The following is a 72,089-nucleotide window of genomic DNA, read 5'->3' as shown; positions in this document are numbered from 1 at the left end:
CCACCCGGTCTTGGCAGAACAGTAATTATATCAAGTGTGCTGCTACCCACGAGGGGCTTTTGCTCTTAAAATCGCCAGCCTGAAATAGTTAAGACCGTTAACATTATATTCCAAAGGGTTAATCTTGCTGTCACGATTAGAGATAGGAAAAATAAGAAAAGTGCTCTTTTACAACTGACCGTTTCGGATTGCCTCAACTAAACAGCGATCCTGTGGTCGAAAATAGCTTGTTGACCCGAGGGGCCAATGGAGGCTGATAACATTTCTGAAGGATAATAGAAAGGGTGCAGTCAATAAAGTAACATCGCAATACAACAAAAGTGGTAATCAAAAATACATTTCAGAACGTACAGCTCTTCCTAGCTTGCATTATGGTGTATTACAGCCGAATCAAGTGCCACTCCTGTCAGCAAGAAACAAAAAGGTACGGTTACAGTGAGATCAGGAACACCAACATGAACAGTGGTAGATTAGTAAAACATTGCTTGGTCTCAAGAATTGTGGTTCCTGCTGTATCATTCTGGTGGTCGGCCAGAATATGGCGAAAACAGCATGAGTCCATGGATCCATCCTGCTTGTTATCAACAGTGCAGGCTAGTGATGGCGCCCCTGCTAATTGTTAACAGTTCAGGCTAGTGGTGGCGTTATAATTGTGTAGTTTTTGGTGCATATATTGGGTCCCCTCTGTACAAGCGATGCAACATTTGGATGCTATAGGTTATGTGAAAATTATCTCCTCTGGCCGCATCCCTTCACGGCTATAAATGGGTTCTTCCAACAGGATAATACGCCTTATGACAAGGTCAGAATTTTACAGAACTGGTTCCAGGAACATGAAAGCAAATTCAATCTGCTGCAGTTGCCTTACCAGTCACCATTTAGTTGACCCGAGAGGCCAATGGAGGCTGACAAGATTTCTGACTAGAGATCCATAACCATCCAATCTGCAACAACTATGGGAAGAAGTTGAGTCATTATGGACCAAAATCCTTGTGGCATGACAAGTTGACGACGAATCCAGGCTGCTAGAAGAGCTTTAGGGGGTAGGAGAATTCACTTGCCATTAAGTGGGTGTGTACCTAATAAATTGGCTCTGTAGAATGACGTTACAAATTGGAAAGTTAGAAAAGTTAGGGCATAATAAAAATAGAAAATGAAATTCTAAATAATAACGGTATATCTTATATGGCCGTGATTATTAAGATATAGAGCATATCTTAATCTTTATAAAATCAATCATCAAGATTCTTTCTCACCCCTTAAAAAGGAAAACTTTTGTTCGCTCTGTGGAGAGAGAGAGAGAGAGAATTGGCTTGCTGGCAGAATTCTAGTTGATGTTAATTTGTTTTGAAGGGTTTTACCACAACCATTTTGCAACTAATTGTAGAAAAGTAACAACATGAAGTTTGAGTATATATCTCTAAGTATATATACGCGTAGGCAAGTATGTAAATGAAAGTACTGTAGGTGTTTATGTGTGTGCAGGAGAGAAAAAGGATTCAGAACTGTTGAAAGCGAGCGTAAATATTTTTTTGTACTGCTAAAATGTAAAATACAGTTTGAAGACGTATTATTCCGACGTATACATTCATTGAAAAAGAATTTTCTTTAGTCGGTGTGCAGTTTTGTTATTCTCACTACTGTTCGCCAGAGGGTGCTGTAGATTAATGCATTTTTTGCGTGCTTAGAAATCAATCCATCAAATAATGGAATTTTTCTTCTTAACATAAACTAAAACCGTGTGTGTGTTTGTGAGAGAGAGAGAGAGATAGAGAGGGAAAGACAGAGAGATAGGCATCCAGTTGGCGAAAAATTTCGAAATCGGTTCGGTGCTTGTTTCGGGAAAACTTTCCCTGCTACAAAGAACGATTACGAATCCGTAGGATCAAAGGATCTGCCATTATAATGGGACAGGCTACGTTCGCTCCAAATACAGTTTGCTGCAGTGTAACAAGAAAAACATCAGTTTTCCTTTCTAGAAACAGGCAAAAGAAACACCGCAACTTCATCGTCTGGGAACCTTCTAGGAGAATGGGTTTGTTCTGAACTGTCCCGCGTATGCACCTTGTTTAAAAAAGAAAAACACAACAAGAATAGCAAAATCGCTCTTTCATTTTCTGTCTGCGTTTTCGCTGATATTTGTACTCAACAACGGCCTTGAATTTCAAATAATCTTTGAGTGCACTGGAAGCACTTATAATTCAGCAGAAAGTTGCCTCAATAAGAGTGTCTTTATGTCTTATGAATGTCTGGATGAAAAACTCAGGTTTTTCATCCAGCAGACTTTATTTCGAATGGTAACCTTTCTTATGATATACTGTAAATTGTTGGTGACAGCAGGACAAATAGAAGGCCTCTGTAGCCGAGTGGTAAGGCAAAAAGTGCAGTAGCACACGCTCTTGGAGTAGATCGGGGTTCGAGCCCCTAACTGCTAAATACGGTCGATCTGCCAACCCGCACTGGACCACCGTGGTAGATTATGGTCCATTTCCCCTCAGCATGAATTGAGGAGGCTTCCATCCTGCAGAGAATTGATAATGGCTGCAGTTTTTATACAATCCATAACTTGTTATTATTCGCGCATGTGTAGAAGTTTGGTATTTTAATTTACATACGCATTTACACAAGGGTTGCCCAACTAAAACAAACTTTTAGAATAAACAATTGGAAATGCATGGAATGAATTACCACACATACACAAAAGATAACTGAGAGATTTCGTGCTGTGAAATCTTTAAATTGTGTTATTAAACCACACTTGGAAATTAACTTTTTTAATAATGGCTATTTCACCTTTATAATACATATCAGTAATAAATAAATAAAATTTTAATCAATTTAATTAAACTACAATTCTAAATTAATTAATAAATTTATAGATAAATTAAAATATCAATCTATATATATAAATATTTATATATATTAAAATATAAAATCTGTGTTAATTAAATTAAAGATAAATGGAAACATCTACAAGTTCGTGCATATTTTAAGTATCACAGCACCCTTGATTATGCATATCTTACCAAACACAACATGAAATCTCTGATCACGTAACGTTCCATTGATTTCAAATATATTTCTAAAATTATTCATGGTCTACAATATGTCGTATCTTATTTCAACTTTACTCCCTGCCATTTCGTTTAGTATCCCCCAACCCATAATGTTTCTTCAAAATTATAGGTTTTATGAAGAAAAATATGATCCAATTAACTTTTATCGTTCTTGCGTGATTTTTCTAAACTATTTGTTTGTATTGAGTTACTTTTATTATTTAGATTCGTGAATAAATAACGTGAGATTCGTGTTATCTATTTATAAAAGTAAATAAATAATAGTCTTTATTGCACAGTAGAGATATAAGGAAATTACAGTATATGTAGTGTACAAAGTAACAATTCACCCTTCACGAGCAGTAGAAAGGCCAGGGACTTAACATGGGTTACAAGGTAGGTATATAAATATAAAAAGTAATGGTACAAGAACACATATTCAGAGTTAACTGAGATATAAACACTACCCAATGGTATGAGTGGTGTTATACCTCAGATGTTTAATAGAGCGCACTGCAGAGTATGTTCTATCATCCAATAATTGGAGGGATGAATGGATAGTATTGGGGGAGGGATTGAATGAATGTACTCTGAGGATGAATGAATGAAGAGTATGCTCAGAAAGAAATGTTCTTAGTTCTCTCAAATGGAGTGATTGATTTTTGGTGAGTTTTTTGTTATCAGTTTACTAAGTAAATAAATCACGAAGTATTACTATTTTCTTATTATATTAGTTACAGCAGAAAAGGAAATACGTGCTTTATTTCAATTGTTTTTAAAATCCGGGTAGAAATAAATAATCTACATTACGAAGGTGTTGTTGTATGTGCGATTTGAGGTACGTTGCTATTTGTTTATTTTACTAAATCACGGGGATTCACGAAATGCGTGGTGCATTTTAATTTTTATTAAAAACCCAGGAGGAAATAAGTAAAAGTACATTACAAAATGTGGAGTAAATTATGTTGTGTGGCATGTGCAGTGAAGGGAAAAATAATTTGGACAATTGCATTGTATTTAACGTGGACATTAAACAAAACCAATTTGGAAAAATGTGCTGCTGAGGGAGAATGGAAAAGATTAGCTGGACAAAAAAATTGGTTTTACAACATGTACGAGAAGAAAGAGAATTGCTAAGAAGAAGAAGACAACGGCTACGATGGATCGGACACACCAAGAGGCATAAAGGAATGTTACTGGACGTGCTGGAAGGCAAAATACTAGGACAAAGAAAACAAAGAAGACCAAGAAACACCATCAACTCTGAAGGAAACTGGGCTTCGGAGCTAGACAGAAGTGAAACACCTAGCACAAGACCATGAGAAATGGAGACGCCTTATCAAAGGGACAAACCAGCTGAAAGGCTGATACACTGAAGAAGATTATTAGTTCATGGAAGACTCGTTCTGCTGAAACTCAAAATTTGTCATAAGGGATGGAGTAAGTAAGGGGTTTAGTTACTAATTAGTCAGTTACCTTCTTGTATAGAGAGAGACAGGGATATATCTGGATATTTTGCGGAATCAAGTGTAAGAGCAGTTAAGGCTGTGAGGCACGGAAATGGGTTATTCAAGTTTCATAATTTTATATAACATAAGGATTTAAAATAATAATATAGTTGAGCTAATGAGGTGTTATGCTTGATCAGCAGCCAAGGATATGCTATTAAAAACAATGCTGTACGACACCCTGCGGACCGTGGATTAGTAGTTACTAAGTTGAGGCCTCCGTACCAGAGTGGTCAGGAGCGGGAGTGCAGTAGCACACGCTCTTTGAGTAGACCGGGGTTCAAGCCCCTGACTGCTGAATACGGTCGATCTGCCAACCCGCACTGGACCAGCGTGGCAGATTGTGGTCCATTTCCCTCAGCATGAATTGTTGAGGAGGCTTCCATCCTCCTCAACATTGTGGGTTGACAATGGCTGGCACTTTAACCTTTACCTTTTTAAGTTGTTGAATGAACTAAGTGTTTAATGAAAAAGCAGTATGGTAGATTTTTTTTTTTAAACTAAGAACCTAAAGCTGTCCGTAATACACACACTTCGTTAATTTGTTAAAGAGAGCAAATCGGTTTTTTGTATTTTGCAACTGCATTCTAAAATGTGGGCTAGCTTCTCTCGAATTGTGATAAATAAATTTTCTTTTATGTAGCTACTGAGTATATACATTTTGAAACTTCGTTTACACGCATCCGATAAGAGCCAATGCAGCCAAATTCAGTAAGGCTTCCTCTTTCGTTCGGTACTAAGTGTGGGCGGGTGGAGGGTATACGTTTTGAACTGCAGTTTTGGCCTTCTTGGGTAGAAGGGGGGGGGGTCCTGGAAACTTGATCAAAAGAATTTTTGATGTGTGTGTGTGTGTGTCAAATCTATTCTTTTGCTCGTAAATTTTGCTTAATTTCATAGTTACTAGAAATATAAAGAAAATATAATTGAGACGAAGAAACACCAAACAATAAAAATAAACAAACCAATTAATTAGATTAAGATCAAATGTAAGAAATTTGGAACGCGAGGTTTTCGGTTAGGCAACGGAAAGATTTTTTTTTTTTTTTTAGTTCCATTTAAAATTAACATTTAAAAGCAAATATTGTTATCCAGATTTGTTGCATTTTAATTATACAGTTCTGTTATCAGACAGTTCGAATATATAATTCATTCTGTACAGAGTGTGGGGGAACTGTCAGAATTTCTACAGCTTTTGAAACAGCCGCCGAAAGAAGCAATGCTTGTGAGCATCCAGTGACGTGTACCTCGTGACCCTTTTATTTATCGAGCCATTTCAGTTGCTCACATAAAACGAATCACCATACACCTTGCTAACCATTTATTAAGAGTAATCGTACATATAGGAGGTGCTTTCTCAAAACGAAACAAGCTGATGCGCACAATCGAATAATGAGATTCCGTAATAATTCTTGCAAAATTTCTGTGGCGAATGAAAACAGTTGTTGTGAGGTCTCTTTCAAGTTAACTTTTCGAGGGTTTGTTCAGAACGCTTTCTTTTTAAAATAGCCCCAGAGGAAATAGTCACATGGGTTGAAATCAGAAAACAGAGGTGAACAAGCGAAACCTCTCTTGAAAGAATTCTGTTCCCAGGTGTTTCCTTCAAATGAAGAGAAGGGGGAAAACAAAAAACACTGTCTGGTGTATGAGCTCCTCGCCATCCTGTTGAAACAGAGTTCGCAGTTAATTCCATTGTAACACATGAACAAAACATCGAGATAAACTTGTATTCATTTGAGGACACAATCAGAATTGATTGTACTCCCAATGAAAACGGGTCCAAAAATACTAATTTTGTAAAGAACAAACCAAATTGCATTTTGTTGAGAACAAGGGACTGTTACTAGCGCGATACAAAAATTTTCTAAATCCTAATAAGAAGATTTTTTTGTTCACATAACTGTCTAAACTGGAAAGAGCTTAATCAGAAACTCACACTCTGTCTAAAATTACTTTTCCCCTGGTGAGACCTACCCCTGTTTACTTTTTAAATCCCCCCCAGCAGAAGATGGGTTGGTTCTGAAGGGGTGCTCCTCTATCCCCTTGTTCTTCCTATTTCCAGGTGGAAGTCATACTATCATCCACTTCTTCTGCTTTCCCCATTTGTTCCAAACTCAAACTGTCACCGTCATGCTCCCTTTCAGAATTTTTATCCGCTTTTACCCCTTTCCCATCTCGTATTGGCTCTGGTGTCTACGGTATTCTACGAAAAGTTATTGAGATTCCCTTTTTAGCATCGTGAACTTTGTGAACGAGATCAGTACAAAACAAGAACAAGGTTCAGAGTGTGCAGGAATTTACAGAAATGTCACAATCGAGTAGAATGATTAGCGGCAAGGCGTTTACGGGGTTATAAAAAGGTAATCGCTGGATGCCATATCGGCAATTTATCATCTCGTGCGACAGCAGCCACGTTTTATCTTCGCATAAAGCTAACGTAATCGAGAAGTATCCTATGAAAACGTTAGTTGGAACTGCAGATGTCGACAGGAGTGTACGTAACTACTAAATCCACGGTCCGTCGGGTGTCATACGGCATGGTTTTTAATAGCAGATCTATGGCTGCCGATCAAAAAACCCCACATCATATTAAAGAAAGCCAGATGTCGTTTTCAGTGGTGGTACGTAGCCCTTTTTGGACAATGCAAACAAATCCTATGGAGCGACGAGTTGGTTTGTACAGTTTCCATTTCAGGCAATCGAGTATGGATGTGGCATCATCTGTTGTAGTGTTGCGGCTACAATGAAGTTCGGAGGGAGCAGAGTCAAAGGTGTGAAGCTTCTTCTCGTGATTCTGGCTCAAACCTCAAGGAATTCTCCACGATTCTGCTATGCGACTTGGTCATGCAATGTCTTGGACAATTTCTTTTTCCCCTTTTTTTTTTTTGGAAAATACTGGAGAATTTTCGTTGTGCTCACGCTGGTAGTTCTGTGGAAATGAACGTAACAACGTTCCAACTTGATAATGCTCCGTCTCAAAGCGGATATTTCAAACTCTTGCTTTGAGAAGAGAGAGTCCGACAACTCATTTGGCTGTACTGGAATCTATATCTCAACTAAATCGAACATACCTTTGAGACGAAGTAACTCCAGATTAGGGCGCGGTTAATTCATCACTCTTTTGCTGAAAAGGAGGGTATTGGATACTTACTGAAGACTGCACTGAAGGAAGAATGGACCAGATTCTTGTTGCCTGTTTCAAGAAATTTGTTGAAAAAGTACTCTTCGAGAATTAGTGCTGTCATTGGAACAAAGATAAGAAGACTAAACCTTATTAAAACTTAGTTTTACAAGCTTAAGAGTTTCTGAATACTTGGTTAAGTACGGTATATGCACAAAATAAGATCTGTCGACACAGGTTTGTTTGTTTTTTTTGTGTGTGTTTACTATTTTGCATTGGAAAAAACATTTGAACTATTTTGGCTGTTTTTATAAGTTAGCAACATCATCAGTGAAATCTCCCCATATTGCAACAGTTTTGTAGCGAAGCAACAGCTTTAGAAATCCTGATATCATCTGCACATCTTAATAGAATGGCGCCCAGTCCGTCCATCCCAAAGCTATTAATACATAAAACAGATCAGGTGAAGTTTCAGATATTCTTTCTTTTAGGGGGTAAAGAAAGTGAAAGTTTCGGTCTTTCCTACAGCACATAAATTGCTAAACGAAGAAAACTGAAATAATTGGCAAAGCGGTAATGAAATAAATATGTAAAACATAGCTAGATAAGAAATTTATCACCCGACTAGCTCTCAACATTTTTTTTTTTTCATGCGTTGTAGCTATTAATCCGTTTAAGCATGCGTGATTGCGGCTTTACATGGTTGTCTTCTCTCTCTGTCCTACCAAGTGAACACACGTATATAAGAAGCCACTTTACAGCAGCTAATTAAGCAAGTGATCCCATAGTTACAGTTAAAATTAAGGCGTTGCTAGCATTGCCATTTGTTCCGGTAGTTCACCTCAATGTAATACTTTGATACTCTCCAAGGGATGTTCGTGCTGTTCGGAGGTTGTCATCCTAAAGGATTATTAGAATTGCTCTTTCCTACTGTAGTTTCTAAATCTGATTATGTCCGATGTGGACTATTATGTTAATCTGTTTCTGAGCCACGTGGCTTCAGAAATATTTGTTTGAAAAATTGTGTGTTCTTTATCACCGGTTTTCTTGTTTTTCTGGATGAGAAACCTGAAGTTCCAACAGTTTATTCATTACTTTTTCTCTCCCAGACCGATTAATTCAGCAGTAATGTGAAAAAAGCCTAAGAAAACTCTTCCAATCTTGGTAGGATTCGAACCTAGGTCTCTTATACTAGGTCTCTTATACGCGCAGTTTGCGTAGAACCCCTAGAGGGGTTCTACGCAAACTGCGCGCACTTTTATAATAAGCTCATTTATTTGAATGCAAATAAAAAAAACAGCGGATACTTATAAGAAAACCTCCCTAACTGCCACTCAGAATAACGACATGTAAAATGTTCTAAGAATTGCATGAACATTAACCATGATTCCAAGTCCAATCCATTCACTGAAGTGTACACCCGAGCCCATGTAGCTGTAGTATTTGAAAATATCTCGCTGCTTTAACGTAATCCCCTCCTCACTAAGAGTATAGTGGTCACGTCATTTGCCTCCACTTCCGAAGTGCGTATTCCAATCCACTGGACTATAAAGAGTTGCTAAGTCCTTTACCAGAGGGACTGAGTTGTTAAGGCCTTTACCAGAGGGACTGAGTTATTTAATCTCAGGACTGTCCGTAAAAATTTTCATCGGAAACAGACAAAGTAGCCTTTAGAACTCAAAATAGTTTACAGATATTGTGCCGATTCTTCCTATTTCTGTAGATTAGAAATTAGTTTAAAAAATTCCGTACTCCTGGCTCTTTATCTTAATGTAGATTAATTAATTCATAAAATATAGATTCCTTCAGAATTCGCAACTTTAACTAGTATGCTGTAATAAAAAATTAAATCTTGTCATTGTTATGAATATCTAATCTTTTAAAAATTTTAAAAATCCTTTTACTAGTTGTGTTTTACGAAGGAAATTAAGGCTGTGTGGCTTCTGTATATTGTGCTTGCAAAATTCTGAGGATTTTTTGATGTTTGTTTTATGGGCTGGAAAATGAAACACTTCGGGAGGAAAAACCATGCAGCCATCACTCGAGATGGACCAACTCGGCCACAATGTGGAATAAAAAATATAAAAATTCCTCTGATCGTGACAAGAAGCATTTTCAAACTTGTGCCGCTGGCGGAAATCGAACCCAAACCTTTTCCACATTGTGTGAGAAAATCAGCTACGTTGTCCACTCACTGTCCACCAGGGTACTATGTCTCTTAGAACCATTTTGGACAAAGCGCCACTATCTTGGAATTAGTCAATAAAAATTAAATCGATATCCTTTTCGACAGTTACAATGTCCTCTCATGGCTAAAACTAAAAATGCATTAAATGATTTGAAAGTTTCAACTGGAAAGAATAATGAACAGAAGAACAGCTTAAAAACTAAAACTTTGGCCCTCTGTTCACTTCGTGGAAAAAGTTTTAATCCCGCGTCAGCAACTTACGAAGTTACAGCTGTAACAACTTGTAATCATTTACGAGAAATAATTCAATAAAAGCAAAGCTTGTCTGATTTCTAATTGGTCTAATTTGCAGTTCTTTACTTGACAAGACTGCAAATCAGAACAGTTAGAAGTCAGAAGAAATTATCTGCTGTCGCAGTCTCACTTAACTAGAATCGTGGACTTGCAGAGAATGCAAAAGGCACCCATTCTTATACACCATGGAAGAAACGACCAAGATAAGGAATAGAAACTCCAAACTCGGTCTTAGTAGTGACATCGATTCAGCAAAGATAACGATATAATAAATCGAAGGTCAAAATAAACTATTATTCTTTTTTCTTGCCCATCAGTAAGTTTCAACCCACTTCAATGATATCTTTAAACTATGCCTTACAAATCCACGCGTCATTTAACACGATTATAATTAATTATAAATTAAATAAGTGGTTATCATTCGCTGCAGTGTTTTATTGGTTTTAAATGACTCCATCTACAAGAAGTGTCGATATTTATTGTATATTCGTTTATTTTACTTATTTATCTCGAATGTCTTCGGTAGTCCTTCTCTTCTAGCCTTCCTCGCTACCATTGTATCGTTGTGTCGCTAGAATGTTCTTACATTTATTGCTTGTCACTTTTAACTTATGATCTTAGATCGAGCACACAACATCCCCGATACTACATACACCTTTAATGTCACTGAGGGAATATATATAATTTCCACAAGTCAGAGATCCCTATTACTTCATTAAACATACCATTCTGTCAATTGGAAGTCATTATTACTCTCGCTAGAAGTGTATTTTACGTTCCAGCTTCTCTTATAGCAAATAAATCAAATATAGAATTATTATGTCTTTTATAAGGGAAATAACAAAAGGGAACTACGTCAATCTATCATTATGGAGTCGACCAAGAGACAAAGAATGATTACTTCGCCGATTATTGGAGCAGATTCGTGTCTACCAGGAAATGTATCTTATTGTTCCGAGCCTCTTAAGTATCAGCTCTATTCGGTTTCTTCAGAAATTCAATTGACTTCTTAAAGAATAAACCTTCCTTACGAGTAACCCGATAACAGTTCAAAATATCGGGCTTATCTAGAGTTATATCGAGTCATTTAATACTACTCCACTCTACTCAGATAAAAGATATTTCGTTCGCGAAGAGACATCGTAGTTTCTACAAAAAGTCCTGTTCTTTTTTTTTTTTTGGAGCAGTAGGATAAATTTTTATGGAATATAACTTTACGCAATTTGAGAAATATACGAGGCTGGTTCAGATATATATGTGGTTTTTTAATTACTGATTTATTAAGAAATATGGAGGCGCTAGTAGCTCTGATTAAATTCTTGGGTGGAGAGAGATAACCATTAGCTTCTAGATATTTCAAGACTAGTTTAATCGCCCTCGTGAGGAGCACGTTTTGTAGAATCGCTGTCCTCCCCATTCCAGGTGGAAAAAAAAATCTGAGTTCGAGTCCCATCGATTACCGGTGGAATATTTATGGATATTTTTCACAACGTGGATGAGTTAGTCGATCTCAGGCGAGGGTAGCATGGTTTTTTCTCCCGGAAACTTGGGTATTTCTTTCAACAAGCAGAACACACGCAATTTACAGCGTACAAAGAGCAATATGGTGTTAGTTGCTGATGTTCCTAAAACCTACAACAGCTAGTTTAATCAGCACTCAATGTCGTATCTAAAACAGGAGTTGCAAGTGCTCCTGTGTAGCACATTGCTGTGAAGTTTTTATCGAGCTGAAGTGTAGAAAGACCACTAACATATGTTAATCCTTGTATACGAACCATCTTTATTGAGTATCTCACAGAGGAGAAGGATGTTAATGCAAGTTGCTGTTGCAAGTTTCTGGAGACAGCCTTTTGAAAACATAGAGATAAACAAACTAAAGGCTTCTGTATGAGCTATTTTGTTTCTACCAAGCTAGAGGCTACTATATAACACCCACAGTGCTTCCTCAACCAGCAGAAAGATGGAAGAAATGCTTAGATAAAGAGGAAAATCATATGAAGAAATTTGGTTTAACGGTGTTTCAGCATTTTAGGCCATATTGTGTGTTGCTATAGAAGTGTGTATTCAATGACGAATTTTCATGCTGTGAAACCAGTTGAAAAATCGGAACAAATATAGTGGAGGAAACGTTGCCACCTCGCCTGAGATCGGCTCTGCTTGAGCTCAAACCTCTTTCTCGGGTGACAAGACGTGAAAACGCTATTATGTCACGGAAGACCTCTCGAGAACTAAAAATTCTTTCATTATCGATACTTAAAAGTAGTTTAAATTATCTTCATATTTCCGGGCTTTGATTGGCGAATATAGTTTATATTTCGCGTTTTTAGTTTGCTCTGCAAAGATAATCTTCATTGTGTTTGATCTTTGTCTTGGGAATAATCATATTTTAAAAAATTATTTCAATCCAGGCCAAAATATTCTCATATAAAATTTACTCGAATGAGCAAGTTCAAAGTCAATGCAGAAATGCAAAATGCGCTGCACAATTACCTACACTTATTATCAGATACTTTCTGCCCTTTTAGAATCAAAATTATTTTCTACTGCTAAAATAAATGAGTAGGGTAAGTGATGATTACAGTAAAAATACTGTGTAGTATTTCTGTTTCCGGAATAAACCATTTTTATTATTTATTTTTACAATGATAACTTTCGGTTATACATATTTTGCTTTGCAAGAAAGGTGAAGGAAATCTTTGTATTGAGATCCATTCAGTTCAAAATAAACAAGAACAGGCTCGAGCCAGTGATGATCGGAACAATGATTTCGCACTTTAATCTGTTTTGGAATTAATTTGAAATCATTTTGAGGTGGAGAGCATCTCGCATTAGAAACTGAAATTAGCACTGCCATCAGCAGTTGTTACCATTTTCTCTCTTGGTGTGTGTTTGAATGCAAACAGCGATACTATGATTTAAATGTGCGAGGGGAGGTTTATTTATTCATTCCTGGTCACGTAGCTGCCACATTTGGAAATAAAAAGGAAAAACACTCAAATACAGTTTTAAAGAGAAAATTCAAATGGTTCTTCCTAGTTTTCCAAATGCGTGGGAAGAATAGATACATCCCTCTAGCCATTCTCTCCATCCAACAATCATAATCACCGCTAATATTAACAATTCCAGCATAATAAGTGCTTTTATATTTGTTTCGAGTTTTGTTTTAGCGATATTTAAGATTTAATGTTCCCAAATGAAATTTGTACGCTGTGGCGGCCAGGGCCAATAAATGTGACTTAAAATTCTAAACACAAAAAACAGTGTTTGTGTGTGTTTAAAATATGTAACCCCCTACATCAGATATTCGTCTAAAATGTCTTCATAAAAGACTTTCGTATTTCAAGTTTTAAAATTAAAAAATTTGAATACTTTTAATTTTCGAAGTTTTTGGATTTTAAAAGTTTTTTTTTTTTTTAAATTCCAGATGTTTTTTCAAAAATTTAAATATAAAAGTTAGTAGTCTTTGAATATAAATTCCCGAACAATAATTTTGAAGTACATTTATACTCTTGTTCTGTGAATACGCGTGTCCAAAACAAAAATGTTCATCCAAATTATTTATCTTCCTCTAAACAGTGTCCGTACTTTCTTCATTTAAAAATCTGAGTTTTAAATCCTCAAACATAAACTTCGATTTTTTAAACCTATATGCTTTTGTCTGAACCTGGGTGGATACTTAACATTTTTCTCACTCCAGTTTCTCTCGAACAAAATTCTATTAAATAAAAACTCTTTTCGAATGCTTCATTAAAAATACATCAGAGCCACATATTTCTGTTAATGCCCTTTGTTGCAGCTTTTAACCATTCTTCCCGGTCTTGTAGCCTTAATTACTTGTCGAGTCCATAAAATATCTTGGATCTTTATTAGAAAAAAAGTAAAAATATTAAACAGCATCTTAAGGCGAGCTATCTGTTTTATATTTGAGCAGATCAAGAGCTACTTCCACGCGGCGTCTTTTAGGTGGAGCGCGGTTTTCTGCAAGCCCCAGACAAAGCTAGGTTCCGGCATCGTTAATTAACTTATTTTTGTTGGATGCTTAATTATAAACATTTCTTTCAAATTGATAAAACTTCTGAAGCAGGCGCGCGCGCATCCCATCTGCCGCTGAACTTAATTTAGGACCACCTTACGCCTCACTTAGAGGGAGAGACAAGATCAGCCTATTCTTTTTGTGTAACGATCTTAATTATGATAATGACAAATGGGTGTTCGTCTTTTGCCGTAACAGCGGATGACATGACAACGCTTTTACTTTAACGATATTATCCAAGAGATGGATGAAAGTTTTCAAAATCATTAGAAAATTAACTCCCTCCCCCATCCCAGTATGGTTAGTCATTTACCACCACATTTAGAGCATTCTTACGAAGTCTAATTTCTGTCCTCTTTCTAAACAGGTGAAAAATGTCACTGCTGAAGATGTTATCACTAAATACCACCAGCAAGTGCTCCACAATTCCCAATTGAGTTTCCATAACAACCTCATATTTTCTAAACACGATGAATTACGTAATTTAATTATTAATACTAGTTTGCTAACGTATTGTTCGATTTACTTTTCCTACCCAGACCCTGGAAACTGGAAGTCACTCTAAGCGCGAGAAAAATCACAACTTTGTCGGCAATTTCAGTATATCTTCACCATCTCTGAGAACACCTGGGATCATTCTCGGATTAGTTACTTACTTTTGCTTCTTTTGCGCATCGCCTCAGGAAACTTTGACGTATCGACAGACACTCAACTTTAAGCTGACCAACTATAGCTGGGGAATCCGTCATGGCAAAGCCTCTGCTGGATATTATTTCGCAATCGAGACAGGGTTGTTTATCTTACCGAGGTCAGTGCAGCATCGTCGTGTTCTGGCTCGTTCTTTCGCCGCTCGTCGAGTCCGAAGCAGCAGCAGCAGCAGCCCCTTCCCTCCAGTCACGAATATCCGCTTACCATCACCAAAGATCGCGATTTATCTCCTCCTCTCTCTCTTCTCTTTCTCTCTGTCTGGTACCAGATCTGTAGGAACGTGCGACTTCATCACAGTAATGTTAAAGATGATGCGATAAGACTTCATTCAAATGTCATTACGGTCTTCGCTGACAGTAGCCCTAAAAGTCGACATCCGTGAAACGAAAGGACACGCCCTCTTTGTTGTTGGTGACGTCACAAGGGTGACTTTTTTTGGCGGGAAAATAACGAGGCTTTCTTTTCTTCTTTGTTTTTATTAAGACTTTGGCTTTTAATGTCGCCTTAAGTTGCACATATCTTTAGAAGAAAGGTAAACTGTTTCTGGATTCTGTTGACGTCGTACTGGTGTTTTTGAACTAATCTAATTCTAATTCTAATTCTGGTGTTTTTGAACTAATCTAATTAAGGAAGAGATTCAGTCAACAGATTTTTGATAGCTGGAATATCTGCTGTTGAAATTGTTAATAGGTTTTTATAATTAACGTGGAAGCTGAGGCTCTTTCTTCTTGATTTGTGAATAATTGTTAGACCGGAAAATTGGTAGATTCGTTTTGAATTGTAGCGAAGTAGAGATACGATTAGCCATTGGTGAGTGAAACGAGACTAAGTGGTTCTTGGATAAAAATCAATACGCAGTGATCGAAATGTATAAATTCTTCTTTCTTTCCGTGCTCGATGTGTCTCTTAGAAGAAAACCGATCGGTAAGAATTACTTGGTAACTGTAAAATAAATCCGGAAGAGAAGGTATCTGTATTCCCTCTGGTCCTTTTGCCTTAAAATCATCTCGTAAATGGAATTGGATATGTAATTCGAAACTGACTGAAAGTATTGCGAAAGCAGACATCTACTTGGATCACTAAGCTTAGCCTAACAACTATTGAAGGCTAATAGCTTCAATTCACAAAGGGGGATCGAAGGGTGACACGAGTAATTACAGACCAGTTAGTTTAACTTCTGTTCTGGGTAAAATAATGGAGTCACTGGTTAAAGATGCATTGCAGGATCATCTAGACAAGACTGCAGCAATACACTTGCTTTCTTGCATCCCATGCCTCTATTACTATCATCCGACTGCTTCTTTCATTCCATATACGAATTGATGAACAATATCAGTTTTGTTAATGAAAATCTGTTAAAATTGTTAACAAAAAAATTAATTGATTCCTTGAAAGTTAATGTCACAATATATTTTGTCTTCTCGTGCATGAAAGTGTATGGACACCCTTTAAATCCCAGCTTCCTAAGGGTTTTATTTTATTTTAAAGCATACGTAATAGGACTCCTCTAAGAGTATATGTGACCCAACTGTATATAATTCAATAATATTAAAGTGTAAAATCAAGATCGGGGTGTTATGAATTCCATCTATTTGTCCCCAAAATTAAAAGCGAAGGCAAGAGCTCATTAAAAATTGACCGTTTTATAGATACCGAAAGCGTTATTGACAAGCCCTCCCAGTACATCTAGCAAGCAGCCCACATAAAGTTGTTTGAAAGTGCTCAAGAGGCAGTACTTAAAAAGACACATTTCATAATTCAAGAACTATAAGGGGAGGACAAGTGAATTCGAATTTTGCGTGCATTTCACAGTCCAGTTATCCTATCGTGCATCTGTTTCAGTGATGAAGTGTGCTTCCATTTTGACCGAGCTCATCAAACTCAATTATCAATAATGAAACAATGAAGAATGGTCATTACGATTAACTGAAAGATGCGTGGGTTCTCAAACCGGACGATCGACTATAGGTTTAATACTTTTAATGGATCTGTTATGATGATTCGTACCGATGTATGGTTTGCGAGGTACATCGGAAACGTCCATTGATGAAATGTCTTAACAAATGAACAACGTTTTATCTTTCCAGCAAGAAGGTACATAATCTCATCTCATTTCATTTGTGTAGTCAGAGAATGGTTAGTGGGAGCATCATTCCCCAATCTATTACCCTTTAAATTCAATCTATGAGGATATTTGGAGTCTGTTGTTTAGTAAAATGAGACTTCGGACAGTAAACCAGTTGAAAGATAATATCAAAAGGGAATGCATAAAACACTGAGAAACCACTTCGGAGATTGCAGATGCTTTTGGTAGTATAAGTGCTAAACTTCTTCCAACACCCATGGGATTTTGAGAAAATAATTTTCTCCAAACGCAGGTACATTTGTACTCATTTCTGACTTGGATTATAAATCATGTATCAGAAATGGGTACCAAACTGCGTTCGCGATAGAAACAATCCTATGCAAAATACAGTATGTGGGTTTAAGGCGTTGAACTTAGCAACTTACATAGTGTTTGGGGAAGGAGTGCCACTGGTCATTTTCCACAACTGAACTGCGTCATAAGTACTCTTATGAAGTACACAGTACTCTGTAAAAGCTAGAAAAAGTGTTGTGTGTGGTATGTGAATAGTATTATGTTGTGTTCTGACTTTTGGCCACAGGGACCCCAAGTTTCCCATACAAACCGTTAGGAGGTAAGCCAGGCTGCCCATTATTTTCTGGCTGGTCTCCGTCAGGGTGGCTTCAGCTTCCTGGATGGAAACCAAACCAAGTTAAAGAAAAAGTAGAGCTCAGGGTGTATGCATAAAACGAGAGAGAGAGAGAGAGAGAGAAAAAGGGGCGTAAAAGTGAAGGGATGTAGATGAAGGCATCCCCCTAGTTATCGGTGGAACATTGGCTCTACAAGGCGAAAGGGAGGTGGGTAACCCCAGGTATAGGGAAGAAAAGCCACCCAGTGCGGGTGCTCGGTGTTCGCCTGTTGGCATTGGAGTGGTCTTAAATCACTGGATCGTACCCAATCCGAGGACTGGGTTAGCAGCATCCTGCCTAGGGTATACCGGGGTTAGCGAGGTCAGGCGAAATCCTACCAGGCCATATGGCTGGGTTAGCAAGGGGTTTCTACCATGGTTGTTACAGAGTAAGCAGTCAACATAGGCGGACGTAGAAGGTGAAGTCCAGTATGAAGGTCAGTCGAGGGAAATACATCAAGATGCTGTAAGTGTAAGTCCTTCTTACAGAACAATCGGTAGAATCAAGTCCAGTTTAAGTCAAATCCAGGCAAGAGTTTTAGGTTAGGATGCCCAGTTTGATCCTCAGGTTATGAGAAAGTGCAGAGGGAGACATTAGTCACTATCAGGAGCAGTGTGGTCATCTATGGCCATTACTGTTCTTCCGCGGATGAAAAGCTTCTGAGCGAAGTTGGTAGAAGCTTGTTAGTATTGTTGATGTGTTATGAAAAGATTCTGTATATTTTGTGGAAAGTCGTGTATATCTGTGATTTAGTTGGCTACGAATGTGCTGGTAGCGAGGACAGATGTAGAATAGATGATACCAGACTTCTATTTGGCCGCAGTGGCAAAAAAAGAGATGTTAGTTTTTGGCTGGTGGGACCATGTCCTGTTAATAGGAAGGTTGTGTATAGACTCGGAGGGAACCATATTGGAGTCTTGGGATAAACTTCTTTGTGATGGGCCCTTTGGTAGAATTAGTCCATCGTGCTTACCAGATTTGGTTCGGTTTGATATCGAAAATCTGCTTTTCTTGCTTGATAGTATTTGAAGTGTTGATGGTGCGGTCATAGATGATTGTGAGGATACCGCGGGAGAGACGGAAGTGAACTCTTCTACGGATAATCTTCAGATCCAGGAGAACTACTCCCACAAGGACCTGGAGGGCTGGAGTACTCACTGTGCAACAGGCCCTAGTGATTGCCAGCAGGATACATCTTTGGATGGTTTCTATTTTCTTACGGTTTCTGAGAATGGAAATCTTGGGAAAACAAACTCCCTGTCCCTACGTTATGACTGGAAGAAATATTGAAATTATTTCCTGCTGATACTTGAGTATGCAGATAGGTTAGATGGGATGGAAATTCAGTTTTGAGTCCAGGACAATGGCACGATGCTTCATTTCTGTGACAAGTTTGATAGTTGTCCGCCAGTTTTATTTGGGGGCTTGTGGTCTGCGGAGTGCCTTTGTTAGCGACTTACAGCAGAGTGTCATCATAGGATTCCATATTAGGAAACAGTGCTACTGCAGAAAAACTGCAACACTATGGATCAACAACAGCCAAACTGAAATGTCATGTTGCTACTTCAGCTGGAAAACCTTTGAGTAAACTGCACGGATTGATAGGAGGAGACCTGAGGGCGCTCAGAGGAGTGATACATAAATCATGTCAGTCTTCATCAGATACTCAACGAAGAGTTCAAAGATCCCACAGTGGCTGATATTAACACAAGAACGATACTTAGGGAGTTTCATAGCTTCAGATTTTACGGAACAGCGGCAGCACACAAACCAAACATTAAAGCATGCAGTGCACAGCGTTGACTTGCGTGGTAATTGGTCCATGGAACGTTGGAAAACTGTTACGGATGTGTTTTTTTTTTCTTTTTTTCTTCACGCAATATGATGGTCGTGTTTGGGTCTGGTGGATGTCTGGAAAACATATGTCATCCGATCTGTGAAGATTATTGGAATTTTTTTCACTGTTTAAAGTTATTTATCATGATTTGGGCTGGGATCACTGGTCATCCTTTCTGGAAAAATGAATTCAGACGTGTATATTGACATTCCAGACAATTCCGCTCTTCCCACACTGTGGCGCTAGCATACAGCGGGCCTTTTCTGTTTTAGCACAACAGTTCGCCATGTCATACGGAATAGCCTCTAGTGACTTGGTTTGAAGAAGTGCACATTTCAAAAGCTTCACTGACCTTCCAACAGTTCTGACCTTAGTTCCACTGAACATCTTTGGCATGAACTGCAATGTTGGGTTTCGTGCGAGACCAACATGCTCGCAATCAGTAACTGAATTGACAGCCGCGTTAATGGAGGAACGGATCAAATATAAACGGGAGTATTACCAATAAAAGATTATAATGGATGAGAGATTACTACTTGGTAATGTTTTGCACATTGGCTGAGTATTAAATGATAGTTTTTTCCCCTCTGGCAACGACTGTTGTAGACCAGTAAAAAACGTGTATAGACCAGCATGAAAGAGCATCATTTAAAACAAATAACTGCAAGCAGAATTTTCTCCCCCTTTCTGGGTTTCTTTGGCGATAATCGATAATAATTCCCGAGTTAATAATGCACGGAGAACTCGACTATAAAGTTGAAAATGTTGTGATAAAGAGGTATGCACTCGAAATTTATACAGTATCGATCTAGTCGGCTTTCAGACACAACAGGATGGAATCTTCCAAGAAATCTTGTAGAGTTCCCGTTTGACAAGGCGAGAAACGTTTGTCTTTTACATTATCCAATAGAGAAAGGAAGTTTGGAAATGAAGTCTTTACAGCTTGCGTTTCTCACTCTTAATCGCCATCATTTTATCCTCAGACTTCTAAATTTCACTCCCGGAGATATTTATGTAAAGTGCTAATTAATTTAAACTCTTTGCAAATGCAATTAGCACCATAATTAAATTTAGTTTTGTAAGCGTACTTGGTGCGCATCAGGGCGTTAATTAGGTAGCGAGTAAGCGTAGAGGGCAACTGCGTAAAAGATTGCGCGCTCTCAGAAAGAGTGCGAATAACATCAAAAAATATGTCTCGTTACCGGTTTTGAATAATAAGTAAAGGTGGACGAGAATCCAGTTAGGGACGTAAACTTCGCAAAGTACCAAGAGGATAAACATTGCGCGTAATTGGAAACATCCAGACATTTTAAACATTCGTTTATAAGTGAGGCTGTTCAACGGAATGCATTGCGGCATTCAGTTGATTCGGACACCTGCACAGTGCAACACTGACACAAGACGAACGCCCTTTCCGAGCACGTAGTTAATAGTCCACAATGAGACTCCATCACGTCCCAGAAATGCGCGATTTCCGGCACGTTACATTAGACACAAAGCATTCTACAGAATGGCGCCATGGTGCTTTGAGCTGCGTAACGATTGTTTGAAACTGGTGGCACACGTTCGGGCCTGGCTTTTGTTGTTAGGATAAGTAGAGTTGTGTAAATGACAGAAGTTTCTTTAAGAATTGCACTCTCCGATGCAAAAACCAACACACTTGTGTCTGCTTCTGCTTCTGCTGCTGCTGCTGCTCAATATCACGATAAACAATGGTCAGAGGTCGAAATACTGTTTCTGGTCTTAATGACTCACGTCAAACACGGGACACAGTGCAATGGCGTAAACACTCGGCAGTTTTATAGTCTTCCTCTTAAGTTTTGCTGATAGTTTTCAAGTCACCAGACGGTTCAGATCTCTGCTCCGTAGATCAGGCCTACGTACCACAGTCGGAAGCAGTGGTCCACCAGGGATCATGAGATATGACTGGACACAAATGTGCTGATATCTCCTTACATTGGCGACTCTCTCGTCTCTACGGCGTCTCGAACATTTTGTGGAGTGATGGAGAGTGGAAGTGAGACATTTATATTTAATATAAATCATCTTAATGCCGTCCTTCTAATGCGAGGCCAACGTTTGAACTAGCGCTACACCATAGATGGCTAAAATTTTCATTCTGACCAAGAATGGACATTCTTGTTTGCCAGTTTGAGACCTACGGATGCCATCTTTGGCAGTGATGCATCTGTCTGTATCATGGCAGCCAGTGTTATGTTGGCATTTTTTAAAGTCCCTCTACCGTTTTGTTTCCTTCATCATTTCTGTACCTCATGAGGTTCCTTTGGTATGCTTTTCCCCATATCCAGTCCACTCCTATGAGAAGCTACAGGTGAAAACCTGACTGGTCCTTAAATTTTGCACACCAGTGTATGATAAGACAGTTCTGTATAGAGGATCTGGAATGTTAGCCTCAAGACCTCTGTATTATAAAACATGGAGATCAAGGTCACACTAGTTCACCTTTCCATACCACACATCTTTGGAATTCCTTTTGATTTTTATGCCATCTCTAATATTGATAGCTTTCTCTGTATTTTCTTAAACCACACTTTAAGTGACTTTTTGTGGATGTTGAATTTCATCAACTTTTTTAAATTTTATCCTTGTATTTAGCTTAATTCAATTTTCAGTTCTCGAATGTAGGGGTCATTATTTCATGATCTTTTTCCTTTCATTTTTCCAGTTTACTTTATTTTGTCCTGATAATGGTGTCGTAAAGTGAATCCATTAACGTAGCCTGATAGTCAGTTAATTTACCAAACTATATTAGCTTCATGATATACCTTCACCAATGAACTCTTTCAACAGCGTCATTCGAAAATTTGATTTTAATTTTGATACGTCCCACTCCAGTTTATGATTTTTTGAATATGCCATATTGCTCATCAAGAAAGATATAATTAAGTTAGTTTTAAAGAAAATAAACTTTTAAACATGTGATACAATTAGATATTGGTAATTTAGGATAAAAGTTTTATAAATATTTGACTTAACTACGTCCAGTATTTAAGTTAAAATGAGTTCCGAAATAAAGCCCTGGCTCAGTGACAGTTCAATGTGGAATTCAAAAACGTCGCCATTTTAATTGAGATATTGGGACTAATTGAGTCAGAAATTCTTAAAAATTCTATCCTATCCTCTTCCATCCTGTCACGGAAGATACAAAATTGCAAATACAGTAAGCCAACCCCTCGTGGTGTTAGTTGCCTTAGTGCTAATACAAAACCATCTGGTCTCACCCAAAAACCTACACAATTTACACAAATAAAAAATTATTATTACCAAGCAAAATATTTTCAATTTTATTGGTACCTGTTGGCAATCTTCCTCTTTCATGATTAATTTATAGTACCACCGATATTGGCGTCATTCTTTCGGTTATGATGCATTATTGTGTACATAACGACATCACTGATAAGTATTGCAAAGGAACGATCTCCGATTACGACATTTTTGCGACCCAGGCTCACCTGATTGCCGTTTGTTTGTGGACAATTCGTGTCTACAAAGAAAATGACTTAGGACCATTCGGACTTTCCTCTACACCCTTTCCCCCTCCCCCCTCCCTTCTTCTGAACATCGATTCTGGCAATTTCTGTCTGAAATTACCAGCGCAGCAAGCGCACTTGGCTTGCTCCGAATTGGATGACAATTGAGTTTCCCATTCCAGTTATATGGTTTACTTTTCCTTCAGTCCATTTCATGTAATAACGCGTCGACAATCGCCACTACCTTGCAACAGTTTTATTTCTTTACTTCAATACTTTATTCGACCATTGGATTCGTTTTCCGTGTCTCCGCCTCTTATCCACTTATTGAATATCTTTCTCGTTACTTCTTTCTGTGCAGCCCTTTATAGGAAACCAAGTGTGGATAGAACGTGATTAGAGACCTGAACAATGGCATTTGTCATTTATGAAGAAATCCTATCGGATTAAACCCATCAAAGTACAAGATAGGAAGACAAACAAACCCAAAACATTGACTAGTGTTGGAGTGCACGTTTTAAATCCGTCACGTGTGTCACCTAGCAGATATGAAGATGGCTGCCAGTTTTCAAAGCCTCGCACATCTACTTTCAACATTTTAATAGAGAATAACTATCCCAACACTATATATCCTCTGGGTAATGTTCTGGGAAATAATTTTCAAGTTATATCGAAAACAGCCACAGACTTCTTTTGTATCTTCTTGTTGGATAACCTTTGTTTTCACCATTATCTTTGGATATGTATTTTAAGACTCGGCATTTTTGTACTTTTATATGGTGTGTGCGTGTTTAAGAGGTGTACTGCGCCAAGTCTCCCTTGTCCAGACTTCATAAGATTAACGGCAGTAATTATAAAATAGATTTTATTTTGATATACCTCAAAAAAGTTAACGAAAACAAAGGCTTATATTTCAGTGTTGTATTTGGTATCGGGGATTTAAAGCAACCACTAAGCAAATATATATTCTGTATAACATTAGCTCATGCTGTGATCAATACACTCTTTTGAACAACGTGCGCGCGCATCCAGACATTTTAAAATATTCATGCCGGGCGCAGTGGAGCCAATGGGAGATGATGACATTTTCCCAACTTTCACTTCTATGCGACTTTTGACGTGGTATGCTGTCTTCTTCCAGCCGGACGGATCCCGATTCTCGCCAAACTCCATGTGGAGACACTCGTCCAAAGACGTGGGAATAAAAGTACTCCATATTATATTTAAATTTCCGACACCGAAAAGTCTTCATAATGTTTACCCATCAGCTTATTCTTTTGACCCTCTTGGGTAACACAATGGATATAATTACCGTCCTTTCCACACATAATGGGAAAGGCCTGGGTTCGAATCCCCTCAGTGGCTTTTTACGAGCATTTTTCATAGCGTGACTGAGTTAGTCGGTCTCAGACGAGGGTCTTCTGGTTTTTTATCCCGGAATATCGGGTTTTTCTTACAGCAAACAGCAAATGGACCAAAGATACACGCAATTACAGACAGACACAGTATACGCATAACTCATGTAACCATGATTTATGCGTATAATGCTTTGGCGCATAACACGTGTTACTGTTTTTAGAGGCCTATATTTTCGAATATAGGTATAATAACTGTACTTTTCTTTGCCTTATATCCCTTGCGTTTGCAGAATGTCACCCGATCCGTTAATTATTATCGGTGCTTGAAAGTACTAGGATGGAAGTAGTCTCATGAGTCCAATCGATTCTTAGAGAATTTTTTCTAACGATTTTTCCTTTTTGTTCTGATGCCTACAGTTCTTATAAAAATGCAGTATATAGCCATTATATTTTTCTTATCTTCTCTTGTCCATTAAGATTAACCTCTTGAAAACTGTTGATGCTCACAACATAAACAAGAAGTCTACTTGATGTTACGTTTAATCGAAGAAGATTATGAAAGATGACACCAACCAGCACTAATGAATATTGCATTAAAATGATAAAAAAACATCATCTTGCTTCAATTACGCAGATGCTTTAATAAGTACATTTATTAATTAGAATTAGTAATTGATGTTGCTAATCAGAGCAATGCACCATTAAAAGGTTTGTTTTCCACATCGTTGCAAATTGGTGTTTATAATAAACGAGAGTTTAATAAATCGCCAATACTCTCACTACCATGAAAAGGTTAAAGGATTGAGAAGTAAATGGGACTCAATCGTTTTAAATTACATTTAATTTCAGAAAATTATGACGCCACAAATGACATGATATACGTTGGTTCTTTGTGAAAAGGCTCTTTGTAGCCTAAAGTTTGTAATCGGAAACGATTAATGGTCTTTTCTCTCATTTTCGAATCGAATTCATAGTCAGTCCCAACGATCTTCCTCAGAATTTCACTAGAAACTGGTATAAATATTACCTGTCATATTACTTGAGGACCCAAACTAAACACGAAACTAAGCCTTTTGGTTGGTTTCTGAAAATTGTAAGTCAAGGCTTAATTGTTGGGTTTAGCAAGACAACTGAGACGTGAAGTATATCGGAGCATTTAGAATTCGACCTCAATGGAAGTAAAAAGAGGATTGTTCCAAGTAGAAAAATATTATCTTCTTAAAGATTGTGGCAAGTATGTAGAAATGGAAAAAATTCAATTATTCAATGAGAAAAAGCAGAATTGAGCTTATTTAAAAAATCAAATAATATAGAGTATTCGTCTTAACTTGAAGAACATCACTCACTCTGAGAGGAAAAGAATAGGTAAAAGTTATTTACTAGCTGGAAAGTTAGATGATGAAAAACAATATATTGCTATGTGTAGTGAACGATCAAAGAGGAAGTCTGCCACGTAACTGCAAAAGGAAGATTATAATATAGAAGCTTTAAGTCTTTGTGTCAAGTGATATATTAAGAAAAAAATTGCTTGGGTTCCTCCGACTTTCTTCATGGCACTTGTCCAAAGATTGGTGATGTAAGCATGAAGACCCCCACTTCTCCTTGATCGATAACGACAAATTCATACTAGCGTGAAATGCAAAGTTACAAGGCAGAGAGAATCTTGCTGTTAATAGATTTCTTCATTACCTTAAAACAAGCTGAAGTAAAAGCAATGGGATGGTGAGGATATATCTCTTTTTCGCACAATCTATAATCTATAGTTAAAAGAAAAATATCACTAACGAGGCGACTGTGATGTCTAATAATGCACGATCTCTTCTAACATACCAGATATTAATGAAAAACTGTTCATCTGGGAGGTTTGCTCTGAGTTATTAATTGGCGTACTAGTTTAAGCAGAGGATTGGTTATGACAGAGTCCTATCTGACTTTGAGAAAATTATTCACGGACGACCCGGAGGTTGGCTTGATTTAAATTAACTTTGCGATAACTAAATGTCCATCCAGTAGCATTTGCTTAAATGCTTGCATTCTATAGTTCGTGTTCTCCGATTTACAAAATATAAACTCTCATATTCCTGGAGTGGAAAAATAAACAACCCTTTCCCAAAACTCAGTTTAATTGATAAACCATAACCAATTGATAACAATAATCGATGGAACGAAAATGCACCAGGTTAACGTTGTTTACTGATGGAGAGCGGAAATATAGATAAAAAAGTGGAAGATGGACAGGAAGAAAACATTATAAAATCCAGCAATATAAAATACTTTAATTTGACTGTCTGCTATTTATTCGAGAAAGCCTTCAATAAAATTGAAACTGTCACGATATTTTTGGAAACTAATATAAACCATTAAAAACAAATAAAGAATTCAAATCAAGAATTAGAAAATGGTTAATGCTCTGTTGTAAAACAGAAAACTGTCAGACGGGTAGAAGTAGAGATACAATACATTCTTTCCCAGGATAATGAGACCGATATCCATAGGAACTGTACGAAGCAACATCAGTAACTAGTCACACAACGTGTCGAGTTCAAGAACAAATCGGATATTACGTAAACACTTCCACTGCACATGCGTAAACCGCGATAAGGCAATAAAGAGATAACATAATGGTCTTGATTGCAATAAACAGCGTTTTTGTATATATTCATTTTAAGTTTCCTTTCTCTATATATATTTACTGCTCTTTCGCATGTACTTCTTTCTCTCTCTCTCTCTCTCTCTCTCTCTCTCTCTCTCTCTCTCTCTCTCTCTCTCTCTCTCTCTCTCTCTATATATATATATATATCTGTTCACAAGGCACGAACTGCCTTAAGCTAACAATACTGTATTAAAAAGCATTTATGTGAATTTCTTTTCTTTTTTTCATACATTTTGTATGATAAAAGAAAGAAATATCAATTACTGGATTTTTTTCGATTTTAAGGAGGGTTTGACAAATGTTTCTATATGAATTAATTGTAAAATTTCATGGAAATCCGTTCCCTGAGAGTTCATGTCTTAGATGCGGACGGACATGGTGAAGATTTATGCATATATGCATGTCTTCACTTATGCATATATAGCGCGTATACATATATGCTAACCCACCTACAAAAGGAACACTCGCGCACAACGAGACTAATGCTATAATTAGGGTCATACCTCCAAGATGCCATTCTCTTACTTGAGTACCAAGTAGGAGAATTGCATACTCAAAATCATCATCTAATACTCAAAATAAAATTAGCGTTTACAGATGATTAATATCCATTTTATCTTGGAGTTCACAAATGCTGTTGTTCTCTGAGAAGTTGGTGCTTGTCGGAACCCTGACTTTATTTATATAATTTCATTTGTCGTGGAAGTGGCACTTTCCATTGGTGGGTGTTAGCATCCGCCTTCTTGTGCGAGAAGTTGTGCCTTTGCACTGCTGGAGGTGAATGTTGCTTTTTTTATTTAGTTTATGTTAGATAGGAGAAACAAAAATGGTCACATATTTGCCAAATAGCATAAATAGTTGTTTTCTATAGATGTTTTAATAGGGAAAGTTTAACTTCTATATTAGAATCTTTATTCAAGATATGATCGAAGGGACTAAAGGGCAATTTATGTTTTGCACCCAGAAAAAAATGAGCAGTCCGGTTGTAAACGTTTTTCTTGAAAATGTATTAATCTTGTCTCATTTCTTGTGCCGCTTGCATAATGGTTATAATCATCGCTTTTCTAAACCCTGTAGAAAAAAACTGATTCAAATCCTTTTAACAGGATTACCTGTATGCAAATTTTGACACAGTGCCAAAAATTAGCCGATTCCAGGTAAAGGCTGCATTTTTTTTTAATCCATCCTCAAAGTATGCGCACCGACCATTGAATTACACACAATTTACAGACGTGTCATGCTGATTCCTCATAGTCTTGGTTGCCTGAGCATAAATCCGAATCAACCACAGACTCTTTTCCTTTCGCCTTTATTACACATCGCAAATATGATTATACGAATTGCTTAGATATTGATGTAAAAGTGCATCTCTTACGCTTAACCCGAATAAATCAGCGAGTTAATATACGCGGCTGTCGTCTTTACTCCTGTAAAGGTCTCTTCTTGGCATGCTTGGTAGTTATGCAGTGAAGCGACACAATTAGTTGTGGTGTGGTTTCTACATAATTTTCTCTACATAATTATTATAACATAACTGGAACGGGCTTTCGTGAGACAGTCATAAAGAACAGCGTGGAGCAGCAGGGAACTCGTGTACATAATTCTCTGCTGTTAGGGGTGACGAAAAAGTTTTCAGTTGTCCATCAGTGTGACCCATCACCAACTGACCACTTTTGGTCACCCAATACCTAACACAAACTAATGAATCGATAGGCATCGTGGTAACCTTAATTATATGTGTACCGTTACAAAGTTATGCTCTCAATTTAAAGACACAGGAGACTGTCTAACCCTTTAATCTAGTAGTCAGTCTCTGCAACACCTTCTTCGTAATTAAACTCGGGGGAAAACAAATTAGTGCCATTATTACGTACTGCCGAATTCTGCTGCTGCTGCACGAGGACCACATGTCAGATGTGACGTTAGCGTAGTATTAGGGGAACTGGAGAAAGTAGTGGCTTTCTTTCCTGCTATTGGCCAAAATTACTAGAGTCATTTGTCTTCGGGATGACTACGCTGCCGACTGCGCTCCTTCATAAAGGTGTCTTCCTCCTTCAGTTAGCCCGACGTTCTACCGAACGCGACCTGCTATTGGAGAGAAGCGTCTAGTGATAAATGATGAGACTAAGTTGGTGATGGACTGCCCGAAAACCCTCCTTAGTTTACTATAGCTGCGCTATTAGTTAGGACGTTCGCTGATGAGAACTTACCGTGACATTTAAGGGATGGTCCCTTTGGTAGGAAGTTTTATAAGAGGGTTCTTCGGACCTATTTGACATTAGTCTCTCGGAAGATGCGAAAAGGAAAGCATCTCGCAATAAAAACATATCTTCCGATAGCTATATATCTATCTAATGGTTTTCCAGTTAAGCCTTTGTCGTTGGGGACTTATCTGAATATAAAACACCTCTTGTAGGAAGAATGACACATCTCCTGTCTGTTATTGGAACCAGTATCGCTTGGGAGTTCGTTGTTTAAATCTTTCTCTATTTCTTTATTAAGAATGACCGCATATCGTCGCTTACGGACACGATACTGTCAGGAGCATGGAATTTTTTGCAATATTTTCAATCCATCTAAAATGAGAGTGCGTAGTTCTTCATGTATACATACAACGGTGTTCTTCTTCTGTGTGAAAATCGAATGGAGTCCATGTCCATAACGCGATCTAAATAAATAGAGGAGGAGGAGAGAGAGAGAGAGAGAGTATATAAAAACAGGTTTATTCAAAGTAGAGAGAGAGAGTTACTATCACAAAAATTACATATAAAAAGAATTACCGTGATTTCCGAAATTCCTGAAAATCATTCACTCTACTCCTGAGAGTAAATTAAACCCATTGGCAGTAGCGGTAACCTCAGAGATATGTATTTAGCGAATTCTGCTGAACAACTAAAAAGGAAGCAATGTGATTATTCTCGTGATCCATCAGCTGACGTGTAGGGGGGGGATTTTTGTTTCCTTTTTTTCCCTTTTATTATTATTATTATCTCCGTTTGTCTTATTATACATTTAACTCAGGTTTTCTTAGGTGCCCTCACACCTACAAGACCCCACTCTTTGTCACCTGACTGCTATGCTCTGCAAATATCACAGAAGATTCTCAAGCTATTGAGGGTAATTTCCATTGATTCCCCTTACTCAGAGACCAGGACTCTCTCGCCTAATTGCTAGAGAGAAAGCTCTTAACTAGGCAAGCAAGGCGTGTGTTGATTAGACTAACAGGACTCAAGTGAAAACAAATCATGAAATTTATTACATACACATATACAATATTATATACAATTGAATAAAGGAAAACATACATTCCTAATACACAAAGTCGACTCAGAGATACCTTGCATAATCATTCTAATTACAGTTTCCATTCACTAAATAATCTGAGTTTACCATTATATGAAAACACCTGATTCATTGTTCTTGCTCTATTTAACTCCTAACACTTGTACATTCACTATACTTATTTCATTACTCGTGGATACAATTCCGTTTCTTATATTAACAATCAAACATACTACTTTCATCATTATGCTCTGTGATCTCACCACTCTGTTACAATATACTTGTAGACCAGTCTTAATTTTCCTAAAGTCTCTACTTGTCACTAGTCATTCAGATAAACCAACCATCTTCATCAATAAAACAATACATTCAGAGTTTCTCATACAACTTATTGTCTGTAACTTTAAAACATATTCAGAATCTCTTTGTAAGTTTACTACCCTTCCTAACACATTATATCTGTTATATCAATCTCATCTACTATTCATTCCTTAGTGTCCTTTCCATTATACACTAACCCCTTTTAACATAATAAACTCTGTTAGTATTTTTGCTTCAGAGAGAAACTTTCGTATCTTTACCTATTTAGTACTAACCCCCTTTAATTATTATACTATTTCTTTAACAGTCCTTCTAGCTAACTTAGTGTGTTTAATATAGTGCTCACTTACTTCTATCCTTTTCTTTCCTTTCCTGGGAGGTTTCAGGTTTCCAACTTAGGCCATCTTCTATGGCTCTCCTTCATCTGCCTTCTCCTGTATCTGCTTCAGATAGATTTCCGGAACTCTTGGCTGCATGGGTCTGGCGTCCCTTCTCTGAATGCGCAACTCCTCCTTTACTAAAGATCATTCTGATGCATCTTGCTCCAAGAGGTCGTTACCTTTCCTGGCACACTTAACTGTCTTTCATAACCCCGTTTTCTTATCATCCTTGGCCTTTCCGTTACTTTTACTCTTACCTATTTTCCCCTTTCTGTCTAGGGCCCTTTTTGCACTCCCTACATTTCTGCATTGCCCGACTTACTCCTTTCACTCTGCGTCTCCACGACCAGTCTCTTTTTGTTCCCCTGCACTCCATACCGCCCCTTTTCACTGGCCCGCCTCCGTTAGAGACTTCAACCAATCTTCCCCTTTCTATTTAAATTTACGTTCCGTTTCATTCGCTAATATCATTTTCCCATGCTGTCCCTTTAGCGCGCAATCCAGCCTCTTTTTTGAATATCTTTACTTTCTTCCCAGGCCGTATGCCCATTTGATGTCGACCGGCCACCTCCACAAACACTCAATTTCCATCTCGCACCTTGCCTTCTAAAGAATATGAAGCTTTCCATCACAGACAGCTAGACGCCAGTCTTAATTTGAAACCGAACATTTGAAGAGCACCACTTCCTGTTTAGTCTGACAGTGTAACCGTTCATCGGAACTGCCACGACTAATCCGGTCTCCCGTCCTATTGTTTGCTCCCGAGCAACCCTTTTCACGCCTATTCACAAATGACCCTAGCTACCTATTCCTGCTTTCCCTGTTTGTTTTCGTGTATATTGGGAGTTGAAAGTTTATCAGTCTGCTACTAGTTATTCTCACGCTTACCCCATCCCTTCATTCAATTTTCTCCTGATTTAATCTCACCTTGCGAAAAACCCACTATCTTTATTTTATTAAATTTGTAACATTTTTTTCATCTTTCAATATCACTATATCTAACGTTTTTTTTTTCTAATTAATCTCTTAGTTCGCGAAAGACAACCCAGCTCTGTAAGTTCTTATTTCTTTCATTAAAGTATAAAAGTATAAACTGTATAAAAGATTATATCATCTGCATAAATGTTTATAAAATATCTTAATTTCTGTGCTTCAAATATGTCATTTATCTAGATATTGAACATTGGCCCAGCATGAGTGCCTTAAGGTACCCCTCTCTTTATATTATATGATTTTCCTTTTATATTTTCTGCTTCAACTCTTATTTTTCTTTTGGTTAAATAAAATGCTAAAAGTTGATTGATTCTTCCCCTTATACCATATTTCAGTAATTTTTTGAAAATATTGGGACAGCATTTAAGTCATTCTTTGATTAAATCTATAAATAAAATCATGACGATGGTCTGTGCGCTCTTACTCTTCTTATATGAGAATTGAGGGTTGTTTAGAAGTCTTTAGTGATGTAAATTATTAATATGAGAGAAAATATAATTTTCTGTTATCTTATTTAGTACTGACTGTATTCATAATTGTAATAATCATCTGGTTAACCTTTTTATATATTAGAATTATCTTAAATGAAAGTAAATTAGTTAGACAGCTCCCTGTCTCTAAAATGGGTGCTATAAGCTCCACCAAGAGTACAGCGAACTGTTCCTTATTTCTCCTAACTTCGATTACTGTAATACAGTCCAGTCCATAAGATTTCTCGTTCTTCAACTTAACAGGTTATATATGATATTCCATTTCTCCTTTTGAGTTATACGCTTATCCATAAAAAATTGATTATAATTCTTCTTCTTCTTCTGGCGTTATAACCCAGGGTGAGTCTTAGAGTTCTCAACAATGTTCCACCAGTAAGCCCACCGAGAAGACAAACAGACAAACTTCTCCAACTTCTTATTCTCATGGTAAATCCTCTTCTACGTCATCTGTCCCCAGTCTGGCCACTATAAAATAACTCCCGACAAATTTATTATAATAAGAGTTTTTATTATTTTTTTAAATCATACCTGTAAGTTCATTTCTAAGTGTTTTATAATTGCAGTAATGTTCTATCTTCGGTGGACAATTCCTATCCTGCCTAAAAATATTTATCCCTTTGTACTATTCATTCTTTTATTGCCTTAGTCATCCATGGTTTTTTTAAACTTATTTCTCATACTCCTAAAATTCAAGTTGCAAACTGAGTAATTTTAATTTCTCTGTTTATTAAACCTTGGATTGTCTATCATTTAACGTGTCGTGTCATAGTTAAACTTGTGAAAAGTCGGTGTGTAATTTAAATTCTACTCGTTTATTATAAGTAAAAACAATGAAATTAAATAAAATCATATTGACGTGGACGGATACTTCTGATTTGGACGTTGTTACTAAAACCAGATGCACGGATAAAATACTATAAATAAATACCTATTTATGGAAAGAAATGCCTTTTTTTGTATTTTCCTCATTATTTTCTGTATTTATTCTCTGGTATACTTTCTCTAGTGAATGGATTTTCTACTGAAACGTTGAAGAACCACTTTCTACTCTGACAGAAAAAAAGTCGCTGCTTTCCTATCAAATCGATATATTTGTGTAGATTTTGTTCTGCTTGATCGATAGATTGGCAGAGCAATATTTCAGTTTCTTTCCGAGTTCATTCAAAGCAAATAAATGCGAATAAAGAACATGAGAAATATAAAAACTGTCTTTATACTCCCTACCTTTGTTATCGCTAAATAGTAGAAAATACCAGATAAACCTTTCATTTTCCAAGATTTAATGAATGTAATTTACTGGTAATTCCATACAGCAATGCTAGTGTTAGCTGAAAGTGAGTGGTTCTTTAAATCAGAGAATAATTTTAACTGTTTCACGGCGATCTCTTCCTATGTATTCTTGCTGAAGGCTGAAGAATTCGTCTGTTGCTCTGTGTTCTGCAACCTTCAGCAAGTAATCTCAGGTTTCTTTTGATTTTTGACGAACTTCAAGAATTTTTTCGTGGAAATTAGAAAATACCTCTTTTTTTTTTTTTTTTTTTTTTGCAATGACTGTACATTAAAAAATTACCTTCATACTTTATGCTCATATTTTGACGATAAATATGGATAAAATTGCAGGCAAACAATTATATTTAGGTTTCCTTTGAAGAAACAACCGATTCTCTGGAAAGACATACTGCCATTATAATCTTTGGAACCATGGACGCTAGAAAACTCAAAGGCATATTTTCTTACATCTGAAGTATTTGAAAATTGTCATATTAGGGCTACCCGATAGCCAACTCATCTGCCCATGTGTATTATGTCCATAAATTGCCTGTTTCCCTGGATGAAAAACCCGAGTTTTTGGAGGGAAGGAGGGGTGGAGGACCTTGCTATCCACGCCTGTGACCAACTAACTCAATCAAGTGAAAAAAGCCAAACATTCTTCGCGTCATTGACGGGATCCGAACCCGCCCCTTATCCACCTGGTGTGAGGAAGACAGTGATTATAATCACCATGGTACCCGCGAGTTTGAAGTACCTAAACAAGGAAAATAACTGAGCTGTGTATTAGCTTTTTAGAAGTACCGTTTATGTGTTTTGGCCGGATGAAATTAAGCATGATGATATTCTGCTATTCCTAGAAATTTCAAGGGTTTCTGGCACATGAAATTCGTTTCCCTATATTGCTTTCCCTTTATTGCTTCAAATTAATTGTTTAGCGCACACTCCACAGTTGTAGAGGATGTGCATAATTTATTTTCTGATGTCAGCCTGTTGATACACGATGGCATAAAGGTTTTGGTGAAAGTCTACAGGTGTGGAAGGAAATTGTATCTGAACTCGCATTCTGACCAATTGGATCTCTGCTGCACTTTGTTATGTAAAAAAGAAATTTTGAAAAGGTGGAATACATTATCGGCAGCTTGAATGAAGAGGATGGATTTTTCAACCCACGCATCCCATGAAGCAACTGTTGCCGAAGAAGTCAGTCCACACCAATCTCTCATTCATGGTTGCTTACTTTTCAAGAAATTTCTTCACATCAGTTGAGGAAGGAATGAAATCGCGGTGAAATCTTTGCGAGTAGTTGCTGTGGTTACTGATATTGCAATTGAAATGATCTGAAACACAGGCGATAACGATTGTGTCGTATGTGCAACGTGTGATAGGATTTTCTTCTAACGAAGACAGAAAAAATTTTATTTTTCTGTTTTAAAACATTAAATTTAATGTTTGCGATTTATTTTATTATCAAGCCAAATGAAAATTGTAGCTATAAGATGACGCCTGTCTTAAACTTTGCATCTTCACTATAATTGTTTAATTAAGGGTGGAGGCTTCCTTAAAATAGTACCATAATTAATAGTTTATTTTCGTTTATATTTTATGGCGGATCTGAATTAAATATAGGAGTAACAGTAATTTTGTTTTAAAGTGATTATAATCCATCGTTAAATTAATGTTGAAGGCTCTTAAGGGTACAATAAACGAGAATCCTCTCCAAGGTTGCGTTGAGAAGAAAACCGGTAATATCCCTGACACCACATCTGCTATAACCATTTGCGTGTTTACAAAGGGAAAATAACTATCAATAATAATGTTTCTTTGTGATATAATTTAACAAAGTATGTAAAACAGAGTAAAATCCCTGTGATGATACTTGCTTAGTGGTGCATTCACTCTTCGAAATTATGATGCGGTGGACCCAGAATGATTTCCACGACAGCGTACATGCTCCAATCAATCAAAGAACGCGACCACTCGAATTGGAAAGAAAATATTAAAACCGGGAGAGCTCCACCCTTGATAAACAATTGCTGGTATTCAAACGGTGTGTGAGCAGATAGGGGCCAAGTAGAGTTTACAGTAGTGACAAAGTCATAAGAGTAATGTTTAGTAATAAACTCCCAGAGGAGAACCAATAAACCGAAAAATGTGTACATTAATGATATTACTAAGTTCTAGCAAATAATCTCTGACGACACTGATAAGGTTATTTGGAAACGAGTTTGATTATGTCAGTGGTCAATTCACTCTCTGTATTTGCCGTTTAACTGAAAGGTACTGATTCTTCTTTGATGAATGACGATTCCAGTGCTGAGCGAAAAGCAGTGTAACCGATGGAAGAGATAAGGCTGCATGACCAGCTGAAGATGTAAGAGTTTACAAGAGGATTCCAGATATGAATTCCAAGAAATGTCAGTATCCATCTTATTAACGGGCTGGTAGAACTAGGTGGGTTTGTCGAATCCCTAACGTCTCAAAAGAGTTGGCTGTAATCCGTAATTTCGATAACTTGTGTTTGAAACGTTTTTAGACTTTCTTCCAGTTCATCTACATTAAATAATACGTTCTTTACTGTTGATTGGATAGGTTAGTGGGGGAAACCCTGGGGTCCGCTTCTCAAATCTTGTTGATTGGACATATCCTCGCGAGTAACATTGGTTGCTTATAAACATGGTCCTTCCCGTACCATGTGGAAATGATCTGAGTTTGAATTCCATCAATAACGCGAGGAACTTATGTGGGCCTTTTTCATTTCGTGGCTGATTTAGTAAAATTGCAAGTGCTGTATTTAGTTTAGCGATCTTCGAGGATGTTCAATTTCAAGAGTTGATCGTCGAGTATCAGAAATTCTATACTGCATTAGCTCACTAAAATTTCTGATACCTTCAATTTAAATTTCGAGGGGGGATGGGGAATTCTTCCTATAAGATGAAGAAAGAGAAATTAATGGTGATTGGTCAAGGAAAGGAGGGAGAGGGATGAATAAAAAAGGAGAAACAAGGAGAGGGAGAAGGGGTGAGATTTTTTTTTTTTTTTTTTTGGAGGTGCGAGACAGATTTTTGGAAGACGGAGATTTTTGTAAATGGGAGCGAGAACTGGGCCGGCACAGTTTAATGGGTATTAATAAAAGTAAATTGAGAGGAAAGGTTAAGAAATAAAATGTTATGAGAAGTGAGGATAGTTGCTTGAAAGTCTAAATGAATGGCCAGAGCAGTGTCCCAGAAGAAAAACCCTTGTATTATGGAGAGAACTAGAAAAGAATGCAGTCCAGAGATGTAAGCCAGACCAAGGATGACGACCGCTTGAAAGAAATCAAGAGCCAGGAACGCATCAAGGCAGTGGGAAGAAAAGTAAAGAGAAAGTAAGTTCTGAAATTTTGATTATGTTAATTGATAGGCAATGAATAGGACTGATAGGTCGAGCCGAATGCTTTCTTTCAAAAAAAAAAAAGGGGGACAGTGAGAGAGAAAGAGAGAGAGTGTGTTATCTAGCTGATATAAAAGCATATGTGGAGTAATGTATTAGATTGGCTAGTTGTGAACCCACAATTGGCTAGTTGTGAACCACTTCTAAGAGGTTGATTAAAAAAAAGGGGATAATAATATACCCTTAGTCATATGCACGTGGAAGAAGGGATAGAAAAAATATATAAGATGTTTATATGAAAGTAAAGGTTATATGAGAGATTATCCATATGTATTACTGTGAAGAAGCATGAATTGAACGATGGCATATGCCAGTTAATTTAGTATTTTGTATTGTTCTTATGTTTTTGGTGGTTATAAATGCATGGGAAGGAAAGAAGTACATCGAGAGCATTATAATTATGTAGAGTAGTGAAAGCAGTGAGTGATTGTCTATTTATGATTAATTTAGTGTTTGTATTTTTATAATTTTTGTACGTATTCTTGAAATTTGTTTTACTGGATCATACAGATCCGGTAGATTTGAAATTATTGATTTTCGAAGTACATTTTGAATGCTTTCCATACAACCCACACACGCAAAATGTGAATTGAGAGCAGAATGACAGATGGAGCCTTCAACGATATACAAGCAGCCGCGTGCCCTCGTATCCGAAAGAGAAAGGGACTCCGAATGAAAACAAACCAAGAACGCTGTATGTTTTACCCAGTAATTGTCTCCATCTTCGTGTCTCCTGTAGACCAGCGACTTCACCGTGACCTTCTCTGTTTGCAGCGTTGTTCCGCTAATAGCCACCTAAGACAAACATCGAGTTTCTCAGTCAAGGGAGAACCACCAGCTGAACAGCCTGATATATGTCTATGTCCATTACACTACAATAAAAAGACGGTGCAGTTGACGTGATAAACGCGTTGCCGTGACAACGCCAACAACAGACAAAGTCTCGAAGGTCATATTATTGGACGTTTGATGCGCGCCACTCTTCAGAAATAAGGCACTCGCTTATTAATCAGAGTGAAGTATTGCTAAGACTCTTGGAGTTTAATTGGTCGCCAGCTATTTACTGAGGACCACTAATCATGCCCGTTGCCGTAAATTTGTGCCTGCATCGCGCGCGTATGTGCGCGAGCGCGTGGACGAAGAGGATGCCAGGTTAAAGCTCCCGTAACGATTTGTCCTAATTGTTGTCAGGTTGACTGATAATTGGCTGGAGAGGGCCAACAGAACGTGCTAGCAGGTTCGACGTTTATTAGGAACCCGTCAGGTAATTTGGGCTGATAAATCGGCTCCCTGCTGTTACTTGGAAACTAATTTCTTTCCAAAGTGTCTGGATAAATGGAACATACGATCACCGGGCAATGTTCAATCGGATAATCTTTGGGTTAGCATGTAGTGGTAGTCACAATACCGCATCGATAAGCGAAAAGTGCTTCTTGAACTGCTGACCATCGCCGTATACATTAAAACTCAACTCAGTGTTTTTAACACAAGGTGAAGCCAATTGGTTTTCGCAGTTTTAACTTTTATTATGGCACGGACAAGAGATGACATGTGGATGGTTGAAAATGACAAAATTTGGACTGCAGGACCGAATCAGCGAGCTTAATGGGGAAGATTTGGAGCAAGCGGTGTTGGAAGGCATTGGAACTAAAGAACCGTTTCGCGCTCGACAACCTTTAATTCAAATTTCCCCTTCGTTTTTCTTCTTGGATGAAACTCTTGCTTGCCGATAGGGCACTGTTTTCCAGAACAGATCACCGTGATAGCGCACTTCTAACGCTGTCATTGAGAAGAGGGGTTGGGGAAGGGGGGACAATCACGACTGCAAAAGTTTCGCAACTACCGTTGCGGCTATCTCCGAAACGCTTGGCTGTCGGAGGTTAACGGTCACTGTAACTGCCTGCCAATGTAGTTAAATGTGACGACAGATCTATCTGACGACCATTTGCTTCCTACTAGTGCTTCCCGGAGGAGTAATTTGTATCTGACGATGGTTTGTTGAGTAATCCTGGCCTCGTTGTAAAGCCCGTGGAATAGTTCCTGCGGGAGAGAAGAAAATGTTGAGGGATAAATCGGAAACGTGTATATACAAATGGGCCGTTCGTTCCGAGAAAAGTGTAAAAAGACGAGGGATACATAAGGAACGGAAATTTGCGAAGATCTTAATCGTGGTTGTAATGTTAGGAAACTTGCGAACTTCAACAAATTTGGAAAAAAAAAGAAAGAAAACTGGGAGAGTTTTAAATTTATAGATAATGGCTAGATGGCTAGTTGGTGACTGAGATTTCGTTTGCTGCTTGCGCGTGCATTGCGTGAAAGATTATTATTTTTTTTTTTTTCTGCCCGTTTTTCGTCACGCGCAAGTGACATCGCGATGCCTTAATGTATTATTGCGTCATCCGATGCAAATGTGGGGACGTCTATTTGAATTGACGCCGATGTTCAAAACTACATCTCGCCGTCGTGCAGAGCGTCGACTAAAATAGGATTTGCTGTTTTTTGCGAGTGCCAAATGGAATGAGGAACAGTAGCGTTCTTGGGTAACGAGATCAGCGTTTATTAGTTTGTTTTTCTTCTCCTTCTCCCTTATAATAGTGCAGAAAACGTGACCAGGAAACACAATGCAAAGCAAAGGAACTTAATGAGAGTTTTAATATTCGATCTTTTATTGTTAATATTAAATAGTAACAATAAAAGATCAAATATTGATGAAAATGCTACACGAAGGACTAAACACTGTGGAAGGTCAGCACTAACCTTCCTTTGTGAAAATATTAATTTATTTTGTACTGGTTCGAATGTTTTTTGAATTAGATTCCTCGGTCTCTCTCTCTCTCTTCAGTGCTCTTCTAAACAGACTAAAACATCGATATTAAGTAGCTTCCAGGCTTTGCTCTTACTCTCTGATTACACGTGGGGCTGAAATTATATTTGTTTTTGTTATTGTTCTGATTGCTTCCTGTTCGTAGAGTTTGATAACCTCATCTGTGTTCAGAACTGTCCATGATGTCATTTGAGGCTCTTATTGAACTTGCCCTCGCTACTAGCACAGTAGTTATAATCATTATCCTTCAACACCGTGAGGGGGAAAAAGCCTGGGTTTAAATCCCGTTTAAATCCTGGGTTTAAGCATCCCAAATTGTGTGACGAAATCTTTTTTTAAACTTTTGGCAAGGTTTTCTCTTGAAACAGTGGGTGGGTGGATGGGTGCACGTTGTTTTGTTTTCCTGTAGAAATAAATTTAAATGCATTCGTTGAACTGCGATCTCTTGTATCTGAGCGTGACTTTTTTCTTTGCTAGTTTGCAGGGGTGGCTAAAATTAGTGCAGTGATTATATTTCTGTGTTTCTTAAAAGTAACGATTGTTTAATCTATCAGATTAAAGGATGAAATGTTTACTTTTTATCCTGGAGAAGCGGACAGTTGAATAGTGTCGCAAACTGTAATAATTTTAAAAACAACTGCTGTAGTGGCTACTCGAATACCAAAGAGAAAATGGTGTGAGCGTTGCTCCTTTATATCACTTTTTATGCGCGCAGTTAACAAGTGACAAAGTTGTGGTGAGTGTTAGGCGCTACTCTATGAGGCGTCAGTATATTGTGTTTTGTAATTGCGTTTATCCTTCAGTCGGTGTGCTGGTTGATGAACGAAAAACCCGAGTTACCTGGAGAAAACACCATGCTACCCTCGCCTAAAACCGACTAACTCAGCCACGTTGTGAAAAGAGCCCATACAAAATTTCTCGCTTCATTGGAGGGATTTGAACACAGACTTTTTCCACCCAGTGTGAGAGGACTGTGATTTTAACCACTGTGCTCCCTAACAGAGCATACAATTTTCATAATTATAATGATAAAAGAAGTTCGGTAAATTAAAATATTTGTATATACTCTGTTACCTTTCAGCTACAGTATATGGTTGCTGGAAACAGCCCTCGTGGGTAGCACAGTTGGTAGGATCGGCGTCCTCCCCACACCGGGTGGAAAAGATCCGAGTTCGAATCCCGTCGATGATGGGAGGAATTTTTATGGGTCTTCTTCTTCACAACGTGGTTGAGTTAGTCGGTCTCAAGCGGGGTTAATATGGTTTTTTCTCCCGGAAACTTGGGTTTTTCGTCCAGAAAACAGAAAATCGACCTAAAAACACTCAATTTACAGGCAATATACACGGAGAAACATGGCTTTATTAGCCGATGCTCCAATAACAACGACGACAGATGGAAGTTTGTTCCAGCAATCAACAACACGCTGGCTGAAGGCAAACGTCCGCACATCTACAACCATCCTTCAATTTCAATTTGTCCCCTGGTGTGTATAGTCTGAGAAAGAGGAAGAAATGCCGTCAGCATTGAGCTTGCTCAATGCATTCGAAGCCTTAAACACCATCACTTCGCAGATGTCTAGGCTCCATGCGTGCAGTTGCGGACCTGAAGCTCTTCTTCCTATAAGAGCACCCATTTGTTCCCCTCGTCGATGTTTGTTTTGACTTTTGGTTCTTATCCTTGTCTTCCTCCATCTTTAGCATCTTTAGGCAGAACAATGCAGTATGTCACTGACTCAGGCGCGTGCAGATATAGTTATCAGAATATTCAGAGGGGTTCATCCTGCGGCTACCTAACTGCCCCACGATCTCAGTCGTATCGAATATCTGCGGATTGTACAACTATGCATTAGTACAGCACGGCCATATTTTCTGATGTTTCTTGTGTTGTTGTTTACATCGATGCTGCTTGATTACGAAACATGATTGCCTACCTAAGAGCATGGAATGGATGGCGCTGCATTCAGGCAGTTTTGCGCGTCTGTGGAAATATGATCACCTCCTAATAATTATTAAGAGGGGATCATACTCCGTGGTTGCTGTATGTGTGTTAGTAATCGAAACCAATGTTAAATTAATGTAATTGGAGAAGGACGTTGCTTTACTGTTAAATAGAAATTAAAGTATAAGAAGGAACACTTTTATCACGCGTAGATTTTTGTATAACTTTAATTACCGATAAAAGCACAATAAACTAACAAATCTTGTAAAAAAAAAAAAAAAAAAAAACCTCGTGGTTTTGCATAATTTATGATATTAATTTTTCTTAAAAGGCTTTCATTTGTGAAATAGTTTTAATTGTTCAGTTCTAAATGCAGTTTTAATAGAGAATGTGGAGGACCTTTTTGAGGATGTATAGCATTCTCAATGAGAATTAGAAGACGTTGCATGAATTCTTCAATGCTATACATTCTGTTAATTCTTTTGGAATTTCTGGATGAATTTTAGAAGTCCTGTATATTTTATAATCACGACACTCCTGTATTTCTGTTTCCCCCAAAGTGTCTGCGCGGTTAGCACAATGGCATCGTCACTGTTCTCCCCTCACCAGGTGAAAAAGGCCCGGGTTCGAATCCAGTCAATGATGCACGGGCTTTTTTCACTCCGTGGCTGAGTTGGTCGGTTTCGGGTGTGGATAGCAAGGTTTTTCCTCCCGGAAACTGGGGTTTTTCGTCCAGCAAACCAGACACATCGACCAACGAACACACTCAATTCACGAATATAATATACAATGGACAGGTGAATGTATATTCCGGGTGGCCCTAGCGTGACATTTTTTTTTTATTTTCTTCAAAGTTAATGGTGGAAGATAAATCCGCACACCCACAGATAATATCAGAAGGAGAGCAACTGCAAGAGTGTACAATTAATGATAAAAGCTATAACTTAATTTACAGTAGTGGGGGAAAGTCTCGAACGTATCCATTTTTTATGGGAGTCTTGACTGGTTCAGAAAATTTCTAAGATTTAGTCAGCTTTCAATAATTTGATATTTTTCTTCTAGTTTGCACGTTTTGTTTCGGTTTTCTCTAAAAAATATCGCTTGCCGAAATATAGTCAACATAAAATAGCTGCAGTAATTGATAGAAATTGAATGCGTGTGTCACGTTAGTCTAAATCAAAAGTAATCTCTTTGAATGAAGGTTGATGTTATTTCTGTTTTAAATGCAATTCATTATCAGAACTGCACAGGAAAATTACATTTTTGTGCGTGAGAGAACAAAAGGCTCAGCAAAGAGCAGTACTTTCCTCTATTTTTCTTTAGAACTAAATACAAACAAATCTAACACAATCGACTGTACCAAAAAAAAAAGTCTCATCTTATCAATTGCATAGAATCCCATTAGACGTCAGTAATATAAAGGAATTCACTTTCATTCTAGTTGGTAGCTTTTCCAAGAGCATCGAACATTCTCATAGGTAATGCCTTTGGGCTTGTAAGGTTTCTAAAAGATTCACATGCCATTTCACTAATGATAATCACAATACGCTTCAGTTATTTGAATTTCTCTCAGAGATAAAATATAAAAACAGCTGGATTCTTTTCAAGAAATGCTAACTTTTTATTATAGAAAGAACTCGATTGAGTTTCATTGTTCGGCTTAAAATATTTGTCCACTGTTTGAATAAAAGTGTACTAAATATAATAAAATTAAACTTTTAATTAAAAAGAAATTATAAAATATATATTTATTTATTTATGCACGAGTTGCGGTTGAAAAGGTCGTGGCCAAGGGTAGTTTGTTGTTGTAGTAGGATTTTAAGAGCATCAGCGACTAAGGCAATATTGATCCGTGTATACTGTATGTAAATTCTCCAGTAAACTCGAAAAATCCGAGTTTCCGGGAGAAAAAACCATGCTATCTTCGCCTAAGACCGACTAACTCAGCCACGTTGTTAAAAAGTTCATAAAAATTTCTCGATTTACAGACAATAAAACCCCACTAGAACAACAACAACTGGACACGCAACGTGTCCAGTTGTTGTTGTTGTTCTAGTGGGGTTTTATTGTCATAAACCGAAGCGTTGATTACAGTAAATGTTTTTTTTTTTTCTTTGTGTGAATACAAGTCTAATCGGGACTTCATAATAGTAACAACAACCTTGAACGCCAGATCATCATAAGCAGCGTATACCGTAGGATAGGGATCAGGCGCTTGGGTGTATAAGTACACGTGCTTTGAATGACTGTGGTTCAAGCTCGGGTGACTGCTAAAAACAGCCCTTGTATTGGCTCAGTCTTTTGATCTATTACGATGTGGTCGTCCCGGAATATAAACAGAAAATCGTTTATTTTATTTCTATTGTACGCAAAGTCCCCACCACCAAACTTGAAAGTAGATCACAGAGGCAAAAGTAAATTAGCAAATGGAACAACAAACAATGCGTTCTGAAATTATGAAAGATGGAAAATGAAAAAGAAGTTATTGTGTTAGAATTGGAAAAATGATTGAATGATGGAAACTTGTGAAGGATCAAGCAAACCAAAAAAAAAAAAAAGAAGAAAGGACTTCATGCGTATACTTTGCAACACGCATTCGTCCTGTGTGAATGTGTTTTAAGCTTTTCTGGCTTGTGTGACGTCCAGAAGAAGTACGCTTAAATACTTCTAAAATTCTTTATTATAAAATGGTATTTATTTAATGATTTGATTTTTAATGATTATATATGAGTTGTTTGATTTGAATTGTTAGGAATATGCAATTTAGTAAAGATACTGAGGTAATAAATCGTCTGGATATTGTATTCTAGCTCAGTTGCTTGTTTTTTGGCAGGAACAATCTGAATTTCAAGGAGAAAAACTAAGCAACCTTCAGCCAAGACTGATTAACTCAACCTTGGTGATTAGTGGTGAGGGTGCATGGTTTCTATCTTTCGAAAATTGTGGTTTTTCGTTGGGAAAACAAGCAAATCGACCACCGAATACACACAATTTACAGATTTGCTTTGTGCTTAACACACACACTGAATGGTCCTAGGGGCTACGGGGGAGTGGACCATGGGATGAAAACCTCCCACAAAAGTTGCGGAATTCTAATCGATGCCTTTTTCCACATGGTGTAGAGAAATACCGATCGTAACCGCTGTGCTAGCCACACACAGGGGAGGGATAAAGGGCTGATTCAGAGGGGGGAATAATTACCCTTCCAAAGCTTATTTCAGAAGCACGCGTTCGCATGTTATACTTCTCTAACAGAATAATTTTCCTAAATTCTTCACAGACTTCCTGATTTACCCTCCTCAAAGGATAGATTGCCCTTGTTTTCCTGCGCTCCCCTATCTCTCCCCTTCTCACCACAAATCATGAAGTCTGGATGCATTCTTGGAGAGGAGGACCAGGTCTCTTTTATGAGTGAACGTGCTAATTGTTCTAAACTTCATTGGTTTACTTTTGGAATCCGACTTGGTGTTTCAACTTGTTTTTATTTTAAACAGATCTAACAACAGTAACAGCAGCAGAATTCTATATCTACATAAAAGATTATTAGCGATTACGATTATTTCTTAATTTATGCGAGACTCCATGTACCTTAACGTCAAAATAAAGAACTTAACGCCTACAAAAATAATAATAAACATATTATTAATAGTGGGATATGTATCCTTTTACTGTGCTAGGCTTTCTGTATATTCTAAGTGTCTGATAAAATATCTGCAATCCATTTTCTGTTTTTCTCTCTCTCTCTCTCTCTCTCTCTCTATCTGTGTGTGTTTATTTTTTCTCGCGTGTAATTGTAAAGCTAGCCGTATAATATTCTAAGTATTTACAAGCATCCCGTGGTATGTATTTCCATTTTTATTTTTATATTTCCTCGCAGCAAGACAATGTCATTGGAGAGAAAAACTCTGCAGCTTTCATCTTCCATTGCGAATTTATCTTCTCTAAAACCCAGCTACGTAACAATGTCAGTCGGCTTTTGAACTTTAAGAACCGACGGAGCAGGTCCTCACTGTTCTCTACAATATACCATTCCAATCGCTGGAAACAGAGAATAAAGACTACAAAAGGACTTTTTTTTTCCCCCGTTCGCTTTCTCAATGCGGAAAAGAGAAAAAAAAAATTCTTCTAGGAAGTCAAAGAAAGATTTCTTGCATTGAGAGACTTCTCGCTCTGGTGCACTTTACGCTTTTCTTTGCCCACAGGAACGAACAGAAGCAAAACGCAACAACAACTTCAGTTTTTGTGCATTTTCATTTACAGAAATTTTGTACGAACGTGTGATGTCGATGACGACTCTTTAAGACTCTCTGTTCACCCTGACGTGCATAAGGAATATAAACACAAAAGGAATAGTGGGAGAGACGAACTTCGAGCTCACACTGGCAGCATCTTGCGTTGAGAGGGTAATGCACGATAAAGCTTTGAAGTAGCAACATTCTGCCACTCGGAGGTGCAACTAAGGTTGTTAGTTGAGTCTTATTGTGAAAAAGTCGTCGGGTGTGAGTCGCACCAAAGAAAACGCTTAAAACCAAGAAGTGGATTATCAATAGACACTTCCTAATTAAAATAAACACAGTTCCGAAAAGTGCAGACATCTCTCATGAAGTGTAAAGTGTTAATTACGTTTCTTCGAGTCTGAAAGAAATTTTCATATTAAAGAATGTTTCGCTAGAAGTCAAAGAAAAGTTTCTCTTCTTGTGTCTTAAAAGCGGGCTTCTGTTGACCTATTCGGTTAGCGCTTACCGTTTAAATTTCCATCAGTGGGAAAGGTAAGGCCCACCTTGTGAGCGGGGGTAATTAAAACAGTTTAATTATTCTAACTGCGTAAAAAATTGCTTTTAAGCTGATCTTTGGCAAATTGCTCACGTCTGGATATTGTAAAATATTAACAACCTTCCGTTGTTGTGATATATAGTTTCATTAGCAACAAAGCATAAAAAACTTAACAGCCCAGAGCGGTTTAAGAAAATTGATTGATTTTTTTGAAAGGTACTCACCTCGTTGCAGTTCTCGTAATATTAAAACTAAACATAAACAGTACTCCCTGATATTATTTATGCATTCCTGGATAGAACACGGGAGGTCCACTTGTAGAGGCGCACGTACTAAAACGCTGAAATAAGTAAGATCTGCATATATTTGCACAGCAAAGATGTGACGTTGGTTGTCGTTGTTGTTTTTGTTGCAGTGGAGTTTTAGGAGCATCAGCGACTAAGGCCATATTGCGCCTTGTTTACTGTCTGGTTGATTTTCTGCTTGCTGGATGAAAACCCCGAGTTTCCAGGAGAAAAACCCATTCTGTCTTCTCCCGAGACTGACTAACTCAGCCACGTTATGAAAAAGGCCTATTAAAATTCCTCAAGTCATAGATGGGATTCCAACTCATGTCTTTTCCATCCAGTGAGGGGAAGGCGGCGATTCTACTAGCTGTGCTACCCACGAGAGCATGTGACTGGTAGAGGAAAGAACGCGGTGTCTAGATCTCATTGAGTAAGAGGGGAAAGCGCAAAAAGCTGTTGTAATAGACCAGTCGATGGTCTTGCCTTCCGAAAACCAAAAGAGATCTGTGTTCCAACCTTCACAATACGCTTTCTGTGCACAAATGAAGGTCATTTTCAACTTGTACTCCGCTCAAAATGACCACTAAACGTCCAGAATACGGTAGGCTAATTGAACACTTAAAGTGAGTTCAGGAACTACTCCTACATATCCTGAACCCTTCACTAACTCATTTCTTCAAACTGTGAATGAGATACAAAGAGACCTTTAGCCATTTAATAGCGTACGCAGAAATGCAATACTTGACTGTCTGTCAGAATGAGAGACCAGGAATACTACTGCAGACTTAGCTGTTAATTTGGTTCTCAACTTAGACTGCAGACCACCCTTACGTGTTGTTGTGGATTTCATAAACACCCCAAAAGGAAATTAAGAATTCCGCCATATTTATGTTAATCCAGTTTATAAGATTTGTGAGATTTAACACAATCTGCATGTTTTTTAAGAGGGATCGTGTACTTTTGTTTCTACAAATAATATTGTTATTATAAGAGAAATTCCTTATTTCTTCCTTATTCCATAAAGAATTTCTTTCGCTCCTTTTTTATATCTCTATTATATTTCTATATTATTTTTCCCCATTACTTTTACTTATTTCATTTGCTTCTACTTTATTCCTTTTCTGTTTCTCTTCACGCTAATATTTACCTCTCTCTCTCTCTCACCATTATTTTTAGCAATACCTTATGTACATAATATATACATACTAAGATCCCAAAAGCATGCGGAGATCCCTGGGATTTGTGAAAATAGATCGTATTCACATGTCTACGCTATGTCTGGTTTAAAATAAACTGTGTTCATGCTAGAAGAATGCAGATCAACGAATACAATAGACGGATCGAGGCGTTCACTTTAGTGACTTCAAACGAGGAGTCATCGCAAGATGTCATATTAACAATCGATCTGTTTGTTCTAATGCAGCAAAACTGCTGAAATACCCTAGATAAAACGGACGATGCCTTGTAATCACCAAATGGAAACTTCATGATGGTACTACAGCCGGAAAGCGTTCGAGTAGACCGCACAAATTGATCGAAATGAGACCGAAGGAGGCTTAAAACAGTCGTACGTGAATCATGTCGGTTCTCATCTAATGCAGTCAGTTAGATTGTGTTGTTGGTGTATGGTTTTAGGTGAATCAGACTTTCTAAATTGCATATGTTCCGTGCTCTCTATATTTGCCTGTTTGCTGGATGAAAACCAATGTTTCGTAGAGAGAGAGAGAGAGAAAAAGAAAACAAAAAACACTCAACCCTTGCCTAAGATCGATTAACTCAGCCGCACTGTGTAAAAAAAAATCCCATAAAAATTCCTCCCGTCATTGAGAGGATTTGAACTTGGCCCTTTTCCACCCGGTTTGGGGGATAACGGTATTTTATATGCACTGCGCTGCCTTCAAGGGCCTGTAGCTAGGAGTTCAGGTAGGCCACACCAACTATTAGTAAGGACGATAGAAAGCTGAGCTGCTTTGTATCAGATTTTCCGAAGATCTGCAGAACATACACCAAATTTCACAGAGCACAATGCATAGTGATGATTTGCTTGTTGCCCAACCCATCGTAATTTTTCCTTTGAATGTCGTGAAACTGTCTTATAGAGTCACAAATCACAGAACAAAGCTGCACATGCACACCAAGCATCATCAGACTCAAGTGATGACCGTGCTTGAGGTCTCCGGATGCCTGGAGAACGTTATTTAACAGAATGCGTCTTCCCATCTGTGAAGTTTGTTAAAGGTGCTCTCACCGTCTGGATTGTATCTCGTAGTCCCACCCCCTGTATTTTCGACATTAGTCGTCGTTCCATGCGGTACACTGACATTCTGGATAAATTCGCTCTTCCTGCACTGCGGCAGAATATTTGGAGGACCGTTTTCTGTTTCTTCTTGACAATGCACCATATCACACTGCATAACCTGTAGCAACTAGGTTTGGAGATATTGGTGGGCAAAACTTCATTGGCTTTCCCAGAGTTTGACTTTAATCCCACTGAGCATCTTTAGGATGAACTGTCTCTCTCTCGAATATTAGGGAAACACCATACTATCTTCTCCATTACGGATGAGGTAGTGTTGATAGTCTTGGGCAGACTAATATCCAGCACTAATACGTGCTACACGCCTTGTCGAAAATAAATGTGATTCTGTAATGTCAATACTACTAGAACTCTTCAACGCTTTAATTAGCAACATAAGAAAGAGTGAGTTGTAATTGCTGCCTGGCTGTCAGAAGTATTGTTATACAGCTACCTCTGCTGGATACTGATTTTGAGGACCGATGATGCTGTTGAATCATAATATAAATGCACTTTCAATCTATTTCTTTGACTTCTATCGGTTATTTTGACTTTAAAAATAGACTTAGATCAATTTTTCCATTTATTATTCCGTTACATCCATCGATGTATTATGGAACTGAAATATCGTTGACTCACTCCTGCTATCTGTCAACCACTTCTGATGCTTCCTATATATGCCTCGCATCCATTAATTGTCCGTTAATGGACCCCTTCCAAGGGATTATAAATTGCTATCCAGCAGTGTGCACCCACGCTTTACTTCTATATAAGTTAGAAAAATTGTAATTAAACATGTCTTATTGACATATTTGTTATTCATGAATTTGACCGCTTTAATTAATTTATAAGCTCTTGGCGTTCTTTAGCCACGAAGGGATTTGTCTACATTTGCATGCGCCACAATAAAGATTGTATTCATTTTAACCTCTGTGTCAAGCCATTAGTCAGCGAAATCTTTCTCCTGTGGATGATGGCTCATAGTATTTGTGAAACACAGGCTAGAAAATTACGTTCCTTTTCGTTTCTAATTTCGTTGAAGCTAATATTCCCAAATGAAATACCTTAAGGATTTCGTTTACACTATCCTGGTACTTTCAGACCTCTTATTTGCAGTTATCCTCCATATATATCGAGGATTAGAGATTCCTACAATTGGGATTAAAAGGTTCTTCAAGTTGTTGAACAACGATCTCTGGCTTAAATCCAGAACGAATCTTTTTTGGAAAAGGTCCAGAACGAACGTTTTGCCCTCTTGGGTAGCACAGTTGGTAAGATCGCTGTCCTCTCTCCACCGGGTGGAAAAGACCTGACTTCGAGTCCCATCGATAAGGTGACAAATTTTTATGGGCCTTTTTCATAACGTGGCTGAGTTATTCGGTCTCAGACGATAGTAGCATGGTTTTTTCTCCCGGAAACTCTATCTCAGAACACACGCAATTTACAGACAATATACATTGAGCAATATGGTCTTAGTTGCCGATGCTCGTAAAAACCAATTGCAACAACTTAATATAGTATTTTCATTTTTATCGATTCCTTAAAAGATAAGCACTCTCTTGGCTTACAGCCTGTTTTCTTTCGAAATGCTTTCTTTCTTCTAAACTTTCCTGACGTATGCATTCTTGGCTTAATACTTGTACATTTGTTTTTATTATTTCGCAGTATTCTTTTTCTTAAAAAAAAAAAAAAATATCTTTCGAATTTTGAACAGTCGTTAGAAACACTTGTAGGCCGCTGCTTTTTATTGGCTGCAGCGTTATTTGGTCTATAAAAAATGTTGATGCTTTCAAGTAAACGCCCATTTTTATAACGATAAGAAAATACACAAAATTATTCATTATAAAACGGCATTTGTAATCTTAAAAGTGGAACGAAAGATAAAGAGAATATTAAAAACATAGAGGAAGATTTTTTTAATTTTCATAAATGCTCCCAGTCCGCATGAACGATCGAAGAAACGAATTGTAAAAACGTTCAAAATAAATTTGATTAAAATCGCAATGCATTAATCTGTTTATTCGCTTATTACAGGACCGAAAGCTGTTTCAGATCTTTCTCTCTGGAACTGATGGGTTGCTCTTCGTGTTCTTAGAAATTAAAGGAAAAATAAAAGCCAGCTGCATCTTTGACTTCTAACATCTCTGCCATTAGTGACATCTAAACTCTGACCCTTTTGACATCCTTGCATTTAACCTCTGACCCTTTTGACATCCTTGCATTTAACCTCTGACCCTTTTGACATCTCCAACCTGTGACATTTAACAAGCGTATGCATTTATTTTCATTTTACGAGCCAGTTGAAAATTCTTCTTTCAACATTTTAAAATCGATTACTGTTATCAATAAAAAATCCAATTTAGTCACACTTAAAATCTTTATGAAATCCTCTCCTCCTGAGATGGGTATAAGACAGCATACTTTGACAGTGACAGAAAACATTATCCAAACCTCTTGAGGGGTTAATCTATTGAGAGAAGGAGGCATATTGAAGTACAGAAAGTTAATATCGTGGAGTATGGTGAGTGATGGGTCTCGCTCTGTACTTTCCAATGATCGTTACCGTATCAGAAATGTCTCCACACGAGAAACTATTCCCCGCACGACTATACAGGAGGTACTTCAGGGTGTGCAGTTACCTAGTGCATGTGGTCATAAAACATCCCGGTCTTGCACCATTTACAAAACGTTTAATACGCGGCACTGGGTGCCCCACAGTGGAGAAATGAGAATGTCCATGGTTGTGGTTTAGCGTTAATCTGTCCCTCGAGGGTGCTTCGAGATCATTTATGACCTGCACGCAGGGAGAGAGGGGACACTATGAAAACGGAATGGTTGCGATCGTACAAAAGCTATTTCGTGGATGTTAAGTTTCGCTTATTTAGCAGTGAGCTGGGAGAAGTTTTGATAGAGTTTTTCAGACTCAAACTTTTATCTCGTTTTCTGTTATTGCTTCAAATCGGAGTTACCAATAACATTTTATAATCAAGAATTGATCTTGAGCAGATTAAATGCAAGTCTTATGAAAACGCAAACGCGAAAATAATTGCCGATAATTTTGTTTAGCTCATTTCTTCGCATATACATTTCTGGGAGCACCAACTATTTAGAGTATCCCTACAGAATACTCGGCAGTATCTGGACGATGCAAAAATGAAAGGCTTAGGGTGAAAAAATAGTTCCAAAGGAATGACACCGGAACAAAATTAGCGCTCTACATACACATGTGTGGTGTGCAAATCAGATACCGCTACTTTTGTCTGCGAGAGGTGCTTAAAAGCAGTGATACTGAGCAGACCCAGAAAGTAGGCGTTATATTTGAAATGAAGAATCACGCGTTGTTCAGGTTGCCAAAACGGCCGCAATTCCTTTGCTGTGCTTGGTATCCATTTGGAAGGAATTCGGAGAGGACATCTTTCGTAAAATGTCTTGCTTAACGTGGTAAAGTGTGTTCGTGTCAAACGGCACCCCAATTTCCGCCTTGCTTTCATTGTGGCTGCAGTACAGTTCACTGCAAAGGCCAGAGGTTTAAAAGTGTATGGATATTGTATATGTGTAGTGTTGTCATAGTGAAGAAGTTTGCGGTACTGGTGTTTCGTCTATAATCCGTAGCAGTCAGTGTTTTAGTGGCATAATGTTTTGTGGAAAACGCCACCGGTGGTTTCCCACATCTGTGCCATGGCACTTTGTGAAGAAGTGCAGAATCTCTGTAAAACCTAGAAAAAGTGGGACCGCACGTTGCTCGCCACCACCACTGGGAGGTGAGCCGGGCTGTCCATCATACTCTGGCTGGTCTCTGCCAGGGTCCCTGAGCTTCCTGAGAGACGCCAAGTTTAGAAAACAGAAAATAAGAAACATATAACGGGGATAAAGGTAAGAAGGGACAGAAAGAGGGGAAGGAGGGCAGACTGAAAGTTGAGGAGGAGTCTGCCCTTTGTGAGACGAAAATAGGGGTCTGGGAGTGAAAGTTAAAGTTGCAGGGAACAGGTGCACCTGCATGATCACCAGAGGCCAGTAGACTCTGTATTCCGCACTCAGGGAGTGCCAGCAATTCCCCACTTGTGCAGTACCAACAGTATCCAACCCTTGTGGGTTAGTCTAAATCTCGCACTCAGGAGTTCTCCAGAGTTCCAGCAATCCCGCACCAGAATGGTGCCAGCGGTGTTCCTACTCTTAAAGGGTTGTCAGAGCAGAGTCTTCTAACAGAGAAGGAGCTAACCCACGCCTGTCTGATAAAAGGCCTTAGCAGCCGTCAGTAACTTGCTGATGAGATCATCACATCATCGTAGTTTCTTGTGTTCCTTAGTACGGTCAGTGATCGGTATGCTCCATCTTGTGTTGTGAAACTTCTCAGTTTTACAAACTCTGGGCATTCCACAGTCAGCAGTTCACAAAGTACGACAAAACATGTACTAATACCGTACAAGATTCATATTGCCAAAAACGTGCAAACGTTTTCTCTGTAATTCCTGGATAGGAGGCGGGTGAACAAAATATGGCTTCCTTGTTTCAGAATTACGCCAAGAACATGAGACTTTTGTTGCCTGTACTTTTGATGAAAAATCGAGTTTCAAGGTGAGGGGGGGCAGAACTTTTCATCTCTTGTTCGAGACAAATAACTCGACTGCAGTGTGAAAAAGAAGCCCATAAAAACCTCTCCCTTCTAAATTTTCCACAAAACATGGAAGGAAAACGATTGTGGCCACCGTGCTACCCGGAAAGGGCTATGTAGCGTTAGAGATTTTGGATAGACCGACGAAGGTATTTGTCCCCCACTGACAATATGAATACCGGCACATGAGTACATGCGCACACAAGGTGCATGACTAAGTACAGACCTCTAATGTTAACACCTGTTCCATGGAAAATAATGGAGTCACTGGTTAAAAAAGTAAGGCAGGACCATCTGGACAGGAATGCAATTATACTGCAGTCACAGCATGTATTTGTTAATGGGTGGTCTTGTCTATCCAATCTGATAGGTTACTATGATGCGGTGACCAAGGAACTGGATGCAAAAAATATTATTTTTTGATATTATTTTGAAAGAAAAGCTTGCATGGTTTTTCTCCCGGAAACTCTGGTTTTTCGTCCTGCAGACAGCAAATCTACCACAGAACACACCCAATTTACTGACTTCTTATATACAGTGGAATTTGGCCTAAACCTTGCTGTTGCGCCTAAAACTCTACAACAACCAAACAACAAACCAGCTCTGCTGGCAAAGCATTAAATGTAATCCTGGGAAAGGAAGTGAGTCGTTATCCTATCTGAAAGTTGCCGCTGCTCAGGGTACCAGAGAAAAGAGAGCCGAAGAATTCAATCGGCAGCCTTGTTCGCCAATTTAAACAGAGGCTTTTAAAACACGATAATTTGCATAATTAGCAATTGCTTGTGAAATATGGATGGGTGGGTTGGGTTGTTTATAATTTATACCAAAGTAACTACGACTACTAGGGCTCATCGTATTGTACTGTAAATTGAAGAAGAGGGGAGTAAATGCATGGTTTGGCTGACTATATAAAAAAAAACCTGATTTTCCTCAGAGAATACAAACGATACATTTCTCCCCCAAGACCGATTGTCCGCAGTGCGACGAAGTTCCTAATGGTTCTTTACATTCCCACGAGAAGTATTTTCTCAACTTCAGACGACAACGGTACTCGAACTCAGACCATTTTTTACAGATCATCAGAGGGCGGTGAAAAATGGAAAGTTTGTGACGCTATATGTCGATGAAACGTTGATTGCGTGCGAAGAAATAGCTCTGTATATGATCGATTGTGTCTGTTTTCACTGAAGTTTGGTGTTAACAATTAAATATTAAATTGGAATAAATAATAGAAAAATAATAAATTAAAACAAAAAGATGATGTGTACCTAAGACTTCATTTCGTTCGATGTTCAACGCCCCTCTCCCTCTATTAACCATTGTGAAATTCCACTAATCAGTTCTTCGCTTTTCTCTTCTTTAAATCTCATTTTCATATTGTTTATGCACCGCTATATGAGTTCTGATGATCCAGTCCACCCTGTTAACGGGTTCCGCACGTCTTCTGTTCTGGAGTGGTATTCGGATCAATTCCTGAAACACTAATAAAAAGAATCTGTCAGGTCCCAAAGTCTCATGGTGTGCGCAACTCAAGAACTGCTATTCACATGCCTCTGTCCTTTCTGTATTTGAACGAAGAAATTCTGGGGAACGGTTCAGGATAGAGAAACTGCATTCCCGCAGCGTATACAAAGTCTTGTAGAGGGAATTAGTGGAGAAGCTGTCTTCTTCATGGCTGATAATACTTTGACACATGGTTCTGGTATGAATGAAATGTAATTGTACTGCCCAGTTAGTTTAATTAGCACTGCCGTCAAGCCTGAATCCCGTACAGTACGAATATGATGCCCTAAATTTACGAGTTACAAATCTTCATTCCTCCATTCCCTATGGTTCCTTTTGGAAATTACGTGTGCGCTGTGTTGCAAAAGCAGTTCTTATCTGTTGACCTTATGAACTGACCTGTTGGTAGTTTGAACAGATGATATGAGCGCTTTTGTTAGCCGGTCGGTTCTCCCTAACAATTTAGTGGTTTCGTCACTCGTTTAGGATCTGTCTTTAGTAGCGGGCAGCACTGTGCTTATGATTGCTGTTCTTCCACACCGTGGGAAAAAGGCTTCGGTTCGAGTTCTGTATAGAATTTTATTGACTTTTTCTCGCTGTGGCCAAGTTAATGAGCCTCGGACGAGGACCGCATGATCACCTCTCTCCCGAAAACACTAGATTTTTTTATCTAGAAAAACTAGGCAACCAACCAACATAAAATACACGCGTTTTGCAGAGAGTATGCTAACGTCTTATATTTCTGAAGTCATGGCTTTAGTTACTTCAGTGCAATAACCACAACAACTCGTTTGGAAATGTTTGGGTTGAAATCCCACTTACACTGGAGGAATTCTTAAAAAACCTCTTCAGATTCGATTGTTAGTTAACAGAACTAGCCATTGCGTTAAAGATTCTTAAGGAAAAAAAACAATGGGTGGCCACGTTTTCATTTGGCGTTTATGTGCATTTATCCCAATAACTCAGTTACTTTTGGAAATTTTTGAGTAATACTATTGCCATAGTAAGACAAATAACAGATAAAATGTTTTATCGAAGTCCCTTGAGAATGTTTACGTGTTGTCAAAGCTAACTTTTCCAGAAAGTTCGCAGGAAGCCGTAGATGACGTACTAATCATGGTGGAGGTTAACGACAACTTTTTCCATGGTAGTTCGTTTCCGCTGATGAGGTAACAATTTCCGGTCATTAATAAGCCTGGACGATAGAGGAAGCCTCCGATCTGTATCCTCTCTAATGGAGACAATGCCAAATATCCACCATTGAAATATTCCTATACTATAGAACAGGGCTGCGATGTCACCAGAAAATGACTCGGGTAATACGCAGTAGAGTTTTTAGTATGTGAGCCACTCAAGGAAATGGTAGATAACCACTCATATACGCTAGACATACAATCTTAATTTAATTTAAGTTGTGTACGCGGGGCTAATAAGATGGGATTCAATCTGATATCTTGTAGTAATTTGTACAGTGATTTTATAATGTGTGATATCAAATAGCAAAACCGAAAGTGAAGGTTTGCATCTCTTTTAAGATCAGTGACGTAATGCTTTTCAAATATTGTACAGTAAGTTGGGAATAAGATTTCTGCATTCTGCATATTTTATGTTATTAAATTGCATTGTAGTATTTATGGCGTTGAAAAATGTTTGTTGAGCGTCAGAAATCTGCTCTGCCTCTTGTAAACTTGGCTTATTGTATGTATCCAGATTACACTTTTCGTTTCTTTCTTTTTTCCTTTTTTATTTATTTAATCGAGATTTAACCAAATATGGCTTTGAAGAGCCGATCGGCCAGAAGGCGTATGTTCTCATATAAGGCGTGTAGTTTCAGTACACAAGAATACATAATTTATAGATAAATTATACAATATAAGGCTAAAATATGGAGACACCTTTGTGTTCTAATTTAAATTAAGACGGATTTGCAATTCTGGAACTTTCATACAACAGTCTACAAGATTTCACAGAGAATGCAGGGGTAGCTTAACAAAAGTCCTTCACTACGTCACAAGCAGATACCAGGTAGAGAGTAGGAACAATAGCAACAGGCCATAGTAGCTCCCCTCATTTCTCTTGAATTCCAAATGGGGGTCTTATGGGTTAGAAAGACAAAAAATGTTGCCTTTCTAGACTTACAGTGCAAGGTTAGTCTCAGCCAGCATTCTGTTCAGATATGACATTGCTACATAACAGTTTAGTTTCCATTTCTAATTTATAAAATAAATAAATATTGATATTAACAACTTCCAAACTTGAAAAAAAGATAGAAACTTCATTTCGAGAGATGCAGGATAATGGAGATTGCTTGTAAGAGGAAGGTTTATGCCGCGGGAAGGCTGTTGTTATTATTGGGGTTTAGGAGCATCGGCAACTAAGGCCATATTGCTCCGTGTATATTGTCTGTAAATTGCGTATGTTGTGAGGTCCATTTTCTGTTTTGCTGGATGAAAAACCAGAGTTTCCGGGAGAAAAACCATGCTGCCCTCGCTCGAGACTAACTTAGTCACATAGTAAAAAATACTCATAAAAATCCCTCTCGTCATCGACGGGATTCGAACTCAGGTCTTTTCCACCCAATGTGGGGAGGACCGGCGATTCTCTCAATTGTGCTACCACGAGAGCTTGGGAATGCAATGGAACAAAGTTTGTATCAATCATTTGCTGCTTCCTTAGTATTGAGTCTAAGCTCACATGGAAAAAGGCAGGTAAGATGATGAAGAGCTTGCCTGCAACCCTGTTCGTCCAATAATCAATCCAATTGATTATTGCAATGACAATTCGTGCATTTTTCAGATATTCTGGAATCTCAACTGGGAAGAACCTCTATAAATGATTCATCTATCTCTTCATCCTACCAGAATTTGAATGACTCTAACTCTTATGAAAACACATTTCTGCCATGTCACTTTCCAACAATTAACCCAATTAACTTATGCCTTACTACAGAATCAAAAGATGAAATCCTTGCTCACCTGACATCATGGAACCTCCATCCAGACCCGATGGTTTTTACTGAGAATTAGTTCTCTCCTGAAGTTTCAATCCGATTTCAAGACTATGTTCTCTCTCACAGTTGCAGATGTGATTCTAAAGGGGATGGAGTTTCTACTCACGTTCACAATCATCTGCGATGCTCTGCCTTTCCTATCACAAATCTGCCTGATCAAGCTTGTCAAATCACTTTTATCCGCATTGCCTCTCTGGTGAATGGGTGTCTATACCGACCTCCCTCAGCTTCAGTCAACAGCTTCTTTGTAACTCTTGATAATATTCTATCTCACTTCACAAGCAAATCCCTTAGTCTTCTGCTGATGGGAGACTTCAATATTAACATACTTCAAAGCTCTTCCTCTCAAGTGCAAGACCCCCTAGATGTAATTTCTTCCTATGGTTTTTCTCTTCTGACTGACGGAATTATCCCGACTAGAATGGGAGAGAGCCCCACAATTCCCTTCTTGACTTCGCAATTGGGGAATGCTCACTAATCTATGCAGTACTGGATGCAACTATTTCTGATCATCACCCCATTTTAATAGTAATTTAAAATGAAGAAATTGTGGAAGAGATCATGCACACTTACAGATCTGTCACTCTAGGCTCTCTCAATCAGCTCTCTTATGACCTCCAGCAGTCTTCGTGGGATGAGGTGTTTGCTACAGATGATCCTGAAATTGCGACGAACTTCTTCTTTGAGCATATCCTAAATATTTACGAAAAATGCGCGTCATACACCAGGAGCCCAGGGAATAAAAAGACCACTAGGCCGAGACGGAAATTATGCCCATTCATCTCAAACAAAATTTGTAACATGCTAAAGAAAAGGGACAAACTTGCAAGAATTGCTAGAGCAACACGAAAGGAGGCAGATAAAAACAAATACACAATGTACGAAAACAAAGTCACCGATAGTATTCGGTCGGAGAAAAGGAAATATTATAGTTGGAGATGGTAGTTGAGAACGAGGTGCTCATTTCAGATGACCAGGAAAAAGCCACAGCCTTCTGTAATCACTTTAACTCAAGTGTGAATAACCTTTTTAAAGACGAATTTGACTCTAGAGATAATGAAACGACAGAATCTGTCAAGCACTCAATGAGGAGCTCTTTTTTTTCTCGCTCCGCTCTCAGATCAAGAGATTTTAGAAGCAGGACATCAATTAAAAGTAAAGGAAGCCCCTGGCTTTGATGAAATATCTCCTGCTCTGCTGAAGAAGGTCCTTAACTCAATTCTAACACCACTGAAGTATATTTACAATCTTTCCTTTCAATCTGGTAAATTCCCGTCTCAATTAAAAAAAAGCGGTCATTGTTCCTAAGGGGAAACAGTGCAACACTATCAACAATTTTCGTCCAATAGCTCTACTGTCAGTTTTTGCAAAATTATTCGAAAAAGTTCTTTAACTGCGGACTCATGGGCTTCTTGGAAGTCAATCAGCTTATCCATCAACAACAGTACGCTTATCATTCGAAAAGATCCACTGATCTGGCAATTGTTGACTTCTGCTCTAGGATCACGGACTGTCTTGAAAACGGTCACTATGCAATGGCACTGTTTCTAGATCTGTCAAAAGCTTTTGACTGCATAAATCATAAAATACTACTCAACAATCTCAACAATCTTGGCTTGAGAGGAAAAATTAATCTTCTCCTTGAAGACTACTTTACTGATAGGCCATTTGTCGTTAAAACAAACCAGTCTTTTTTCAGACATTTCTTATTTCTCCAGGGGAGTACCTCAGGGCTCACTTCTCGGACCTACCCTATTTGTTCTTTACATCAAAGAATTTCTCTCTCTTCTTCCATCTTCCCACCTAGTAGCGTATGCCGATGACAGTTCCATTCTAATCACTGATAATGACCCTAACCAGCTTAAATGCAAGATCTCTGAAATGCATAGTTGGCTTCAAAAGATTCAGCTAATACTAAACCCAGAAAAATCCAAATGTTTAGGACAAAAAATAAACCATTAAATATTAATTTCGAAATAACATAGAAAGGAAAACAACTCGAAAGGGTGAATGATACCAGGTTTCTAGGAATCTGGCTAGATGACAAGCTGAGTTGGGATAAACAAATGATCACCTTACGAAAGAAGACTTCGTCACTAGCAGGAATACTCGCCCGAGCCTCTGCCTGGGTACCTCCTTCCCTTCTCAGACTAGTATTCCTTTCCTTAATACAGCCTCACTTCACATATGGAATCATCTCATGGGGTACGACCAGTCAAGATAACCTTGAGAGAATCAATTCAATTGTCAATCGATGTGTTCGTTCAATTTTTGGCCTTCCCTGGAATGCATCGGTGACTTCAAGATATAAAGAAGCGAGACTCTTAAGCATCTACCAACTGATACAAAAAGCTGAGGCGGTCTTTGTCTACAATGCTTTGAAAACACCAAACTTTCCTCCTCTCTTCAGATCTTTTTTTTATAACAATAGAAGAAGGAATAAGATATAATTTAAGAAATGAAGCGAACCTGAAGGTTCCGCTTTTTAGAAAAGCCATAGGTCAGAAAAATATAAAATACAGAGGCGCAAAAACCTGGAATAATCTTCCTGAAAATATCAAAAATGCCCTTTTCACTAAACCGGTTCAAGAAGCTCCTAACTGAACACATCATCAGGGATGTCTGATCTAAATCACCTTCCACTCAACTCCTCAACTTTCCACAATGCACATCAGTTTGGAAATTATGTACACAAGTTGAAGAAGAAATAGCTGTCAGAAAGCTTGTAGCACTCTACGCAGTTATTTCATCATTTTTTTTTTCTTTCATACTTGTTATTGTAAAAGTATTCACAATGTAATTATAAGTACTGTTGTTAACCACGCGACATGTTGGTTGGTTTACGAAGTCTCTGTAATGGAATGTAGAAACATGTCCAATTCATGATGTATCTGTTAAATAACACCTGTGTAATTTCAGATCTGCTTTTATTGTTATCTTTTTCAAAGGGAACACCCTCTAAAAAGCCTCTGGCTTATGTGTTAAGCTGAGTTTCTATTTGCCTTCTCAAAATAAAATATTCTTGTTTTGTTAAAATATAAACTTAAGGTTGCATTTTCTGTAATAGTTTATTTTCTAAGTTAATACGTTTCCTCAGTTACATCTGAAACACTAAGTGAAACAGAATTACAATACCCCTCAATGTTGAAATTAGTATAAAAAGATTTTTTGATCATTTTCTTTTAATCTCTATGTAGAATGTGTTTCAAATTCTTTTCATTCTTAGATTGTAACTACGTCACCTTTTAGAATTTCTCGTCACTTAAAATTTTTCCAGTTAGATTACCGGATGAAAAATTAATTAGCAGGAGCTGTTTCTTGGATTTGCTGTCCTCCTCTTGAGTAAACTATTATTTCCTCGCTCTGAGAAGAGCAAAAACTTCGGTGCGTTCTCTACTGTTCACTATCTCACGATTTTCATTACAGACGAAGGAAAGAAAACGAAGAAATTGGACAGAGAAGTGAAAGTGTACGAAAACAGAAGAGAAACTAAGATTACTTCCAGAACACTGTGAACACGAGGAAAATAAGTCACGTTGGCAGTGGGGATTCCACAGTTTACTTTTGGGATTTGGCCGGTATTTGGTGTGTTGCACCACTGCGGAGAAGTCTGAAAGTGATTAGATCAGCAAGGGATTCGTTTTATTTGCGATATTCCCTAAGAAAAGATGTTAATTCTATTTGCCCAGAGATCATAATCTCTCTGTGTAATTGCATAATTTATTTTTCTGTCTATTTTTTTCAATCTGTTTTCTTACTCATCCTTTGAATCCTTTCTCTCTCTCGTGGGTGGAACAGTTGATGGAATCGCCATCCTCCCCACAGTGGAAAAGACCTGAGTTTAAGTCCCTTCGATGGTGTGAGGAATTTTTATGGACCTTTTTCACAACTTGGCTGAGCTAGTCGGTCTCGGGTGAGGATAGCGTGGTTTCGTCTCCTGGAAACTCGAGTTTTTCCTCCAGCAAACAGAAAATCGCCCACAGAGCCCAGACAATATACGCGAAGCAATACGGCCTTAGTGGCTAATGCTCCTAAAACCTTACTACAACAGCCCTCTGTTGAAACCGCTGTCTCAGCACCACTTTTGTCATTGACTTCGAGGCAGTCTAATGGACATCTGTTACACTTATTATCTCTTCAGTCGGTGCCACCGCAATAATCTCGTTGTGGATCAGAGAATTTAAGGCAGTCAAATGTGTAAAGAAAATGTATCGAGGAATACTTCCTGTCCGGATGTAAGGAACTTTTAAGGGTTTTATTAACTGGGACCGAGTTATTCCTGTGCCAGCGAGAGTTTAATGGTAATTTCCGCACAAGGGAGCTCTAGAAATTCGTCTTGCGAAAAAGATATACCGATCACAGGATACACAATTTACAGACACGGTTTACTGATGCTTCTTGGTCTTAGTTGCTTCGACTGAAATTGTAAACAACTACACATAAAAGCGCAATGGAAGGAATCCTAGATAAAGTTATTCTTCGGCGCTTAACACACACGGACTGTGAGGCGTCGTTGTGTCTATAACAGCGTTTATTATTCGGTCAGTTTGCGAGTGTGCTGGATGAAAAATCCAGGTTTCCTTGAGATGAAGACATTCAACCCTCGCAGGAGACCGACTGAATCGTCCACATTGTGAAAAAATGCCGATATGTGTTCCTCCCGTCAGCAGGGATTTAGAACCCAAGTCTTCCCCACACGGTGTGGAAGAACGGTGGTCGTAACCACTGTGCCAACTGCGAAATGCAGCGTCAATGTTTGATTTATTGTGATGACCGGCGCTCAAAAGTCCTAAGAACTTTTGAAAAAAATTCAGACATACCATTGATCGTTGGATTTGGATTCGTTTATTGAGCTCCTCGCATAAATGTCTATATGAAAGAAAGGCACATTTGGAAAAAGATATATAACGTATAAAATTGCAGCCAAATCTTAATTAAAGCTTAAAACAGCTAAATCTATTATGTGAAGTTTAACTTGTGCTTCATAAAGAAGTAATTACTTAATGAGTGTAGGCCATAAAAAGACAACCCAACCAAATTTTAATTTGGCCTTTACTCAAGGTTTTGTTGACCATAATTAAATCCACGCTGCTCCATAACTTTTGTCGGTGGGTGTAAATACACGTTTAATGAAATTACCATATATTTCCTTAGCGTATACTGCAACATAAAGCGATAGTTAATATTTATCAACGTACCGGGACTTCAATTATGACCAAAATCTTTCTGCATTCGCCTTCCATTCGATTAACCAAATGCGCTCGCACAGGTATGCAAATCTGGTAATGGCTCTTCTGTTCATTACCCAATAGATGCCTTGCAGAGCGCTTTCGAACGCGAACAAGGTCACCAAGTTGAAGTAAATTCGCCGTTTGCAATAGAGCACGGAAAGAAGTTCATAAATATAATATACCTATAAGCAGCTAAGCTCGTAAACCCACCTTCGGTAATGATGTCATTAAGGAAATGTATCTTTGATGATCTCGATAATAAAAAAAATAATAATAATAATAAATTGAATAAATACAGCTCGCTCTATGCCATCCCCATTCCCCTTCATACCTTTCTCTTTTGTTCAGACTAAAGCGGTCGCGTCTTTGAAGAATATCACGTTTTATTATCTTACAAAAACTGTTGTTTCCAGATACTCTTTGCACGTGTAATCTGAGATTATACCATCCATTAGCGATTTCAATGATGTTTACGTAGAACTGGACGAAGAGGTCTTATCGTGGACAGGAGCTTAGTGGCAACCTTGAGAATAAATATGAGAGTAAACCTTTGTTTGAAAATAAAATATGACAATGAATTATTGTATTTTTCTGCGCTCCAATAGACATGCTCATAAAGGTACCTTAAGCATTAAGACGTATCTCGTTGTGTTCTACATATCCCTTCCTTTGCTGCTGATGAAACCACTAGCAGACTGCCTATTGCATTTCAGATTCGACTGGAGACAACATCCCTTAAGTCTCCTGCAGATGTAGAAAGAATTAAAATGCAGAGGGGAAAGAGATCCGGATTGTAGGAAGGATGCTTCAACACCTCCTATCCCATGCGACGTAACATAGTCTTTTTTGACATATTAGCTTATATTTTCATAAGCGCTTATTGTCTTTACAATCTTCGTCTGTCTGTCCGTCTGCATGTAATAATTTGATTGCTAGTGGACGGATTTTCATGAAATTTTATATTTTGCTATTTTAAAAAGATATTTACGAGGCATCCTAAATTTCATTAAGATGGGAGAAACAGAAATCCGGCAATTATTCTTTCTTTCTTTATTATAAGTCAGTGGGGAGAACGTCTACACAATGTCCAACTTATTGTTGTAATGAAGTGTAGTGCCAGAAATAAAACGAATTAGAGGTAACTGAGCGACCGGGAGTATGTCCATGTTGAGACTATTTGTACAGGGAAGTGAGCTTATTGCAAGCTACAGTGTCAAAAATCTTAGGTAAAGAACTAAGAGGGAATTACCGAGATTAAAGATGAGTTAAAGAGCTGTATAATGACAGTAACTAGAATTGACTTAGATTTTTTTTCCCAAACTGTGAGGGGAATACCATCAGATCCCGTGGCATAATCATTTAGATGCGAAAACATCTATAGTGGCCCTAACAATGGAATGTAACGGAAATGTGAGACGGAAATGACGTCATATCCCAAATGACGTTAACTCCGTAATTAACATTGATTTGGTAGAGTAAGCAGCGGGCGTGAGCATAAAACGTCACAATCATATTTCCTTATGATTGTGCCGATGTAGTCTCGATGTCACATTTGTATTCTACAAATGGATTTCGCTAATCTCTTCCAAGCGAAGGATGTTTTCACATAAAACATCTTTGGTGCGTACAGGGTTCACACGCTTTAATATTTTTTAAGGTGCTGAGGATCAAACTCTAAATTTGTTTCGCTTACAAAAATAGTTGTTGTTGTTGTTGTAGTAGTTTTTAGGAGCATTAGTGACTAAGGCCATATGGCTCCGTGTATATTTCTTTAAATTTCTCGTGTTCTAAGGTCGAATTTCTGTTTTCTGGACGAAAAACCTGAGTTCTGGGAGAAAAACCATGCTACCCTCGCCTGAGACTGACTAACTCAGCCACGTTGTGAAACAAGCCCATAAAAATTCCTCACGTCATCGATGGGACTCGAACTCCAGTCTTTTCCACCCGGTGTGGAGAGGACAGCGATTCTACCAACTATGTTACCCACTAGAGTCGCAAAAATAGTCCAAGTTAGATCAGAACAAGCGAATGTTGAGTATTCGGGATGGCGCAGAATTGGCGAAATTATCAGAAAAGGATTTATAGTATTTGGAAAATTCTCTCGCAATTTTTATAGGGCTGTAAATTTTATGGTGGTTGAAAAAGGTGGATTTCGAGGATCTTATATTTTTGGCCCGGATCCAAAAAAAAAGAAAAGAACGTAAATCATTTTTATTTATTTATGCAGCTGGAGACATTGAGCCCACCCCAGGGCATTTTTCTGTGTCTCGGGGTAAGGGCCTTGTTTTGTGGATTCCAGATATTTTTAGAAACTAATTCTATTTCTCTATACCGTATTCTTCGTTGTCTTCAGATGAAATAACATCTACGAGAATCTGTTTGTAGGCTAAAACATCAGAGAACAGAACTATAACCCAATTTTCAGGGCTCCAAATCACATGTTCATGGCACTAGTTTCGACGAGCTCTGCGGTCGTTCGGGGTTAATGGAATACCAAACACTGGCTTCCTTGAGTAGAGTGCACTTGAATTTAGCCTTCTTTACACAGCCCAGTTGGAAATGTTTTCATCTATGGCCGCAGCAACCTCAAGAGACAGTTGATAACAGGACATCGTAGGGTTCCATGCTCCATCTTGTTGTTAGAGCCAGATAGCGGTCTTGGTCTGGGTGGCGTAGTCGTCGGGCGACCTTGGCCAACTCTTCTTGTAATGGTTCCTGTCTCCTGAAACCGCTTCCATGGTGCCTAGTCGTTACTACGTGACACATTACGCCAACGTGCCACCTCTGTCTTCTACTGCCTGGCTTCAAGTGTCCAACTGCCCGCCATCTCAAAGAATCATCTAAACGACGATGACTTGCCATCCTGAGTACTGGAGATGTGGCTATCCCACTGAGCAAGCCAAAAAACGGGAATGAAGTGATGTGATCCCAACCCGTGTTTTTATAGGCATGAATAATTTGCATAATGTGCGGCTCTGTAATGTGGTAGACTAATTTCTATTGGATACTCAAAATTTGAATCCCAGGCGACACTGTTCACAATAAAATATTCATGAAAAACATTTTGTTCTGTTAATTTTGTCGAGTAGTGCATAATCGGTAATAATTCCAGTTAATTTGTGCGAGTATTTGAATCTGTTTTGCAGTGCTGTCGATCAATATCTAAGTTAGTCACTTGAAATAAAGTTCACAAACGTATTTAAAATATGAAAGCTAATTTTTTAATTATTTCATTATATTATGCAGTAAAATATTGCTATTTTCAATATTTATATTTGGAAAGCATCAAAACATTGAATAAACAAGTTAGTTAATGTGGGCATTGAGTTACAGTTCAGGTACATCAACAAATAGTAATAATTCATGATTTATATAAAAAAAAAAAAAAAAAAAAAAAAACCCCGAAGGGAAAAGGATCAAAAAGCAATGACTTTTGTGGGCGAACCAAGAGCATTTCCTTTCTTCTCATCATATTGTTCATAAGTCCATACATGTTTCTTCAATCAGTGCACGGTAATAAACATAATATCCACTGCTTCAGCTACAATATACAGTATATTAATAGCCTATGTGATATGCAAAAAAAATAATAATAAAATAAAATAATCAAATAAGAGAAATTACTGTCAGATTTCTATTGGACCTGTTTTAATAAAATTTCGGAATACTTAAGTCCTTCTGATAGACCCAAATATGATGAAAATTCATTCACCGAGAGTCGAGTTATTACACGCGGACGGACGGACTGATTACAGGTGCCTTTACACATATATGTTATCGATCCTAAAATGTATAAATAGATAAATGCAAATTAACAATTCATTTATCTATTTTTACCTATGATCTTCATGACTGAATTTTCTTTATTTGCATTAAAAGAATGCAGTAACTTAGTACATAACACCCCTCACAGCCAGGCGGCAGGAGCTTACAGTGGATTTGTTACCAGAATTTTTAAAAATACCTCTTAATTTTTTACGACTTATAATATTGTATATTATTAAATTACTTCCCAAAACAGTTTTTTATATTTAAAACTAAACTTCAGAGAAGAAAACACTTAGGGATTTTTCCTCAAAATCGTCTCCCAAATCATCCTTTCAAGTTAAGCAGTAAATCACCAGAACATCATTTACTCGTCACTCAATACATTGTGAAGTCTGTATACCAAGTAGCCCTGTACAGTTCTATAATTACTGGCTTCTGCCCCTAACGACCCCAAAGTATATTAAGAGGAAAAGTATACCAACTGTTATATGAGCAACCTACCCTAAGATTCGATTACTGTAATTGAAGAAGCAATGGTAAATAACGTAGTGCGCCATTATCAATGACATTAAGCTGGAGGAAGTTGATACTTTTAAAAAAACCCCTTCTGTAAATTCTGAAATGAATTTCCGATTCTGTAATCATATCAGCATATTTGTTAAGACGGCTACTGCTTTATTATACTTCGTTAAATGACGAGGAAGACATTTTTCCCAATTAAATTTTTATTCTTAGAATATGCTATTAAATTTCTGCCATAATCAGAATAATGTTAATCCTCAACATCGATCAGTCCAGGTCAACCTTCTGAAACATTTATGCAACATAAAGTTTCATCTGGCTTACGTATTACACGTAAAAATTATCCCTCGTATTTCCAGCTTGTTTTAATACTCTAACTCTAAAATGTTTTGCTTTTCAAATTTACATAGTGTAGTTTGGTTTAATCACTTATTGGAATTTTATTTATTATCATTACGCTTTCTTGTAAATAAACACCGCTGCTGTATTGTAAACTTTAGGGTTTAACTGTAATCTCAATAATAAGATAAAGGTAAACTGCAGCCATTATCAACCCACTGCAGGATGGAAGCCTCCTCAACGATTCATATTGAGGGGAATGGACCATAATGTGCCACGCTGGTCCAGTGCAGGTTGGCAGATCAACCGTATTGAGCAGTCAGTGGCTTGAATCCCGGTCTACTCAAAGAGCGTGTGCTACTGTACTCCCGCTCCTAATCTTTCGGCTACGTTGGCATTCTTCAGGACTACCATATTGGTTATAATCGCTAACCTTTCACAGCACGTGGTCTGGGTTCGATTCGGTTTCGATGGGCCCAACTGCTATGAACTTTTCTTGTTTCAGGCGAGTGTGGTAAGATTGTTCCTCGCGGAAACTCAGGATTTTCATCCCGCGAAAGAGGACAAATCGACAGCATTGTAGAAATTGTGAAATTTGCGGGCACGATATGGCCTTAATTGCCTCTGAGTAAAATCTAAGCAATCTAATCTCATAAAGATATCTCTATATGAGATTACAGTCTGATACTAATAATATTGGTATTAGATTGTAATCTCACAAATCTTTCATACCCATTGTAATTAGTATTAATACTACAGTAGCAAAACGATGCAAAGAAGAAAATCGTATGTACATAGATTGTGTCCTCAAAACTAAGTAAATATAAAGAGATAAAATGCTGCCCAGGTTTTGTATTTAATCTACTTACAAAAAAGCTATCCAATTCCTCTTGAAATCTAAAAAGACCTCTGACTCTACCACGCTAGATGATAACTTATTTCAGCTATTACTGAGGACAGATTCAAATTAAGGAAAGATGGTTATAAACGATATGTCTTTTTGTTCGCATCATCCTAGGAAGAATAAATATATCTCTGTAATTAAGTTTGCTCAAACCTTAAAGGGTTGAGCAAACTCCTCAATCAGATTCCTACCCAGAACTTAGTTTAAACTTTGCAGTTTTCTCTTCGGGTATCTTCTTGCATCTAGAAATGTTCTTGTTTTCCTGTTTTGTATTCTTTCAAAGGAAAAGAATGTTTTTTGAAATCATTTAACTGTTAGTTCTTAGTAACCATAACCAATGGTGGGACATAAGTAGTATTCCCTAATTAGCGAAGAACATTTTCTGCAAACAAATTGTAGGATACGGTTCCTACGAGCTATAGCTAATTGCAACAATTCGTTATAGAATCAAAACCTTCAGAATAAAATGAAACTATCTATTAAAATAAACAATCATATTGCTCTGTAATTATCGAAAGAATCAATGCAGTTCTATTCTGTAGTTAATGTGAATCTCTTAGCGCTAATAGGATTGTGAACTCTAGTTGCGTTGCTAACTCTGATTAATGTGATTCTAACAGGCCGTTAATACGATTCTGAGTTCTGGTTAATGAGCTCTTATATTTAGTTAATGGGATAATAACTTCATGATGTTCATGATGATGATATTTATTATCCTTTTCATTGTTTTATTATCTTCGAGCGTTGCTAATATCAGTTATTCGAAGTTTGTGCATCCCTAAGAGTACACGTTTTGTTAGTGGACAAAAAAGAGCGAGAACACACTCCAAGTTAACTTAATGAAGCTTGTAAAAGATATTGGAAAATACCCACTGAAGTAGCATGCCAAGCATGAGGGAAATAATATTCTCAGTAATCTGTTTGTTATTGAATTTTTTTTGTATGTTTTGGTTTCTCGGAGTTCGTAAAGCATATAATCACAAGCAGATCTTGAAAATTAGTTATATTCCATGTTTTGGGAAGAATTTTTACGTTGTGTATGCATTCTTAATAATAGAAAAAAAGAAAGTAGGAAGGAAATTGAAAAGACCTCAGAAAACTTGGAATTACACTCAAAACACAACGTACTTTGTTAAACTAATTTAAAGTACAGTTAGCGTAGTGTCCCCTCAGTTCTTTTTGGAAAAGTAATTCGTTTCCACTACAAGCTTTCGTCTTTGGAAGCACAGAAGAAAATAAATTTTCAACAAATGCAGAAAATTGGTACGAGTGTTATGACAAAGAAAACAAGATTTTTCTAACTGTATTACTTTTCTAGTTGCAGACGGCTTTTCTAGCTGTATTTGACTTAACTGATTTTCAACTTTTTTTTCAGACAAAAAGAAAATGTACTCAGATTTATTTAAAATATTCGAAAGTTAATATAAACTATGCCCTTTCTTCATTGGTAGATTTCTCCTTTAATTGTAATCCAGAACCCACTAAATGAAGTATTATTGACTTTTAAAGATGAATGAGTTATGATGCTTGCACAGCGTCAGGATCTAATTACAAAAGTCAATAAATGGTTACATAATAACATTATAAAAAGCAGCAGCCATTATCAATCCACTGCAGGATGGAAGGCTCCTGAACAATTCATGTTGAGGAAAATGGGCCATAAACTGCCACGCTGGTCCAGTGCGGGTTGGCAGATCGATTACCATCGATTAACAATAAATAATAACTTTATATAACATGTATGATTGTTGGAATATTGCACATAGAGACAATCATCAATACAATAGTATCTGAATCCAATTTACATATGCGCAGTGCCAAGAGAAATGGCTGGAGTTATAGCGAAGGTGCAGTTCATGATTATACAATTAATCAATCTATTATATATACAATTTTAGTTCCATGTTCGTGGAAGAGAGTCCAAACTGTTTTGTCCTTTTTGAGTTATGACAGCAGGAGAGCAGAGGACAGATCTTATGAGATTCTGTACGTTGGCTTGATGGTAGGTTTCTTCAAGTGTTTGTCTGTAATTATTGGCACTGATAAATTTATCTGGATTAATTTCAGGGCTGTTGAAAAATTGACTAGGAACATATTCTTTATGTTCCTAGTCAATGTTCCTTTTCCCTTGTTCCTTTTCTCTTCTTCTTCTTCCCGAAATAATTTCGTCAACAGAGGGAATCAATTCTTCCAGACAGCAGTTTCGTAAGGGTGGGCGTATAGTAGTGAAATTCTTAAAAGCTTTTTTCAGTCTATTAGGGTTTCCCCCATGAGTTATTCCGGGTTTTTTGGACCTACGTCATGCAGATCGACCCACGAACATACTACGTGTAAGGCGATATACAGAAAAACTGCAGTAACTAGAGAAACTTAAATGATGCACTATTGCCTGAGTAGCCATTGAGTCAGAAACGTCCAATAAAATTTATTCATCAAAACACAGGTTTTGTGGTGCCCACATAAATTTATTCTAAATTGTCTTTCACTTGATGCTCGATCATGACACTCTCTTACTCATAAAAACAAATAAGAAAATATTATGCCCAGTTCTTAATTTTCCATAATAAAATCTTCCTCGGGAAGACCACGTTTTCTTATAAAAATTAAATGTGAGTCAGCTCCCATACTAAAGCTGGATGGTCTTCTTGGTCGATATGCTCTACTGCACGAACTGTCAATACGCTTCCTGCAAGCAACAAAAAAGGATTTACAATTCCTTTAAAGCTCATGATTACCGGAAGTAGTGTTGTTCTGCTGCAGAACTATTAGTTAGCTCTCCCAGGACAAAGTCCCTGCCCTTGTAGATGTGGTTCTTGATTGCCAGTGTTGCCTTCCAATCCTATTACCGTACTAGACGAGTCTATTCCTTCTTTATCAAGCTGCCAGAGTTCATTAATGGTCTTCAGCCAGCCGGCC

Source organism: Mastigoproctus giganteus, chromosome 2 (assembly GCF_048544385.1).
Source record: "Mastigoproctus giganteus isolate SK-2022 chromosome 2, ASM4854438v1, whole genome shotgun sequence".
NCBI lineage: Eukaryota > Metazoa > Arthropoda > Arachnida > Uropygi > Thelyphonidae > Mastigoproctus > Mastigoproctus giganteus.
The sequence above is the reverse complement of the archived record's forward strand: the minus strand, read 5'-3'. Positions refer to the sequence as shown.